Here is a 72,089-nt window from a genome sequence, read left to right on the forward strand (position 1 = left end):
TGTGGTGACAGAATAGCTATTATGAAACAAAGTCAAAGAATGGGATATTTGTATAATAGATGAATTGTGACTATTGTTCCTACTTGATCGAGGTTGTGTGTGAAATAATTTGTGAATATGGCATATAGTCAAATGGTTATTAAAAGTGAAACCAGGATAATGAAAAGATTATGTGTTCCTTGTGTATGATTATTGAACCGGTTAAAAGGTAGGTGTACATTTTGTGCTTATATTCAATGAAGCAATTAAATTGTTAATGTGAAATATTATGTGAAATGCGTTAACATGTGAATAAATATGCAAGACATCGAAATGTATCCGCTAAAGTCCCGCAGCTTCAGGCCGGAAATGTATCCGGCTAAAGTCCCGCAGCTTCGCGGTTGAAATGTATCCGGCCAAAGTCCCGCAGCTTCGTGGCTGGAAATATATCCGCCAAAGTCTCGCAGCTTCGTGGTTGAAATATATTCGCCAAAGTCCCGCAGCTTCGTCCGGAAATGTATCCGCTAAAGTCCCGCAGCTTCGTCTTTGAAATGTATCCGCCAAAGTCCCGCAGCTTCGTCTTTGAAATGTATCCGGTTAAAGTCTCGCAGCTTTGTGCTGATAATATAATTTCGGTTTTATACCTAGTAGGCCCAAAGGTCGATGAATTTGATAAAAGTATACAATTACAAGATCCTACACTAAGTTGACAAATTGAAAGTGCATTACATATTAAGTTGGCGGTATGTATCATGTACTGTATGCGATTTTGATTTGAATTAAATTATAAATATATATAAAGTGATGCATCCGTGAATAAGTGTTATGACTATAAATGTTATTGTGATATATTCGGTAAATATGTGAAGTTATGTGAAGTGATTCTATGTTTATATTCAAATATAAACACTTGGTCCTTGTGGAAAGGTTTGTGGAAGTATATGATTTTATTTTTAGGTGATTACGATCTTGGAAAATTAAATGTGAATATGATATTGTATTTCATTCGTTTCAATTGAACTAAAGCTGATAGTGAAGCATTTTAATGCCTATGTTATATGAGTTCGATCTTGAATGACATGATATACATGTTTAGATAATTTGAATGCAAGGAATGTGTGAAAGAGCAAATTTGTAATAAATCTGCTTGGGACAAGAATCGTAGCGTGATTTTGGAAAATCACCATAAATTGTAGAAATTGAATTAGAAGCTGAATAAATTATGAAATTAAAGATTAATAAGTATAGTTTCTTATAAAAGAAACCGTGTAAGCAAAAGAATTTTAGATAATGAGATATTTGAAGTGGAGTGAGACAGAGTCAAAATGACTTTGAAATCCCCTATTCTGTCTTTAGAAAATCATTATAAATTTTACAATGATGATTATAAGATAAAATTTATATTCTTAGACTCCTTAATGAGTCTAGTTTCAAATGAAGTAAACGATAACATATTTTGAATTCTGTGTAATGAGAAAATTGATTTGTAGTGAAGAGTGGTCAGAATAGTCAAACAGTGAAACAGGGGAAACTTCAATAAAATATGGTATTGATTGGTCAAACCAAAAATTCTGAAAATTTTATGGATGGAAGACATATAAGTCTATTTTCAGGAAAAATTAACGGCACTTTATTTGGAGTTTCTTATCTGTAGTTATAAATAATTTAGTGACTGTTGCTCAGGAAAATAGCTTGTAGTGAATTTGTGATTTTGTTGCAAACATGGTTAAAACTGGTTAATGAGATACTTTTCGAGTTCTTATGATCTTATTTGTGATTTCAATATTTGGTTTTAATTGAGTTCAGATTCAAGTGAGGTGAATTTGCTAAATATGCATTATGTTCATGGATACTTGGCCGAAATGGCAATTACCTAGGAATGATTTCTTGAAAATTTGAAATAATCGATCTATAAGTAAATTAATTGTTTGCATTGCTTAAAACTTACTAAGCATTGAAGCTTACTCCGTGTTCTCTTTTCCATTCCTTATAGGTTTATCCTTTAGTTCGAGTTGGAAGAGCGGAGATATCATCACACTACCGAGTCATTATGTGAGTTGAGAAGATGGTATATCATCATGATTTAAGGCATGTATAGGATAGACTATAGGTAGAATGATATTTTGACTTTGTATACATTATAGCCATGCGAAGATGGCTCGCTTATTTTGTTTAGAGAAGCCTTATAATTTAACTAATGTGTTGAAATGTTTTAGTTATAACTTGATAGTAGTTAATTTGTTATTAGATATTCGGTTATGTTTTGATAGTTAGTCATTTTGGAAATTTATAAGAGCTCTTATGAAAAAATCAATGAGACAGGTTGCATTGTTGATAATTTATGTCTGGTAAATATCGTTGACCTTATAGAAGTTTTGTTCAGTCAAGTAATACCTCATAACCTTATTCCGGCAACGGATACGGGTTAGGAGTGTTACAATTTATATTAGAAAATAAATTACTAAATTAGTTTCCTTAACAAAATTGTAAAATAACATTATTGTTATAATTGATACTAATGTATGTTATCGTAACTAAGACTTATCCAAAAATAGATTTGTTTTACCTTTATAAAACGTAGTGAAAGAAATAAAAAAATCATAAGATCAAAATTTGTAATAAAAAATATCTCCTCGAAATCAATTATGCTTAGTTTTAGTTATTTCCTTTTTAGTCTTTTCACTTTCTTCTTTGTCAACAAGTGCAATTATTCCAAAGGCTAATGTTTCCCTTTCGATACCTTCATTGCAACTAGTAGAAAATTTATGCAACGGCAAGGCAATTCAAAATCGAAGGTTTTGCCTGAAAGCACTTTCCACTCCCGAAATTATTGCGGCAATGGATACAACCCAATTAGGAACCCTCACTATGAAATTAGGAGCAGCAAATGCCAAAGCAACGTTGAATGTATATAATGAATTAATTAAGAAACTAGGTTTTCCCCAGGCTTTGAAAGCCCTTAATTGTTGCGTTGAGGCATACAAATACGCAATCTTATCATTTGAAATGGTATCTTCAGAATTGGTTGAAGATCCCCAAACCACAAACTATGATGTAGCTGTTATAGGTTCCGAAATTGCTAATTGTGAAAAGGAGCTGATTAATGCAAAGGTTCAAGCAACCCGGCTCCTTGCTGGGAATCGATTTATGAAATATTATGTCTCAATGGGATATGAGATAACATCAACTCTGGAGCTTGAAAATCCAAATGAGTATTAGGCAAAAAATTAAGGGAATATGTATAGATAATAATGTGTGAATTTGTTATCTTGATTGATACTATATAATATTGAGAGCATAAGCGTGTTGCCATTGTTGCTGCTGTTGAACCTGTGAATTAATTTAAATAATCACTGTAAAATTATATATTTTTTTCATATTCCATTAAGTTAATTAATCCTTAATATTCCAATTATTAGCTATTCAAAGTAGACTCATAATCTAACCAAACCGAAATAATATCAACCTTTTTACCTCTTCCATTTATGACACTTTTCCAAAAATATGTATTAATTACACCTATTGTTCCAAGATGAGATTTTTGTAAGAAAGAGCTGGTAGTCTTTACCGTCTCCCACCTTGCTTGTGCTGTACTGTATTTCAGTTTATTTCTTTCCTTAATTGCCTTCTCCTTAATGCTTTCTTTTAATTCCTTGCATCTAGAAGTACTAGTGAACTTTCCCTTATTATTAAAAGACCAAATCATGGAATCATTACCTCTTAATTGACAAAGCATTATCCTTTGAAAACTACTTTCTTCAACTTCAAGAAAGAATAATGAGTCATTTGTAAAGAAAATATGGGAACAAAAAGATAATTTAAATAGATATTACTAAGATATTTTACACTATCTGTCGAAAAAAATGATGCCACTTTGCAGCATTTTGTTGTTCTTAGTAAATTGAAATCAAACCACGCCACCAGATCAATTTTGTTCTTTAGTTCTTTTTAACAAATTGTAATCAAGCTTTCTAGATGGGGCCAGTTCTTTCTCATTTGTTCTTTGCATATGATTTTGTAATCTATTAGAAATTGAACTTAAAGAATGTTTAGAACCTTAAAGAAATTCTTCACCGCCTTCTTTAGTTTCGCAAGCCATCGAGCCAATGCCCAGAAAACCAGCATTTTCTTTTCTGAATGAGTGGGTGATGATCTTAGTAACATGCTAAGTAGTTTACTTGGCTTAAAAAGGCCCTAAGATATTGAAATGTATTTGGGTGTGTCGTTATTCCATAACAGAGTTTCTAACTCTACATTGCGGTTTGTGGTAGAATAGGTGCCTAGAAAATTGAGTAATTGGGATGCTAAGCAGCTCTCTATGGCAGGTAGTGTTACTCTAGTTTTGTCTGTTCTTATTTCTTTACCAAATTATTGCATGCAACCAATGTGAATTTCGAAATGTGTTTGCGTGTAGATTGAACGATCGGTAAGACAATCCATATAGGTGTCGGCTAATGGTGGAAAGAGAGTGTCTCTAGTTGGTTGAGACGCTAATTGTCAACCTCGTGCTTGTGGATGATGAGGTCTAAGGCATTTAGAGGATCTAAATGCTTCTTTTTTTACTAAAATTGGGGTTTAATCAAGTCTCTAAGCATATCTGTCTTTTGGGATCGAGTTCTTCGATCGAAGTAAGGAATGAAAGTGAGGGCGCCCGAAAGTGTTGCACGAGAAAGGTGTTCAGCAGTATGGAGAGGACTTGGTAAGGTACGGCTTGTATTGAGAGAGAATTTATATTGGTCTGTTTGGACCGAGAATTTTGTCTACCATTGGTAATCATCCACTCATGTGCCTTCTCAAATCAATCTTGGAATTCGTTATACCTTTGCAGGTTCTTACTTGGCCAGCTCATCCTCAGACTTGATAAAAAGGATTCATTTGTTTTTAGAAACAATAGTCCAATTGCAAACCAAGTGTATTTCGAGAGAGAGGAAAAAAGCTGCTGACTAGCTTAATAAGGTGCCTTTAAATAGGAATATAGAGGTCCAGGTGTTTGTTATTTTCCCTGAGGAGAGATGTTAGATGAATTTGGGTTTGATAAAGTAGTTGAGTTTCCCTTTGTAATTATTTAGTGGAGTTGGTTAGTTTTATTTACACACCAAAAGAAAAGTTTATTGCAACCAAAATTTTCAATAAAAAGAGAAATCAATATAATTGTACAGTCAAACATTTATATTAGAAAATAAATTACTAAATTAGTCTCGTTAACAAAATTGTAAAATAACTTTATTGTTATAATTGATTCTAATGTATGTTATCGTAATTAAGACTTATCCAAAAATAGATTTGTTTTACCTTTATAAAACGTAGTAAAAGGAATTAAAAAATCACAAGATCAAAATTTGTAAGAAAAAATTATCTTCGTATAGTAGTCAACAACGCAATGGCTCCTCCAAATCAATTATGCTTAATTTTAGTTATTTCTTATCAGTCTTTTCGCTTTTTCTTTGTCAACGAGTGCAATTATTCCAAAGGCTAATGTTTCCCTTTCGATACCTTCATCGCAACTAGTAGAAAATTTATGTAATGGCAAGGCAATTCAAGATCGCAGGTTTTGCTTGAAAGCACTTTCCACCCCCGAAGTTATTGCGGCAATGGATAAAACCCGATTAGGAACCCTCATTATGAAATTAGGAGCAACAAATGCCAAAGCAACGTTGAATGTATATAATGAAATAATTAAGAAACCAGGTTCTCCCCAGGCTTTGGAAGCGCTTAATTGTTGCGTTGAGGCATACAAATACGCAATCTTATCATTTGAAATGGTATCTTCAAAATTGGTTGAAGATCCCCAAACCGCAAACTATGATGTAGCTGTTATAGGTCCCGAAATTGCTAATTGTGAAAAGGAACTGATTAACGCAAAGGTTCAAGCACCTCAACTCCTTGCTGGGAATCGATTTATGAAATATTATGTCTCAATGGGATATGAGATAACATCATCTCTGGAGCTTGAAAATCCAAATGAGTATTAGGCACAAAATTAAGGGAATATGTATAGATAATAATGTGTGAACTTGTCATCTTGATTGATACAATATAATATTGATGACATAGGCGTGTTGCCATTGTTGCTGCTGTTGAAACTGTGAATTAATTTAAATAATCACTGTAAAATTATATATTTTTTTCATATTCCATTAAGTTAATTAATCCTTAATATTCCAATTATTAGCTATTCAAAGTAGACTCAGAATCTAACCAAACCGAAATTATATCAACCTTCTTACCACTTCCATTTATGACACTTTTCCAAAAATATGTAGTAATTACACCTATTGTTCCAAGATGAGAATTTTGTTTGAAAGACTGGTAGTATTTACTGTCTTCCACCCTACTTGTGCTGTACTCCATTTCATTTTATTTCTTTCCTTAATTCCCTTCTCCTTAATGCTTTCTTTTAATTCCTTGCATCCAAAAGTACTAGTGAACTTTCCCATATTATCAAAAGACTAAATCATGAAATCATTACCTCTTAATTGACAAAGCATTATCCTTTGAAAATTACTTTCTTCAACTTCACGAAAGAATAATGAGTCATTTGTAAAGAAAATATGGGTACACAAAGATCATTTAAATTGATATTACTAAGATATTTTACTCTATTCGTAAAAAAAAAATGATGCTACTTTGCAGCATTTTGTTGTTCTTAGTAAATTGAAATCAAACCACGCCACCGGATCCATTTTGTTCTTTAGTTCTTTTTAACAAATTGTAATCAAACTATCTAGATGGGGCCAGTTCTTTCTCATTTGTTCTTTGCATATGATTTTGTAATCTATTCGAAATTGAACTTAAAAAATGTTCGGATCCTTAAAGGAATTCTTCATTGCTTTCTTTAGTTTCTCAAGCCATGGAGCCAATGCCTAGAAAACCAGCATTTTCTTTTCTGAATGAGTGGGTGATGATCTTAGTAACATGCTAAGTAGTTTAGTTGGCTTAAAAAGGGCGTAAGATATTGAAATTTATTTGGGTGTGTCGTTATTCAATAACAGAGTTTCTAACTCTACATTGCGGTTTGTGGTAGAATAGGTGCCTAGAGAATTGAGTAATTGGGATGCTAAGCAGCCCTCTATGGCAGGTAGTGCTACTCTAGTTTTGTCTGTTCTTATTTCTTTACCAAATTATTGCATACAACCAATGTGAATTTCGAAATGTGTTTGCGTGTAGATTGAACGATCGGTAAGACAATCCATATAGGTGTCGGCTAATGGTGGAAAGAGAGTGTCTCTAGTTGGTTGAGACGCTAATTGTCAACCTCGTGCTTTGGATGATGAGGTCGAAGGCATTTAGAGGATCTGTGTTAGAATTAAGTGACCCAAATTCTTATTTAAATAAAATACGATGGAAAATAAAATAAAAGTAAAATCCATATAGAACTAGACTTCTTTTATTTTATTTTAGAATAAGGTTTTTAAACCTTATTAAACTCCATCTATTTTATATTGATTAGGATAAGGTGTTTCAATCCTACTAGAATATGGCTTTGCAAGCCTATAAATAGACATAGTCTATTCCTCTTGTATTTGAGTAAAAATTTTTCGACATAGTGAATTTTCTTCTCCTCCGCCGTGGTTTTTTTCCGAAAGGGTTTCCACGTAAAATTTATGTGTTCTTTATTTTATTTATTTTATTCTATTTTATTTTTCACAAATTGGTATCGAGCTTAGGGTTATTCATCTCGATCACGGTAATGGCGTCTTTGAAGTATGAAATTCATTGTTGGATCGCAACACCAGATTTGCGTTGTGGCAAATTAAGATGCAAGCGCTTCTTGCACAGATGGATCTAGAGGATGCCCGCTAGGATAGATAAGATGCCTTGACATTAACAGATGAAGAGAAGAAGCGTAAGGATCGAAAGGCATTAACACAATTACATCTGCATTTGTCCAACGAAATTTTGCAGGATGTGATGAAAGAGAAAAGCTACATTGCATTATGGAAGAGGCTAGAACAAATATGTATGTCGAAAACTCTAACAAGCAAGTTGCATATGAAGCGGCGTCTTTATGCTCATCGTTTGGAGGAAGGTGCGTCAGACACTAACACTTAAAGTTGTTTAAAGAAATTCTCTCAAACTTGGAGGCCATGGAGGTTCAGTATGATAAGGAAGATCTAGGGTTGATTCTACTTTGTTCATTGCCCTCGTCTTATTCAACCTTTAGAGACACGATTTTATATAGCCGCGAGTCTCTCACAGTTGATGAGGTTTATGATTCTTTAACCTCGTATGATAAGATGAAGCATCTTGTGGTTAAACCCAACTCTCGTGGAGAGGGTCTCATTGTTCGTGGGAGACAAGACCGAATGTTGATGATGATCGTGGTAGAACACAGAACGGAATCCTCGTGGTAAATCTAAGGGTAGATCGAAATCTTCAAACAGAGGTAAAACTTGCAACTTCGCAAGAAGAAAGGGCACATTAAATCTGAGTGCTATAAGCTACAAAATAAGATTAAAAGGAGGCTACGAATCAAAGGGAAAACAAAATGTAAAATTCGGTGAAGGCGATGTTGTAGAAGACTACAATGATGGTGAACTTCTAGTTGCTTCGCCAATGATTCTAAAGTAAGCGAGAGTGGATACTTGATTCAGTTGCACCTTCCACATGAGTCCCAATCGGGATTGGTTTACAACTTATGAAACAAGATCTGAAGGTGTTATTTTGATGGGAAATAATGCTTCATGTAAAATCGCAGTGTTGGAACAATTAAAGTTAAGATGTTTGATGGAGTTGTCGAACACTTAGTGACGTGCGGCATGTTCCGAATTGAAAAGAAATTTAATTTCGTTGAGTACTCTTGATTCAAAAGATGCATGATACACAAATGAAAGTGGGGTTTTAAAGATTTCAAAGGGTCCTTGTTGTGATGAAAGGGCAAAGAAAGATTGCCAAGTTATATGTTTCTGTGGTTCTATTTATCGTGGTGATCATTGTCGCTTCCTCTTCCTTGTCGATGATGATATTACTAAACTTTGGCATATGCGCCTAGGGCATATGAGTGAGAATGGCATGGCGAATTAAGCAAAGAGGACTTCTTAATGGGCAAGGAATTTGCAAACTGAATTTCTGTGAGCACTGTGTTTTGGGAAGCAAAGAGAGTTCGATTCACTAGAGGAATCCATAACACGAAGGAAACGTTGGAGTATATCCATTCGATCTGTGGGGGCCGCCCGAGTGCCTTCGAGAGGTGGAGCTAATTATATGCTAACCTTTATTGATGATTTTTCCGAGAAAAGTTTGGGCGTTCTTCCGAAGGTAAAAGCGATGTGTTTTCCACATTTAAGTCTTGGAAAATTATGATTGAAAAACAGACGGAAAACAGATAAAATACCTCCGCATGCACAATGGCTTAGAGTTCGCTCGATGAGTTTAATAGATTGTGCAAGTCGGAAGGATCATGAGACACTTGACGATTCGTCATACTCCACAAACAAAAGCGGCGTTGCGAGCTAATGAACGAACGATCATGGAGAAGGTTCGATGTATGTTGTCAAATGCCAACTTACCAAGTCATTTTGGGCGTAAGCGACCTCTCTGCATGTTTTTGATCAACCGATCTCCATCCGCTGCGATTGAGAAAAGACTCCACAAGAGGTATGGTCCGTAATCCCGCTAATTATTCGATTTAAAGATTTTTGGGTGTTCTGCGTATGCTCATGTTGATAATGGAAAATTGGAACCGAGATCCATTAAATGCGTTTTCTTGGTTATAAAGTGGTGTAAAAGGCTATAAGTTATGGTGTCTGAAAATAGAAAAGTTGTGATTAGCAGAGATGTTGTTTTGATGAAACCGCTATGCTACCTAACTTATCTCTTAAAGACTCTTCCAATAAAGAAAACCAAAAGCGGTGGAGCATCGATTAATCAGAATCAACTCCTCAAGCCGTACAAAATTGAGAATAGAGTTGCTTCTTCACCGCAATACTCTATCGCCAAAAACAGGACAAGAAGAGAAATTAAACCTCCAAAGAAGTATGCCGAGGTTGATCTAGTTGCTTATGCTTTAAATGTGGTGAAGATATAGATGCGAATCAAGAGCCATTTAATTATTCGAGGCGATTAGTGTGAAGACTCGAGAAAAGTGGATGTTTGCTATGCAAGAGGAGATGGAATCACTCCACAAAAACAGAACATGGGATCTTGTAAAACTTCCTAAAGGTAAAAAGGTTGTTCGTTGTAAATGGGTGTTTAAAAGAAAGAAGGGACTCAGGAGTTGAAGAACCCGGATATAAAGCAAGGCTTGTTGCAAAGGGTTACTGATCAAATTCGTGAGTGGACTTCACAGATGTGTTCTCTCCGGTTGTTAAGCATAGTTCGATTCGAGCTTTGCTTGGTATTTTGCCATGCATGATTTGGAGCTTGAGCGTTAGATGTAAAAGCGCATTTTGCATGGAGAACTTGAAGAAGATATTTACATGCAACAACCAGAGAGTTTTATAGTCTCGAAAAAGAGGACTATGTTTGCTTTGTGAAAAAGTCCCTTTACGGTTTGAAACGATCACCAAGACAAGTGGTACAAGAGGTTTGATTCCTTTATGACTTCTCATGATTTCAAAAGAAGTAGTTTTGACAGTTGTGTCTACTTTAAGAAAAAAAGTGATGGTTCTTTTGTGTATCTACTTCTTTATGTTGATGACATGTTGATAGCGACAAAAGATAAAGAGAGATAAGAAAGGTTAAAGCCCAACTAAGTGAAGAATTTGAGATGAAAGATTTAGGACCAGCAAAGAAGATACTTGGTATGGAGATTCTCGAGATAGAAAAGCAAGTAAATTGTACCTAAGTCGGAAGGGGTACATTGAGAAAGTTCTTTGGTGTTCAATATGCAGAGTGCTAAGCACATTAGTACTCCTTTAGCACCCATTTTAGACTTTCATCGGCCTTATCTCCTCAATCGATAATGAGATTGAGTACATGTCACATGTTCCATACTCTAGTGCAAGAGGATCTCTCATGTATGCTATGGTTTGTTCACGTCCGATTTATCATATGCGATCAATGCAGTTAGCGAGATACATGGCGAATCACGGTAAAGAACACTGGAAAGCGATTCAATGGATTTTAAGATACTTACGAGGCACTACTAATGTTTGCTTACGTTTGGAAGAACTAAAGATGGAGTTATAGGGTATGTTGATGCTGATTTTCTGGAGACCTTGATAGAAGAAGATCTCTCACAGTGTTACTTCTTTACAATCGGAGGTTGTGCAATTAGTTGGAAAGCCACTTTGCAAACTACAATCGCTTTGTCTACCAATCGAAGTTGAGTACATGGCGATTATCGAGGCTTGTAAAGAAGCTATTTGGTTGAAGGACTATTTAGTAAACTCAATGAAGACCTTCAAATCAAACATGATTTTGTGACGATCAGAGTGCCATCTTTCTTACAAAAGATCAAATGTTTCATGAGAGAACAAAACACATTGATATTCGGTATCATTTTGTTCGTGATATTATTGCTCGTGGTGATATTGTTGTGAGCAAAATTAGCACTCATGAAAATCCTGCAGATATGATGACTAAGTCACTTCCTATAACCAAGTTTGAGCATTGCTTAGACTTGGTTGGTGTTCATTGTTGAAGTTAAACCCTTAAGGGTTTTTTGGAAGAGGTGAAGAACTTGTTTATTGAAAGTTCGCAATGAAGAACTTGTTCATTGAGAATTTGTGTCAAGGTGGAGATTGCTAGAATTAAGTGACCCAAATTCTTATTTAAATAAAATACGATGGAAAATAAAATAAAAGTAAAATCCATATAGAACTAGACTTCTTTTATTTTATTTTAGAATAAGGTTTTAAACCTTATTAAACTCCATCTATTTTATATTGATTAGATAAGGTGTTTCAATCCTACTAGAATATGGCTTTGCAAGCCTATAAATAGACATAGTCTATTCCTCTTGTATTTGAGTAAAAATTTTTCGACATAGTGAATTTTCTTCTCCTCTGCCCGTGGTTTTTTTCCCGAAAGGGTTTCCACGTAAAATTTATGTGTTCTTTATTTTTATTTATTTTATTCTATTTTATTTTTCACAATCTGAATACTTCTTCTTCTTTTTTTTTTTTTGCTAAAATTGGGGTTTAATCAAGCCTCTAAGCATACTGTCTTTTGAGATTGAGTTCTTCAATCGAAGTAAGGAATGAAAGTGAGGGTGCCTGAAAGTGTTGCACGAGGAAGGTGTTCAGCAGTATGGAGAGGACTTGCTAATGTATGACCCGTATTGAGAGAGAATTTATATTGGTCTGTTTGGACCGAAAATTCTGTCTACCGCTGGGGATCATCCACTCATGTACCTTCTCAAATCAATCTTGGAATTCGTTAAACCTTTGCAGGTTGCTACTTGGCCAGCTCGTCCTTAGCCCTGAGAAGAAGGATTCATTTGTTTTTAGAATCTATAGTCCAATTGCAAACCAAGTGTATTTCGAGAGAGAGGAAAAAAGCTGCTGACTAGCTTAATAAGGTGCCTTTAAATAGGAATACAGAGGTCCAGGTGTTTGTTATTTTCCCTGAGGAGAGATGTTAGATAAATTTGGGTTTGATAAAGTAGTTGATTTTCCGTTTGTAATTATATAGTGGAGTTGGTTAGTTTTATTTACACACCAAAAGAAAAGTTTATTGCAACCAAAATTTTCAATAAAAAGAGAAATCAATATAATTGTACAGTTAAACATTTATATTAGAAAATAAACTACTAAATTAGTTTCGTTAACAAAATTGTAAAATAACTTTATTGTTATAATTGATTCTAATGTATGTTATCGTAATTAAGACTCATCCAAAAATAGATTTGTTTTACCTTTATAAAACGTAGTAAAAGGAATTAAAAAATCACAAGATCAAAATTTGTAATAAAAAATTATCTTCGTATAGTAGTCAACAACGCAATGGCTTCTACAAATCAATTATGCTTAGTTTTAGTTATTTTCTTTTTAGTCTTTTCACTTTCTTCTTTGTCAACAAGTGCAATTATTCCAAAGGCTAATGTTTCCCTTTCGATACCTTCATCGCAACTAGTAGAAAATTTATGCAATGGCAAGGAAATTCAAGATCGCGGGTTTTGTTTGAAAGCACTTTCCACCCCCGAAGTTATTGCGGCAATGGATACAACCCAATTAGGAACCCTCATTATGAAATTAGGAGCAGCAAATGCCAAAGCAAGGTTAAATGTATATAATGAATTAATTAAGAAACCAGGTTCTCCCCAGGCTTTGAAAGCCCTTAATTGTTGCGTTGAGGCATACAAATAGGCAATCTTATCATTTGAAATGGTATCTTCAGAATTGGTTGAAGATCCCGAAAGCGCAAACTATGATGTAGCTGTTATAGGTCCCGAAATTGCTAATTGTGAAAAGGAACTGATTAACGCAAAGGTTCAAGCACATCAACTCCTTGCTGGGAATCGATTTATGAAATATTATGTCTCAATGGGATATGAGATAACATCAACTCTGGAGCTTGAAAATCCAAATGAGTATTAGGCAAAAAATTGAGGGAATATGTATAGATAATAATGTGTGAATTTGTTATCTTGATTGATACTATATAATATTGATGACATAGGCGTGTTGCCATTGTTGCTGCTGTTGAAACTGTGAATTAATTTAAATAATCACTGTAAAATTATATAATTTTTTCATATTCCATTAATTTAATTAATCCTTAATATTCCAATTATTAGCTATTCAAGGTGGACTCAGAATCTAACCAAACCGAAATAATATCAACCTACTTACCTCTTCCATTTATGGCCCTTTTGCAAAAATATGTAGTAATTACACCTATTGTTCCAAGATGAGATTTTTGTAAGAAGGAGCTGGTAGTATTTACCGTCTCCAACCCTACTTGTGCCGTACTCCATTTCATTTTATTTCTTTCCTTAATTGCCTTCTCCTTAATGCCTTATTTTAATTCCTTGCATCCAGAAATACTTGTGAACTTTCCCTTATTATCAAAAGACCAAATCATGGAATCATTACCTCTTAATTGACAAAGCCATATCATTTGAAAATTACTTTATTCAACTTCAAGAAAGAATAATGAGTCATTTGTAATGAAAAGATGGGTACACAAAGATCATTGAAATTGATATTACTAAGATATTTTACTCTATCCGGCGCAAAAAAATGATGCTACTTTGCAGCATTTTGTTGTTCTTAGTAAATAGAAAACAAACCACGCCACGGGGTCCATCTTGTTCTTTAGTTCTTTTTAACAAATTGTAATCAAACTATCTAGATGGGGCCAGTTCTTTCTCATTTGTTCTTTTCATATGATTTTGTAATCTATTCGAAATTGAACTTAAAGAATGTTCAGATCCTTAAAATAATTCTTCACCGCTTTCTTTTGTTTCTCAAGCGATCGAGTCAATGCCCAGAAAACTAGCATTTTCTTTTTTGAAGGAGTGGATGAAGATATTAGTAACATGCTAAGTAGTTTACTTGGCTTAAAAAGGGCCGAAGATATTGAAATGTCCTTGGGTGTGTTGTTATTCCATAACAGAGTTTCTAACTCTACATTGCGGTTTGTGGTAGAATAGGTGCCTAGAAAATTGAGTAATTAGGACGCTAAGCAGCTCTCTATGGTAGGTAGTGTTACTTTAGTTTTGTCTGTTCTTATTTTTTTACCAAATTATTACATGCAACCATTGTGAATTTCAAAATGTGTTTGCATGTAGATTGAACAATCGGTGAGACAATCCATATAGGTGTCGGCTAATGGTGGAAAGAGAGTGTCTCTAGTTGGTTGAGACGCTAATTGTCAACCTCGTGCTTGTGGATGATGAGGTGTAACACCTTTAGAGGATCTGAATGCTTCATTTTTTTTTTGCTAAAATTGGGGTTTAATCAATTCCCTAAGCATACTGTCTTTTAGGATCGAGTTCTTCGACCGAAGTAAGGAATGAAAGCGAGGGCGCCCGAAAGTGTTGCACGAGGAAGGTGTTCAGCAGTATGGAGAGGACTTGGTAAGGTACGACTCGTATTGAGAGAGATTTTATATTGGTCTGTTTGGACCAGGAATTCTGTCTACCGTTGGTCATCATCCACTCATGTACATTCTCAAATCAATATTGTAATTTGTTAAACCTTTGCAGGTTGCTACTTGGCCAGCTCATCCTTAGCCTTGATAAGAAGGATTCATCTGTTTTTAGAAACAATAGTCCAATTGCAAACCAAGTGTATTTTGAGAGAGAGGAAAAAAGCTGCTGACTAGCTTAATAAGGTGCCTTTAAATAGGAATACAATGGTCCAGGTGTTTGTTATTTTCCCTGAGGAGAGATGTTAGATAAATTTGGGTTTGATAAAGTAGTTGTTTTTTCCGTTTGTAATTATTTAGTGGAGTTGGCTAGTTTTATTTACACACCAAAAGAAAAGTTTATTGCAACCAAAATTTTTAATAAAAGAGAAATCAATATAATTGTACAGTCAAACATTTATATTAGAAAATAAATTACTAAATTACTTTCGTTAACAAAATTGTAAAATAACTTTATTGTTATAATTGATTCTAATGTATGTTATAGTAATTAAGACTTATCCAAAAATAGATTTGTTTTAACTTTATAAAACGTAGTAAAAGGAATTAAAAATTACAAGATCAAAATTTGTAATAAAAATTATCTTCAGATAGTAGTCAACAACGCAATGGCTTCTACAAATCAATTATGCTTAGTTTTAGTTATTTTCTTTTTAGTCTTTTCACTTCCTTCTTTGTCAACAAGTGCAATTATTCTAAAGGCTAATGTTTCCCTTTCGATACCTTCATCGCAACTAGTAGAAAATTTATGCAATGGCAAGGCAATTCAAGATCGCGGGTTTTGTTTGAAAGCACTTTCCACCCCCGATGTGACAGCCCAAAATTGACCCTAGTCGGGATGTGGTTTCGGGACCACAAAACCGAGGCATAAAAATAATTTAAAAATTTATTTTGATGCCTATGATATGTGTTAATTTGTGTATGACATTTTGATGTTTCAATTTAGAATTATAAATGTGAATTTCACTAGAAAGGACCTAGTAGTAAACTTTGAAAGTATGATGGGGAAATGTGTGATGACTAGTTGATCATGCATGCAAAAATAAAGGATTTGCATGTCAAATTTCCCCAAAGATGGTATAGTGGCCGGCCATGACAAGGAATATGGGCAAGGAAAACATGTTATGACATGTTTTGTTAATGCATGATGTGATAAATGATAAAAAATTAAGCATGTAGGAAGAGAAACAAAAAATCAAAATTTGCTCATCCTTTCCCCCTTTTGCCGTGAGTGAAAGAGAAGCAAAGAAAAAATTTTGTTCATCCATTTTTCTTCTTTGGCCGAAAATACTAAGGAAAAAGGAAGGATTTTTCTTCATGCTTGGTTTAGAAGAGAACTAGAAGGAGATTCGGCTATAATTGCATCAAGATTAAGGTATGTTTGAGGTTGTGTAACACCCCAAACCCGACACAGATGTTATGACCGGATCTGATGCGCCATATTGGTGCGTTCAAAACACTTAGTTTGGAAAAGCTGAGTTGGTGTTGTAAAAGATACTTTTAAAAGAAGGTTAAAGTGAATGGAAGTCATGCACCGGTAGGAAACCGGGAAAAGAGGAGGTGAGTCCGCTTGACCGCTTAAGTACCAAGCTCTCTTGGATCCAATCCTAGACATGCACACCGCCATTGCCACACTCTAACATCTTGTATAATTTTGAGAAAACCGTTTGATTATGACCATCTTAAGAAAATGATTAAGGTTGCAAAACGTTTGCTTAAATTATTTATTTTTCTTGGGAAAACATTTACTTTATGAAACTTTATGCGTCATCGTGATCTTTTTAAAACAAGTAGATTTTATAAAGCGAACCCTAGTGCTAGCCGTTTAATAATCCCCAAAATAAAATTAATTAAAAATAGCGGCCTTATTACAACTTTAAGCATAATAAAATAAAATAATCCAAATTAAAGGCTAAACTTATTTAAAATCGTCAATCAATCTTCATGGCCACTCAATCCCTTGACTCCAAGTCCACCAATTCTAGGGCTCACCGCAAGGATGGAAGAGGAAGGGGGTGAGTTTGGGAAAACTCGGTGTACTGAAACCCATCCAAAGCCCAAATCAGCTCGAGCCTATTGGGCCTAAGCCCTATTCAGATAACGAAGACACAAGAGGTCAAGCCCTTTTCGAATCTGAGAGCAAGGCCTTAGCCCTTTTAAAATAACAGTGTGGCCCATAGGCCCGATTCAAGAACATGAGTAACATCGGTAATAATGAATGCAAGCCCATCCGAGGAGACTACTCAACCCACCAACCGCTACACCGCCTGCACCAACCCTACACACCATGTGGGAATATCTCAACCCACCCAAATTTCTACACACCACAGTTAAAAAGAACGCGCTCAAATTTCATCGATTGAGGCAAAGCCTCCAAGACGTGGATGAACCACTTTCAAGACTTCCTCCATTAATACCCCAATCCCATGCAGCAGATATTAATAAATGCATATCATGCAAAATACGTGAGTAATCAATCATGCGATTCAGCCAATTTAAACCCTAGGGTATATTGGTAATTTTGCTATTTAGGGTAATTTGGTAATTTTGCTCTTTAGGGGTGATTTGATAATTTTGCTCTTTAGGGTAATTTCGTGATCTACGCTACTACACAAGCTAATTCAGTAATTTTTATCGGTTTATGCAATTTGATTCTCCCATCTAACCGACGGCTACTTTGCCCACCTCTTGCCCATATTGGTCAGAAGCCCATTGGGCCCGATTTTGGCCCATCGAGCCCTTTTTTCAAAAATACGCTAAAACGTCACGCGAACATGCTTACCACCTTGCGGTGCCAAATCTAACAATTATTCTATGACTTGAGAGCATTCGCATACCCACATGACCATGAAATGCCGAAATTTGACATTTCACTTTTTAATTGAACTAAGAAAGGGTGTTCTAGTACACACCGATTCATGACGATCGCTCTGAGATCACTTCCGATGTCCTACAATTGATTAGCATAGTTCTTATTTACAAACCATAATCACTAAACCCCCAAAACTTACTTATCTATGATCGAACCATATCCCTAAAAAGCCTTCGAAACCTTACCTTTTTGCCAAAATCGATAGTAAGCTCCGAATCTGATTGCTCCAATGAACCACGCCTTTAATTCAACGCTTAGGAAGACTCTAATCACCGAAAGAAAACATCGCCATAATCCCTTAAAGCCATATGCCCAAATCGACGACCTCCCAGATTTTAGGGATTTGGCTTTTTCAAGTTGTAAAATAAGACTAGATCTGAAGTGATGAGCACTTACCACTTGTTCCTCTTTGATTTCTACATAGATCTGATGCATATTTATCCTCTAAACGATGGTAGAACTCGAATCTAGAAGATCTGAAGTTTCGCTATAAGTCCCTAAATCTATGGTATTTCGGCTTTTAGGTGATGAAGAAGATGATGGTTTGAGGCTATAACCTTGGAGTAACGTTGAAGCGAGATATTAAGGGTTTAGAGAAGATGAATGTCGATCACAAGGAACAAAAATCTTGAAGGATTTGGCTTTGGAGAAATCGGCACAAGTAGTGAGTTTTCAGATTTGACCTTTTAATGGCGATTGGTGATGAAGGTTTAATGGAAGATGGGATCGACAAAGAAGGTGAATAAGATGGTCAGAAGGTTTCGGCTAGAAGGAGAAGCATAAAGGAAGAGAAAACATGGAGGAAAAGAGAAGAAGAAAATTGGCACAATGAGAAATAGACTTGTGTTTTCGGCTTTTGTGAGAATTCAGAAAAGATGAAAGAAAGCTTTCAGGTGGCTAACCCTAATTCTCCAAGATAGAAAAGAAAAGAACCTAACCCTAATATTAAATTAGAGCAATTGGCCCATCTCTCTAAGGCCCTTGTCGAAATTTACTTGTGTGATCACATGCCTAGTACATGCCTAAAAATTAAAAGAAAAACAATATGCCTACCTTACAACTTGAACCTGGACCTCCAATTCCTTCCCAGCGCCACTTTTTTAGGAACTTAGTGGCGTCACCTTGCCACTTCAGCAAGGCCTTATTTGTGTCATAACTTACGCAGTTCTTCTTAAAAGCCCACTTAACCAAATCTCCTATTCACTTAAAAATCCCACCTTGATATTTTACCGTGTTTAGCTTAGTCTTGGGCCTTCTAAAGGTCTACTAACACATTTAAACATAATTCCAATATTTAGAACATGAAAATTTCAAGATTTACTAAAATCACAAAAACCCAAAAAATCCCAAAATCGTATGCTACAACTAATATTTTTTTTCCTTTCCGATAATAATAATAATTTTATAAATATATCTAATAATAAAATTTCAAATATCAATAATACAGTAAATAATAATAATTTTCATAAAATTTTCAAACATACATACAAGAATATTTTTCTAATAATAATAATTTTATCTCATAATACTAATTAAAATTTTATAAAAATTTAAAATATCCGTAATAATAAATACATAAAAATTTTCTAGTGGTAATTTAATAAAATAAATATTTTTCCTGAAACGATAATATTTAAAACTTCCTAAATATTCAGTGTTTTCTTCTATTCGAATCCTGCACTCAAACCCAACTCTTCTAGGCCCCAAATTTAGGATGTTACTGTGTTGTGTCATGAGGTTCATGCTTGTTTTGGTTGCTAACTTGATGTGCATGTTAGCCATGGTTCAAATCCTTGTTATGCCATGAAAATGGTATTTGGCCAAGGTTGATATTGTGTTAAAGCCATTGCATGCTAAATGTGAAGCTTGTTGATGATGCATGTAATGATGGATTGACTACTCTTGAAATTTCTTTTTAGTATTCTTGAGTAGGACATTGAATTCTTTGTTTAACCATGACCAAAGTTAAAAGGGTATGGTTGTGATGTATTCGGCCATGGTGCATTCATGAGCATGATTTATGCTTGTTACTTGATTGGTAAAAATTTGTGTTTGGATGGGTATGAACCCCTTGAGATTCGGCCATGCACCTATATATATATATATATGTTTGCACATGATGTGTTGGAATGACATATATACTACCTCAAAGTATGTATTTTCATGTGATTGTGTTTTGATTATGAAGCAAATGATAGATGTGTATTGAGCTACAATATGTAAAGCATTAGCTAGTAAAATGTGTGCCATGCATGTGTGGTATTAAACATGTAATTGGCCTCAACATCAACATGCATAATCGGCCCATGAATGAGTACCTAAGAGGTTGTGTTGTTCGGCCATGAGTAAGCATGTTGAAGGCTTTGTGTGTTGAGTCGATTCATGAATTCCGTACTTATGTGACTTTAATGTCTTGTGAATATATGTGGGCTAAGTGCCTTGAGTTCCTCTTTTTGATACTCAAATGATTGAATCAATTTATTTGCTAAATTAAGCTCAAGAGCAAAGAGGGACCAAATCCGATAAAGGGAAGGAAAAAGTAGTCGAATAGCCATCGGAATCATTCGACAACATCCGAGGTAAGTTTTCGAGTATCGAACTTAGATTTTGATTCGATTGAATGAAGTAATAAGCAATCAATTTGTGCCTTTGTATGTGGCCATTGAGCCGAAATGATATTTTTGCTAAGTGAATTGTGCATAAAAGTTGTGTTATGAAATTGAAACAAAGATGTGTATGAATGTTCGAGTGATATCCGGCTAAGCCCAAGGCAATTGTGCAATTGTGATATCGGGCTAAGCCTCAAGGCAATTGTGCGAAGTTATGATATCGGGCTAAGCCCAAGGCAATTGTGCAAATTGTGATATCCGGGTTAAGTCCGAAGGCCTTTTGCGGGTTACCATAACCGGGCTATGTCCCGAAGGCGTTTGAACAGTAGCTATATCCGGATAAACTCCAAGGTATGTGATTCGAGAACTTTGAACTTGCTGGAAAATTTTCAGTTAATGCACTTGTGAAATTCCCAACAACAAGGTATGTTTTGTGTGTGCTTTGCACACTATGAGTAAGTGCGTATGAATATTCGCTCTAATGATAAATGAGCTATCGGCATTAACTAGGCCGTTATTTGTGTATGAATATAAGAGTTGGGATTGTGAAGTAAGCATGTCTTTGAGAAATTGTGCATATGAATTATTGTTTAGCTACTTGAATGCTATGCTTTGGTTGTGTGTATATTATGGCTCAAACTTACTAAGCATAAATTGCTTACTCCGTTTCTTTGTTTCTCTGTTTATAGATTTTGCTCGTTAGCGATCGGATTCGGGATCATAGAAGTTGAAGTCAACCACACTATCAAAGCCCTTTTGGTACTCCTTTAGTTGAGTTTTGGATATGGCATGTATAGGACTACCTCGGTTGTTTTAAGTACTTTGTGATGTATATGTAATATGCCATGCGAAAATGGTTCGTAAAAGTGAGTACTGAATTTGACCATATGTGGTTTGTAATTATATTTGGTTTCATGATGTGATTATGGTTTGGAATGAGAGAGTTGGTCACATGATCAGCCATTGAATGGCTAAATATGATCATATGTTGGACCTAGGTATGACTAGACTATAGTTGGTCCATGGGAACTACAATATAGGTAAAGCCTACCTTAAAAGCAGATCTTGCCAATTGCAGTGACGTGGATGTGGAAAATCACCAAAATTTTTAGGAATAGTGTTAAAAGTGAATAAATTATGTGATCGAACCTTGACGAGTCTATTTTCATATGAAAGTAACAAAACGATCATATGAACAAGATAACGAGAGATATTAAAGTTCTCGTGAGACAGGGCGTAACGGTTTCGGGTCTCCTGTCATGAATTTGAAAATTTACCATAAATTATCCGTAATGAATTAGAAGTCATGCATTATATGTGAAGATTCCTTTTGAGTCATTAGAAACAAACGGCATCAAGATTGAAACCTGTGTGAGAGAGATATTCAAGTTGTAACGTAGAAGGTCGGTGTAGTCGACCCTCGTAACATGGGTGACTTTAACTAATAAACTGTACCAATTGGCCTGACCAAAATTCTAAAAATAAATCCATGCATGGATATATGAGTTTAAATTCAGGAAAATTTACGGAATCGGTTTCGAGTTGTGAAACTCGAGATATACTTTTTAAAGCTTACATGATGCGGTTTTCCAGCTTGCTCGGAATGTCAAATTGGTTTGCCATAAGTGGTTTTGGCTTGTTAACCCCTCGTGTCCGACAACGGCAACGGTCTCGGGTTCGGGGTGTTACACCCGAAGTTATTGCGGCAATGGATACAACCCAATTAGGAACCCTCATTATGAAATTAGGAGCAGCAAATGCCAAAGCAAGGTTGAATGTATATAATGGATTAATTAAGAAACCAGGTTCTCCCCAGGCTTTGAAAGCCCTTAATTGTTGCGTTGAGGCATACAAATACGCAATCTTATCATTTGAAATGGTATCTTCAGAATTGGTTGAAGATCCCGAAAGCGCAAACTATGATGTAGCTGTTATAGGTCCCGAAATTGCTAATTGTGAAAAGGAACTGATTAACGCAAAGGTTCAAGCACATCAACTCCTTGCTGGGAATCGATTTATGAAATATTATGTCTCAATGGGATATGAGATAACATCAACTCTGGAGCTTGAAAATCCAAATGAGTATTAGGCAAAAAATTGAGGGAATATGTATAGATAATAATGTGTGAATTTGTTATCTTGATTGATACTATATAATATTGATGACATAGGCGTGTTGCCATTGTTCTTCTTGTTGAAACTGTGAATTAATTTAAATAATCACCGTAAAATTATATAATTTTTCATATTCCATTAATTTAATTAATCCTTAATATTCCAATTATTAGCTATTCAAGGTGGACTCAGAATCTAACCAAACCGAAATAATATCAACCTACTTACCTCTTCCATTTATGGCCCTTTTGCAAAAATATGTAGTAATTACACCTATTGTTCCAAGATGAGATTTTTGTAAGAAGGAGTGGTAGTATTTACCGTCTCCAACCCTACTTGTGCCGTACTCCATTTCATTTTATTTCTTTCCTTAATTGCCTTCTCCTTAATGCCTTATTTTAATTCCTTGCATCCAGAAATACTTGTGAACTTTCCCTTATTATCAAAAGACCAAATCATGGAATCATTACCTCTTAATTGACAAAGCCATATCATTTGAAAATTACTTTATTCAACTTCAAGAAAGAATAATGAGTCATTTGTAATGAAAAGATGGGTACACAAAGATCATTTAAATTGTTATTACTAAGATATTTTACTCTATCCGGCGCAAAAAAAATGATGCTACTTTAAAGATTTTGTTGTTCTTAGTAAATAGAAAACAAACCACATACACGGGTCTATCTTGTTCTTTAGTTCTTTTTAAAAATTGTAATCAAACTATCTAGATGGGGCCAGTTCTTTCTCATTTGTTCTTTTCATATGATTTTGTAATCTATTCGAAATTGAACTTAAAGAATGTTCGGATCCTTAAAGGAATTCTTCACCGCTTTCTTTAGTTTCTCAAGCCATCGAGTCAATGCCCAGAAAACTAGCATTTTCTTTTTTGAAGGAGTGGATGAAGATATTAGTAACATGCTAAGTAGTTTACTTGGATTAAAAAGGGCCCAAGATATTGAAATGTCCTTGGGTGTGTCGTTATTCCATAACTGAGTTTCTAACTCTACATTGCGGTTTGTGGTAGAATAGGTGCCTAGAAAATTGAGTAATTAGGACGCTAAGCAGCCTCTCTATGGTAGGTAGTGTTTTTTAGTTTTGTCTGTTTCTTATTTTTTACCAAATTATTACATGCAACCATTGTTCATTTGAAATGTGTTTGCATATAGATTGAACAATCGGTGAGACAATCCATATAGGTGTCGGCTAATGGTGGAAAGAGAGTGTCTCTAGTTGGTTGAGACGCTAATTGTCAACCTCGTGCTTGTGGATGATGAGGTGTAACACCTTTAAGGGATTTGAATGCTTCATTTTTTTGCTAAAATTGGGGTTTAATCAATTCCCTAAGCATACTGTCTTTTAGGATCGAGTTCTTCAATCAAGTAAGGAATGAAAGCGAGGGCCGAAAGTGTTGCACGAGGAAGGTGTTCAAAGAAGATGGAGAGGACTTGGTAAGGTACGACTCGTATTGAGAGAGATTTTATATTGGTCTGCATTTGGACCGGGAATTTCGCTCACCGTTGGTCATCATCCACTCATGTACATTCTCAAATCAATATTGGAATTTGTTAAACCTTTGCAGGTTGCTACTTGGCCAGCTCATCCTCAGCCTTGATAAGAAGGATTCATTTGTTTTTAGAAACAATAGTCCAATTGCAAACCAAGTGTATTTCGAGAGAGAGGAAAAAAGCTGCTGACTAGCTTAATAAGGTGCCTTTAAATAGGAATACAATGGTCCAGGTGTTTGTTATTTTCCCTGAGGAGAGATGTTAGATAAATTTGGGTTTGATAAAGTAGTTGTTTTTTCGTTTGTAATTATTTAGTGGAGTTGGTTAGTTTTATTTACACACCAAAAGAAAAGTTTATTGCAACCAAAATTTTCAATAAAAAGAGAAATCAATATAATTGTACAGTCAAACATTTATATTAGAAAATAAATTACTAAATTAGTTTCGTTAACAAAATTGTAAAATAACTTTATTGTTATAATTGATTCTAATGTATGTTATCGTAATTAAGACTTACCCAAAAATAGATTTGTTTTACCTTTATAAAACGTAGTAAAAGAATTAAAAATTACAAGATCAAAATTTGTAATAAAAATTATCTTCAGATAGTAGTCAACAACGCAATGGCTTCTACAAATCAATTATGCTTAGTTTTAGTTATTTTCTTTTAGTCTTTTCACTTTCTTCTTTGTCAACAAGTGTAATTATTCCAAAGGTTAATGTTTCCCTTTTGATACCTTCATCGCAACTAGTAGAAAATTTATGCAATGGTAAGGCAATTCAAGATCGCGGGTTTTGTTTGAAAGCACTTTCCACCCCCGAAGTTATTGCGGCAATGGATACAACCCAATTAGGAACCCTCATTATGAAATTAGGAGCAGCAAATGCCAAAGCAAGGTTGAATGTATATAATGAATTAATTAAGAAACCAGGTTCTCCCCAGGCTTTGAAAGCCCTTAATTGTTGCGTTGAGGCATATAAATACGCAATCTTATCATTTGAAATGGTATCTTCAGAATTGGTTGAAGATCCCGAAAGCTCAAACTATGATGTAGCGGTTATAGGTCCCAAAATTGCTAATTGTGAAAAGGAACCGATTAACATAAAGGTTCAAGCACATCAACTCCTTGCTGGGAATCGATTTATGAAATATTATGTCTCAATGGGATATGAGATAACATCAACTCGGAGCTTGAAAATCCAAATGAGTATTAGGCAAAAATTGAGGAATATGTATAGATAATAATGTGTGAATTTGTTATCTTGATTGATACTATATAATATTGATGACATAGGCGTGTTGCCATTGTTGTCTTTGTTGAAAGCGTGAATTAATTTAAATAATCAACGTAAAATTATATAATTTTTCATATTCCATTAATTTAATTAAGCCTTAATATTCCAATTATTAGCTATTCAAGGTGGACTCGAATCTAACCAAACCGAAATAATATCAACCTACTTACCTCTTCCATTTATGGCCCTTTTGCAAAAATATGTAGTAATTACACCTATTGTTCCAAGATGAGATTTTTTTAAGAAGGAGTGGTAGTATTTATGATACACAAAGAAAGTGGGTTTAAAGATTTCAAAGGGTCCTTGTTGTGATGAAAGGGCAAAGAAAGATTGCCAAGTTATATGTTTCTGTGGTTCTATCATATCGTGATGCAAATTGCCGCTTCCTCTTCCTTGTGATGATGATATTATTAAACTTTGGCATATGCGCCTAGGGCATATGAGTGAGAATGGCATGGCATTAAGCAAAAGAGGACTTCTTAATGGGCAAGGAATTTGCAAACTAATTTCAGGAGCACCGTGTTTTGGGAAGCAAAAGAGAGTTCGATTCACTAGAGGAATCATAACACGAAGAAACGTTGAGTATATCCATTCGATCTGTGGGGGCCGTCAGAGTGCCTTCGAGAGGTGGAGCTAATTATATGCTAACCTTTATTGATGATTTTTCCGAAAAGTTTGGGCGTTCTTCCGGTAGAAGCGATGTGTTTTCCACATTTAAGTCTTGGAAAATTATGATTGAAAACACGGAAAACAGATAAAATACCTCCGATGCATAATGGCTTAGAGTTCGCTCGATGAGTTTAATAGATTGCAAGTCGAAGGATCATGACACTTGATGTCACATATACCCACGTTAAAACGGCGCTGCGTAACTAATGAATGTAATATCATGGAGAAGGTTCGATGTATGTTGTCAAATGCCAACTTCACCAAGTCATTTTGGGCGTAGCGCCTCTATCGCATGTTTTTGATCAACCGATCTCCATCCGCTGCGATTGAGAAAAGACTCACAAGAGGTATGGTCCGTAACCGCTAATTATTCGATTTAAAGATTTTTGGGTGTTCCATGATGCTCATGTTGATAATGGAAAATTGGAACCAGATCCATTAAATGCGCTTTTCTTGGTTATAAAGTGGTGTAAAAGGCTATAAGTTATGGTGTCTCGAAAATAGAAAAGTTGTGATTAGCAAGATGTTGTTTTTGATGAAACCGCTATGCTACCTAACTTATCTCTTAAAGACTCTTCCAATAAAGAAAACCAAAAGGTGGAGCATCGATTAATACAGAATCAACTCCTCAAGCCAAGACAAAATTGAGAATAGAGTTGCTTCTTCACCGCAATACTCTACCAAAAACAGACAAGAAGAGAAATTAAACTCCAAAGAAGTATGCCGAGGTTGATCTAGTTGCTTATGCTTTAAATGTGGTGAAGATATAGATGCTAATCAAGAGCCATTTAATTATTCTCGAGGCGATTAGTGTGAAGACTGTAAAAGTGGATGTTTGCTATAAGAGGAGATGGAATCACCCCACAAAAAACAGTAACATGGGATCTTGTAAAACTTCCTAAAGGTAAAAAGGTTGTTCGTTGTAAATGGGTGTTTAAAAAGAAAGAAGGGACTCTGGAGTTGAAGAACCCGGATATAAAGCAAGGCTTGTTGCAAAGGGTTATGCCAAATTCCGTGAGTGGACTTCATGTATGTGTTCTCCCATTGTTAAGCATAGTTGATTGAGCTTTGCTTGGTATTTTGCCATGCATGATTTGGAGCTTGAGGTTAGATGTAAAACCGCATTTTGCATGGAGAACTTGAAGAAGATATTTACATGCAACAACCAGAGAGTTTTATAGTCTCGTAAAAAGAGGACTATGTTTGCTTGTCAAAAGTCCCTTTACGGTTTGAAACAAATACCAAGACAAGGGTACAAGAGGTTTGATTCCTTTATGACTTCTCATGATTTCAAAAGAAGTAGTTTTGATAATTGTGTCTACTTTAAGAAAAAAGGATGGTTCTTTTGTGTATCTACTTTATGTTGATGACATGTTGATAAAGAAAAGATAAAAAGAGAGAAGAAGGTTAAAGCCCAACTAAGTGAAGAATTTGAGATGAAAGATTTAGGACCAGCAAAGAAGATACTTGGTATGGAGATTCTGAGATAGAAAAGCAAGTAAATTGTACCTAAGTCGGAGGGTACATTGAGAAAGTTCTTGTGTTCAATATAGAAAGTGCTAAGCCTCGTTAGTACTCCTTTAGCAGTGTTTTGCACGAAAGCACTTTCCACTCCCGAAGTTTTTGCGGCAATGGATACAACCGAATTAGGAACCCTCATTATGAAATTAGGAGCAGCAAATGCCAAAGAAACATTGAATGCATATAATGAAATAATTAAGAAACCAGGTTCTCCCCAGGATTTGAAAGCCCTTAATTGTTGCGTTGAAGCATACAAATATGCAATCTTATCATTTGAAATGGTATCTTCCGAATTGGTTGAAGATCCCCAAACCGAAAACTATGATGTAGCTGTTATGTAACACCCCAAACCCGACCCAGACGTTATGACCGGATCCGACATGCCACATCGAAGCGTTCAAAATATTTTATATTGTTGATCCAGAAAAACTTACTTAGTGTTTTAAAAGATAATTTCATTATAGGTTAATGTAACACCCCAAACCCGGCCTGGACGTTATGACCGGATCTGATGCGCCACATTGATGCGTTCAAAACATTCCGTATTACTTAGTTTGGAAAAGCTGAGTTGGTGTTGTAAAGACACTTTTAAAGGTAGGTTAAAGTGAATAGAAGGCATGCACCGGTAGGAAACCGAGAAAAAAGAGGAGGTGAGTCCGTTGATTGCTTAAGTACCAAGCTCTTCCGGATCCAATCCTAGACATGCACACCACCATTGCCACACTCTAACATCTCGTATAATTTTGAGAAAATCGTTTGATTATGTCCGTCTTAAGAAAATGTTTAAGTTGAAAACGTTTGTTTAAAATATTTATTTCCTTGGAAAAACATTTACTTTATGAAACTTTGCGGCGTCATCGTGATCTTTTAAAAATCAAGTAGTTTTTATAAAACGAACCCTAGTGCTAACAGTTTAATAATCCCCAAAATAAAAATAATTAAAAAGAGCGGCCTTATTACAACTTTAAACATAATAAAAATAAAATAATCCAAATTAAATGCTAAACTTATTTAAAATTGGCAATCCATCTTCATGGCCACTCTGAATCCCTTGACCCAAGTCCACCAACTAGGGCTCACTGCAAGGAGGGAGGAGGAAGGGGTGAGTTTGGAAAACTCGGTGTATACAGAAACCCATCAAAGCCCAATTCAGCTCGAGCCCATTGGGCCTAAGCCCTATTCAGGATAAAGATTACGAGAGGTCAAGCCCTTTTCGAATCTGAAGAGCAAGGCCTTAGCCCTTTTACATAACAATTGTGGCCTATAGGCCCGGTTCGATAACATGAGTATCAACAGAAATAATGAATGCAAGCCCATGCTGGGAGACTACTCAACCCACCAACCGCTACACCGCCCCATACCACCCTACACACCATGTGGGGAATATCTCAACCCACCCACCCACACACCACAGTTGCGACAGCAGCACTCAAATTCAGTCATTGAGGCAAAGCCTCCGAGACGTGGATGAACCACTTTCGATTACTTCCTCGTTAATACCCCAATCCCATGCAACAGATATTAATAAAAGCATATCATGTAAAATACAACATTGATTATTCATGCGATTCACCAATTTAAACCCTAGGGGTATATTGGTAATTTTGCTCTTTAGGGTAATTTTAATTTTGCTCTTTAGGGGTAATTTCGTGATCTACGCTACTACACAAGCTAATTCATAATTTTTATCAGTTTTATGCAATTTGATTCCACCATCTACCTAATGAGGCTAATTTGCCCATCTCTTACCCATATTGGTCCGTAAGCCCATTGGGCCCAGCTTTTGGCCCATCGAGCCCCTTTTACGAAATACGTTAAAGCGTCACACGAACTTGCTTACCACCTTGCGGTGCGGATCTAACAATTACTCTATGCCTTGAGAGCATTTGCATACTCACATGATCATGAAATCTGGAATTTGGCATTTTCGCTTTTAAATTGAACTAAGAAAGGGTGTTAATTACACACCGATTCATGACGGCTTACGAGATCCCTTCGATGTCCTACAATTTATTATACAGTTCTTATTTACAAACCATAATCACTAAACCCCAAAACTTACTTATCCATGATCGAACCATATCCCTAAAACCTTTGAAACCTTACCTTTTGCCAAAATCGATAGTAGCTCGAATCCGATTGCTCCAATGAACCACGCCTTAGATTCAACGCTTAAGAAGACTCTAGTCGAAAGAAAACATCGATTAAAGACTCTTAGAGCCATATGCCCAAATCGTGACCTCCCTAATTTTAGGGACTTGACTTTTCTTAACTTTGCAAAATAAAACAGATCCGAGATGATACGTACTTACCCCTTACTCCCACTTGATTTCCACGCAATCTAGTGTAGATTTATCTATCAAGCAGACGGTGAAACTTCGATTCCCCAAAGTCTTGAAGTTTCGGCTATAAGCCCCCAAATCTATGGTTTTTCGCTTTTGTGTGATGAAGAAGATGATAATGTGGGGCTACAACCTTGAAGTAGAATTGCGGTGGAGATCTAGGATTAAGAAAAGATAATTGCAAATTAATAAAACAAAAGAACATAGGAGAACACGGCTTTGAAGAAATCAACACAAGCAATGATCACGAGTTTGACTTTTATGGATTGACAAAAGTATTGATGAATAGCGGTATGATGAATAGTTTTGAAGAAGAAGAAAGAAAAAATAGAAGAAGAGGAATAGTAGAGGTGGTAGTTTCAGCTAGAGAGGAAAAAGAGGAAAAACAACCCTAAGGTGTTAAAGCGGAAGAAAAAGCGGCACCACTCAATACCCTAAGTGCCGAAATACTAACAACATAGCCCCGCCGATTTTCCTCTTCAATTCCCATAATTGGCCAACTCTAGCCTCATCCAAATCCCTTAAATCTCTCCCTTATCCCTCCTTAATCCAAGCATTTAAAGCGATCCAACTCTCCTTTAGCGAATCCACGAACTCCAACACTTACCTCCTCGCACTAAAAAAATAAATGCATCTATTTGCCAACACAGGAATCGATCCCTTGCCTTCTCAAAGCTCCACACGCCACTTTTCTAGGAGCCTAGTGGCGTCACCCTTGCCACTTAACCAAGGCTCTTTTGTGATGCAATTTACCCATCACTCCACTTAAGGCCACTTAGCCGAACCCCTAACTCCTAAGTCTAAAATTCCAAAAATTCAAGCTGGTTTTGGCCAACTCATGGGCCTTCTATAAGCCCATTTACCTACTCAAAATACTAATTCCACATCCAAATACAAAATTTTAAAATCTTTACAAAATATTGAAAATCGTGAATAAACCCGAAAATCGGGATGTTACAACTCTACCTCCTTAAAGAAATTTCGACCTCGAAATTTTACCTTATCGAAACAGTTGAGGGTATTGTTGCTACATAGCCTCCTCGATCTCGGTAGCTTCCTCCTTGCCATGGTTTCTCCAAAGTACTTTCACTAGTGGAATTGATTTCCTTCTCAACATCTTGACGTCACGATCAAGTATTTGCATGAGTTCCTCTTGAAGGTTAAATCTGGTCACGTACTTCAATTTTAGCAAGCGGTATGATATGAGTTGGGTCCGATCGATCGCCTCAACATGGATACATGAAAATGTCGTGGATACGATGCGATTCGGTGGCAACTCTAGGCGATAAGCCTTTGGTCCAACCCGCTTAACAACTCGGTAAGGCCCAATAAACCGTGGGCTCGACTTACCCTTCTTACCAAATCTCAAAATTTTCTTCCAAGGGATACCTTCAAGAAAACCATATCCCCACAATGAACTCAATCTCTTTGCTTCAAATCCACATCGACTTACGTCTATCGGACGCCTCCTTTAACCGAGCCCTTATCGACTTAACCTTGCTTTCGATTATGCGCCACCAATTCCGGTCCAAGCACTCGTCGTTCACCCATTTCTCATCCAACACGTCGCGTCGACATCTTCACCCATAAAGCGCTTCATATGGTGCCATCTGAATACTTGCTTGATAGTTGTTATTATACGCAAACTACGCCAATGGTAAGTAGTCCTCCCAACTTCCACAAAAATCGATGATACAACCTCTCAACATATCTTCCGAACACGAATAACCCTTTCATTGTCCATACATGCGTGGGTGAAAAGTGCTAAAATCCAATCGTGTTCCCAACGCTTCTTGCAACTTCCGCCAAAACCGAGGCGTAAACCTAGGGTCTCGATCGAGATTATTGACACGGCACCCCATGCGGTCGCACTACCTCCGCCACATATAGCTTAGCCAACTTTTGTAGTGAGTAGTCAGTGCGAGCAGGTATGAAATGAGCGATTTTGTTAACCTATCCACAACTACCCACAGAATCTTTCTTGGTGGGTGTCAAAGGTAACCCACTCACAAAGTCCATTGTTACTCTTTCCCACTTCCATAGTGGAATTTTCCTTTGGTTGTAGTAATCCAAGCGGTAGTTGGTGCTCGACCTTAACTTTCTGGCGCACGTCGGACATTTCCCAACAAATTCAGTCACCTCTCGTTTTAATCCGGGCCACTAGTACACCTCTCGCAAGTCTCGGTATAACTTATTCCCTCCAGGATGCATGGCACAGAGTCCACCATGAGCCTCTTTTAGAATTAACTGCCTCAATTCAGGATCCTTTGGAATACAAACCCTTCCACGAAAACACAGAACTCCTTCACTTGTTCAACCCAAAATCCTCGTTCTCACCACTCTTAACTTGCTTTGGAACCAAGAGCTAATGAATCGTCCTTCAAGCTGTTTTCCTTAATCATTCGGTCCAAGTAGGCCTTACTTGCGATTCGCCAACAAGCTTCCATCATCGAATAGACTTAATCGTGCGAACAAGGCTCTCAAATCCGTAACAACCCTTCGACTCAATGCATCCGCCAACACATTAGCCTTTCTGGGTGGTTCTCTATCGAGCGATCGTAGTCTTTAAGCAACTCCACCCACCTTCGTTGCCTAAGGTTCAACTCCTTACGAGTCAACAAATACTTTAAGCTCTTATGATCTATGTATATGATGCACTTCTCCCCATATAAGTAATGTCTCCAAATTTTTAACGCAAAAATCACATTGCTAGCTCCAAATCATCGTAGGGTAATTCACCTCATGAGCCTTAAGGCGTCGTGATGCATAGCGACCACCTTGCCCTCTTGCATCAAGTATGCAACCTAACCCCACATGCGACGATCGCTATATCTGGTGAAGTCCTTCCCGGACAGGTTGAATCAACACTGGCGCTTGGTCAATACCTTTTCAAGCGATCAAAAGCTTTTCTTTGTTTCTCGGTCGGCACAAATGGTACTCCTTTCCTTATGAGTTTTGTCAAGGGCGCCGCCATTCGAGAAACCCTCCACAAACCTTCAGAGTAACCTTGCCAACCCTAGGAAACTCCGAATTTACGATCTTGACCTAGGTGGCTTCCATTCGAAATAGCTTCAATTTTACGAGGATCCACCTTAATCCCTCGGCGAGAACCACATGTCCTAGGAAGGTTACCTCTTTCAACGAATTCACACTTGCTAAATTTCGCATAGAGCTCCTTCTCCTTAACACTTGCGGACTGTACGGAGATGCTCATCATGCTTCGCCTCTGTTTGAGTATACCAAGATATCGTCGATAAAGACGACTACAAACCGATCCAAGTAAGGTTGGAATACTCGATTCATCGATCCATAAAAGCTGCAGTGCGTTCGTTAGCCCAAACAGCATGACCACAAACTCATAATGTCCATATCGAGTTAAATCTTTGTCTTATGAATATCCTTCTTTTACCCTTAGGCGATGGTATCGAGCGAAGATCGATTTTGGAGAATACCAAAGCTCCCTAAATTGATCGAGCAGGTCATCAATCCTTGGTAGTGGATACTTATTCTTAATCGTCGGTTTGTTCAATGGCGATAATCGATCACATGCGCATCGTTCGTCCTTCTTCTTTACAAAGCGGACCGGTGCTCCCCAAGGAGACACACTAGGCCTAATGAAGCCTCTATCTAATAGCTCTTGAATTTGAGCCTTGGTTCCACCAACTCCTTGGTTGCCATCCTATAGGGTGCAATAGAGGCTGAGGCGTCCACAGTAACAAATCGATTCCAAACTCAACTTCCGATTGGGAGGTAATCCGAGAAGCTCTTGGGAAAACATCGAGAATTCCCTAACAATTCGATGGTCTCCACAATCGGATCCTCGGTTTCACTTGACTTACCAAAGCGGATATGCCTCGCATCCCTTGCGCATCGGTTTCTCGACCCTCAACGCCGATACTACATTGGATAAGTAATCCTTCGTTCTCCAATGATCATAACCTCTTCATCATTGATAGTTCTTAACACCATCCTCTTAGTTGCACAATCCAAAGTTGCCTTATGCTTGGTCAACCAATCCATCCCTAGGATCGGATCGAATTCTTCAAGCGGTAACTCCATCAAATCCCCACGAAAACCTTGCCTTGAATCTCCAGAGGCACCTCCTTGAAGAGTTTCTCTACCTTAACCGAATGACTTAAAGGACTTATCACGGACACCCCACATACGGTCTCCTCGAAGTACGCCCGATGCCAGAAATGTTATATGCCACATACGAATGGGTTGATCCCACATCAATCGAGCGTTATAAGGTACACCATAGATAAAAACGTGCAGTTATGACATCGGTCGTCACCCTCCTCATGGCTGACGAGCGGCATACACCAAAGTGGTAGCGAGCATCCGCGTTACCAATACCTCGCCGGGTGCCCACGTCCCACGGCCATTACCTCGCGACCTTGTCCACGACCTCTTGGCGGTGGTCCATCCTCCTGAGTTGAGCCGGTCGCTCGGCCCCTTGTTCGACCACTTGGTGGAGTGGCCCTCCTAGACAATCCTTAATCCTATGCTCCTTAGACCCTAGCGAAAACAAGCCCAGAGCGCTTCCGGCACTCTCCTTGATGCATTACGCAATCTCCACAAGCTTGCGGTCTACTGTGTTCACCGGGCTGCTTTCGAACAGGTTCCCCATCCTAGCTCTTTTAACATTTCGATTCTGACACATTGGTCCAGCATCCCTCTGAACCGATTAGGTCCTTATCACGATTCCTCCGTTCGGTTTGCTTCACTTTCTCGGCTATCTTAGCCTTCTCTACCGGTCGTGAAATCTCGCTCCCTCTGGAGCTATGAGCACCCTTAACTCATCTCTAAGGCCATCCTCAAAGCGTCGCTGCGCTCATATTGAGTGGAAGCGATGCCATTAGCATACCGACTCAATCGTAGAAACTCCGCCTCATATTCACAATGGTCTTATTTCCACGAGTCGATTCAGAACTCCTTTCTGCGTGCATCTACATAGCTAGCTCCAACATATTTCGCCTTAAAGGTCTATTTGAGCAGCTCCCATGTTACCCTCCGGTGGGGTACCTTCTCTCTGATAATCCACCAGCGTCGCTTCATCCCGGCAACAACAACGCCCTTTCAATTTACGCTCTCTGAAGCGGTCCAGTCGTCCATGATCCGCTCTGTGGCTTCCAACCAAGTATTCGGCCACATTTGGGGCCCTCAGATCGCCCTAAAATCTCAGCTCTGTTGGCGAAGTCGTTCGAAATGGACCCCTATTCATGGGCTCGGCGTTAGCTCCGCCACCCTTTCCAAAACCCTCAACATGGCACGAGACAAAGCGTCATCCCTGCGGCCGGTCATCGGCCCATTTTCATTAATCGGCGGTGGGCGTACCCGCCACCGGCGCGTGTTCGGATGGCGCCGATCCGGCTTGAGTGCTACCTCGGCCTCGACCACGGCCTCTTCCTCGAGTAGCCCTTGTACTCATAACGATTTATCGATTCACGAATTTTATGACATTAGTTTCTTTGGTTTCCTTTGTTTATACCGAATGTCTTATGAACAAATAAAGTTTTAAAGTTATTTGGCGCAATCATAATTTAGCTATGGTTCCGATCTTGTAGTCCTAATACTACATCATCAATAGCTCTATCTCTAAGGCTCGAGACTATCTACGATATTATTTACGATGCGATGCGATATATATATAAGAGAAAGATACTTACAGACTTGGTGCCGGGGATTCAGTGTGCCACTCATTTATCAATCTATTTAAAATTTCAAATACCATGTTTTTATTTACCGAAAATAAAAAGATTTTATTTGAAAACACTTTTATTTTAAAACTATTGATTTAACCCCGTTTAACAAATAGAAAAAAAACTTGAACATCTTCGAAAAACTTACCATTTCTAAAAAATACCCTTCTTAGGCCTAAGTTTTTGAAAAGATTTTCGGACCGATCCACGTACCGAGTTGTTGCAACCGAGCTCGATACCACTAAATGTAACACCCCAAACCCGGCACGGGCGTTATGGCCGGATCGATCGCCACATTGATGCGTTCAAAACATTCAGTATTACTTAGTTTGGAACAATTTGAGTTGGTGTTGTAAAAGACACTTTTAAAGGTAGGTTAAAGTGAATAGAAGTCATGCACCGGTAGGAAACCGAAAAAGAGGAGGTGAGTCCGTCAGATTTGCTTAAGTACCAAGCTCTTCCGGATCCAATCCTAGACATGCACACCACCATTGCCACACTCTAACATCTCGTATAATTTTGAGAAAATCGTTTGATTATGTCCGTCTTAAGAAAATGTTTAAGTTGAAAACGTTTGTTTAAAATATTTATTTCCTTGGAAAAACATTTACTTTTGGAAACTTTGCGGCGTCATCGTGATCTTTTAAAAATCAAGTAGTTTTTATAAAATGAACCTAGTGCTAACAGGTTTAATAATCCCCAAAATAAAAATAATTAAAAAGAGCGGCCTTATTACAACTTTAAACATAATAAAATAAAATAATCCAAATTAAATGCTAAACTTGTTTAAAATTGGCAATCCATCTTCATGGCCACTCTGAATCCCTTGACTCAAGTCCACCAACTAGGGCTCACACGCAGGAGGGAGGAGGAAGGGGTGAGTTTGGAAAACTTCGTGTATCTGAAACCCATCCAAAGCCCAATTCAGCTCGAGCCCATTGGGCCTAAGCCCTATTCAGATAACGATTACTGATGGTAGAAGCCCTTTTCGAATCTGATAGCAAGGCCTTAGCCCTTTTTACATAACATGTGGCCCATAGGCCGATTCGATAACATGAGTATCAACGAAATAATGAATGCAAGCCCATCCGAGGAGACTACTCAACCCACCAACGCGCTACTTGCCCGTACCAGCCCTACACACCATGTGGGAATATCTCAACCCACCCAAACCACACACCACGGTTGCGAAGCAGCACTCAAATTCAGTCGATTGAGGCAAAGCCTCCGATCGTGGATGAACCACTTTGATACTTCCTCCATTAATACCCCAACCCCATGCAGCAGATATTAATAAAAGCATATCATGTAAAATACAACATTGATTATTCATGCGATTCACCAATTTAAACCCTAGGGTATATTGGTAATTTTGCTCTTTAGGGTAATTTGATAATTTTGCTCTTTAGGGGTAATTTCGTGATCTACGCTACTACACAAGCTAATTGATAATTTTTATCGGTTTATGCAATTTGATTCCACCATCTACCTAACGAGCTAATTTGCCCATCTCTTACCCATATTGGTCCGTAAGCCCATTGGGCCCGATTTTGGCCCATCGAGCCCTTTTTCGAAATACGTTAAAGCGTCACACGAACTTGCTTACCACCTTGCGGTGCAGATCTAACAATTACTCTATGCCTTGAGAGCATTCGCATACTCACATGATCATGAAATCAAGAATTTGGCATTTGACTTTTCTTAATTGAACTAAGAAAGGGTGTTGGTACACACTTGATTCATGACGACGCGCTCGAGATCCCTTTCGATGTCCTACAATTTATTAGCACAGTTCTTATTTACAAACCATAATCACTAAACCCCGAAACTTACTTATCCATGATCGAACCATATCCCTAAAACCTTTGAAACCTTACCTTTTGCCAAAATCGATAGTAGCTCGAATCCGATTGCTCCAATGAACCACGCCTTAGATTCAATCTTTGAAGAAGACTCTAGTCACCAAAAGAAAACATCGATTAAAGACTCTTAGAGCCATATGCCCAAATCGATGACCTCCCTAATTTTAGGGACTTGACTTTTCTTAACTTTGCAAAATAAAACAGATCCGAGATGATACGTACTTACCCTTACTCCCACTTGATTTCCACGCAATCTAGTGTAGATTTATCTATCAAACGACGGTAGAACTTCGATTCCCCAAAGTCTTGAAGTTTCGACTATAAGCCCCCAAATCTATGGTTTTTCGGCTTTGTGTGATGAAGAAGATGATAATGTGGGGCTACAACCTTGAAGTAGAATTGCGGTCGAGATCTAGGATTAAGAAAAGATAATTGCAAATTAATAAAAACAAAAGAACATAGGAGAACGACTTTGAAGAAATCAAGACAAGCAATGATCACGAGTTTGACTTTTATGGATTCGACAAAAGTATTGATGAATAGCGGTATGATGAATAGTTTTGAAGAAGAAGAAAGAAAAAATAGAAGAAGAGGAATAGTGGAGGTGGTAGTTTGGCTAGAGAGGAAAAAGAGAGGAAAAACAACCCTAAGGTGTTAAAGGAAGAAAAGCGGCACCACTCAATACCCTAAGTGCGAAATACTAACAACATAGCCCCCACGATTTTTCCCTCTTCAATTCCCATAATTGACCAACTCTAGCCTCATCCAAATCCTTAAATCTCTCCCTTATCCCTCCTTAATCCAAGCATTTAAAGCGATCCAACTCTCCTTTAGCGAGAATCCACGAACTCCAACACTTACCCCTCCCCGCACTAAAAAATAAATGCATCTATTTGCCAACACAGGAATCGATCCCTTGCCTTCCCAAAGCTCCACACGCCACTTTTCTAGGAGCCTAGTGGCGTCACCCTTGCCACTTAACCAAGGCTCTTTTGTGATGCAATTTACCCATCACTCCACTTAAGGCCACTTAGCAGAACCCCTAACTCCTAAGTCTAAAATTCCAAAAATTCAAGCTGGTTTTGGCCAACTCATGGGCCTTCTATAAGCCCATTTACCTACTCAAAATACTAATTCCACATCCAAATACAAAATTTTAAAAATCTTTACAAAATATTGAAAATCTGAATAAACCCAAAAATCGGGATATTCTGATTAAAGTGAATGGAAGTCATGCACCGGTAGGAAACCGGAAAGAGGTGTTGAGTCCATCGGACTTCTTAAGTACCAAGCTCCCGGATCGAATCCTAGACATGCATACCGCCATTGCCGCACCTTAACGTCATGGATATTTCTAGGAAACCGATTTGATTAAGTCATTTTAGGAAAAGTGATTAATTTTGGAAAATACTTTCATTCGGAAGCTTTGCTTGTTGTCGTGTTATTTTGAAATCAATTGTTGTTTTTGAAAACACGCCTAAAGCTATCCAATTTCAACAGTTAAAATAAGTAATACCTATCTTAGTAATACATATTAAAACCATCAAAAATAATTAAGCGGCCTTATTACATTTAAAACCCAAAACTTCAAGCGTAAATAAAAGGATGTCCAGTTCACGAGAAGAAAATCAAACTTTGAGCAATGTGTGGCCACTCCAATTCCCTCACGACTCTAAGCCCACTATGGTTGGGGATTACTGCGTGGATGAAAATAAAAGGGGTGAGTTTGAGAAAACTTCGGTGTGTAAATTAACCCAACCATAGCCTATATCGGCTCAAACCACGAAATAGAATAAGTTGGCCTTAGCCCAGAACTGAATTCAGAATAAAGCCCATAGGCCCATAACTGAACAGAACAAATATTATATGTTTATGCAGAAACCTAACCCAGATTCATCCATAACACCCCTGTACCAGCCTTACACCATGTGGGGAGACTACTCGACCCACCCAACCACTACACACCACGAAATCATGGCGAGGCTGCGGATATTTAATGAAGTCACCGGATATAGATATTGTGGCGAGCCACGAACAAATATATGTGGCGGTGCCACCGGATCGAGATAATTGTGGCATAGCCACGGGGCGATATATGTGGCAGAGCCACCAGATCAGATAATTGTGGCATAGCCACCAGGACGCTTCCTCCATAGTATAACCCAAGTCCCCATGCCACAGATATATAATCATGGCATACATCGTGTAATCGGATCGTCATGCTTTTGGTCAAAAGTAACCCTAGGGGTATAATGGTAATTTTGCATACATAGGGGTATTCAAGTAATTTAACTATTCTTAAGGTTTTCATACATAACATAGCCATTTACGTACTATCAAAAACACTTATCGCTTTTTCTTACCAATTTGGGGCCGTTGGCCCATTATCCCGTTTTTGGCCCATTAAGCCCAAAAATATCGAAATGCACAGAATCGCGCACTCTGCAGTCTTATCACTTTAATTTACCATATATATCAAACTATTAATCTCATGAGCATTCACACACTCGCAAGATCTCAAAATATCGACTTTTCGGCATTTCGGCATTTCGACATGCCGATCTAGTCTATAAGAGGGTGTTAGTTACACACACATTTGCGACGATATCTTGTGAGATCCACACACGAACCGCCTACAACTGGATTACTAACACGTTAATCTAACTATTCAAATACGAACTACGTATTAACCCCTTACAATATTCAGCCAATCACACCTACAGATCAGAGTAAGCTTATAAGAAATCAATAAGCAACTCATTAACAAATTTTTGTCAGTGTTTACCACATAATCATAATTTCACTGCAAGCTGTCTTCCTGAGCAACAGTCACTAAATCATTTATAACTGGAGCCACGAAACTCTAAATCAAGTGCCGTTAATTTTCCTGAAAATAGACTCATATATCTTTTATCCGTAAAATTTTCAGAATTTTTGGTTTAGCCAATCAATACCAGATTTTTCTCAAAGTTTCCCATGTTTCTTTGTTTAACTAATCTGACGACTCTTCATTACGAATCAAATTTCTCATTATACAGAATTCAAAATATGTTCTTGTTTATTTCATTTGAAACTAGACTCAATAAGCTTTAATTACATAATTTATTCAGCTTCTAATTCATCTCCCACAATTTATGGTGATTTTCCAAAGTCACGTTACTGCTGCTGTCCCAAGCAGATTTATTACCAAATCACTCTTTCACACCTAACTTGCATGCTTGTTATTTAAACATGTATATCACCAATCAATCATCACATATCTATGATTTTACTTAAGTATAATCTCCATTTCATCATTTTAAAGCACAACATGTTAGCCGATTTTTCCCTTAGCATCTAAGGCACATGCATGCTCATTTGTTTGGCTCAACTTCACCTATCTTCCATTTTTCATCAAAGAGCATGAAACAACAAGCATTTCCTTCATTTTAATTCATGACTAAATGCTCACAACACAACTAAAAACCAAAATATGCTTCAAGAGTTAAGGTAGAATCAAGAAGAACTCATGAACCTCAAAATAGAAGCAAGGTGCCAAGAACTTACCTTCAATTTTCCTCCTCCTAGTGACGAATACTCAAGAGCTTTCTCCTCTCCTTTCTCTTCTCTAACTTTCGGCTATGATGAACAAAGATGGACAAAACTTTGTTCTTTTCACCCCTTTTTCTTTTAATAAAATTTCATATTTCATCCATTTAATTCTTTAATACAAAAGACATGAAATGCCCATCATGGAACATTTACCTAAACCATTATCATGGAACATTTACCTAACCCATTATCATGGAATATTTACCTAATCCATTATCATGAAACATTTACCTAACCGATTATCAATTTGTACCATGAATTATGGATATCAAGTGCTCATATTGTCTACAACAACATGATGGCTGGCCACTTCATGTAAAATGGGAGGTTTGTCATGCAAATCCTCCTATTTTGCACTCCTATTTATTTGGCCACTTCAATTTAGCCTATAGCATTTTCAAACACTTTCACATAGGTTCTATTTCATAATTTCACCCCTTTCTCTTATGGAACAAAAATTAACTAAAATTACGGATTCTATCTTAAGCTTGGGCCTTCTAGAGGCCCACTAACATAATTAAACCTATGCCAACATTCACGAATTCCGAAAATTGGGCGTTACATGTTATAGGTCCTGAAATTGCTAATTGTGAAAAGGCTGATTAACATAAAGGTTCAAGCACCTCGACTCCTTCTTTGGGAATCGATTTATGAAATATTATGTCTCAATGGGATATGAGATAACATCAACTCGGAGCTTGAAAATCCAAATGAGTATTAGGCAAAATTTAAGGGAATATGTATAGATAATAATGTGTGAATTTGTTATCTTGATTGATACTATATAATATTGAGAGCATAGGCGTGTTGCCATTGTTCTTTCTTTGTTGAACACGTGAATTAATTTAAATAATCTTTGTAAAATTATATATTTTTCATATTCCATTAAGTTAATTAATCCTTAATATTCCAATTATTAGCTATTCAAAGTAGACTCATAATCTAACCAAACCAAAATAATATCAACATTCTTACCTCTTCCATTTATGACACTTTTGCAAAAATATGCGATAATTACACCTATTATTCCAAGATGAGATTTTTGTAAGAAAGAGTGGTAGTATTTACTGACTCCCACCCTACTTGTCTTTATCTTGCATTTCATTTTATTTCTTTCCTTAATTGCCTTCTCCTTAATGCTTTCTTTTAATTCCTTGCATCCAGAAGTACTAGTGAACTTTCCCTTATTATCAAAAGACCAAATCATGGAATCATTACCTCTTAATTGACAAAGCATTATCCTTTTAAACTTACTTTCTTCAACTTCAAGAAAGAATAATGAGTCATTTGTAAAGAAAATATGGGTACAAAAAGATCATTTAAATTGATATTACTAAGATCTTTTTCTCTATCAGTCGAAAAAAAATGATGCTACTTTGCATCATTTTGTTATTCTTAGTAAATTAAAATCAAACCACGCCACCGGATCCATTTTGTTCTTTAGTTCTTTTTAACAAATTGTAATCAAGCTATCTAGATGGGGCCAGTTCTTTCTCATTTGTCCTTTGCATATGATTTTGTAATCTATTCGAAAATGAACTTAAAGAATGTTCAGAACCTTAAAGGAATTCCTCACCGCTTTCTTTAGTTTCTCAAGCCATCGAGCCAATGCCTAGAAAACCAGCATTTTCTTTTCTGAAGGAGTGGGTGATGATCTTAGTAACATGCTAAGTAGTTTACTTGGCTTAAAAAGGGCCCAAGATATTGAAATGTATTTGGGTGTGTCGTTATTCCATAACAGAGTTTCTAACTCTACATTGCGGTTTGTGGTAGAATAGGTGCTAGAAAATTGAGTAATTGGGACGCTAAGCAGCTCTCTATGGCAAGTAGTGTTACTCTAGTGTTGTCCGTTCTTATTTCTTTACCAAATTATTGCATGCAACCAATGTGAATTTCGAAATGTGTTTGCGTGTAGATTGAACAATCGGTAAGACAATCCATATAGGTGTCGGCTAATGGTGGAAGAGAGTGTCTCGAGTTGGTTAAAACTCTAATTGTCAACCTTGTGCTTGCAGATGATAAGGTCTAAGGCATTTAGAGGATCTGAATGCTTCTCTTTTTTTTTGCTAAAATTGGGGTTTAATCAAGTCTCTAAGCATACTGTCTTTTGAGATCGAGTTCTTCGATAGAAGTAAAGAATGAATGTGAGGGCCCGAAAGTCTTGAGCGAGGAAGGTGTTCAAGAAGTATGGAGAGGACTTGCTAAAAGTGCGGCCCGTATTGAGAGAGAATTTATATTGGTCTGTTTGACCGAGAATTACGTCTACCATTGGTGATCATCCACTCATGTACCTTCTCAAATCAATCTTGGAATTCGTTAAACCTTTGACGGTTGCTACTTGGCCAGCTCGTCCTCAGCCTTGATATGAAGGATTCATTTGATTTTAGAAACTATAGTCCAATGGCAAACCAAGTGTATTTCGAGAGAGAGGAAAAAAGCTGTTGACTAGATTAAGAAGGTGCCTTTAAATAGGAATCTGAGAGGTTCGGTGTTTGTTAATTTCCACGAGGAGAGATGTTAGATGAATTTGGGTTTGATAAAGTAGTTGAGTTTCCGTTTTAAATATTTAGTGGAGTTGGTTAGTTTTATTTACACACCAAAAGAAAAGTTTATTGCAACCAAAATTTTCAATAAAAGAGAAATCAATATAATTGCAGTCAAACATTTATATTAGAAAATAAATTACTAAATTTGTTTCGTTAACAAAATTGTAAAATAACTTTATTGTTATAATTGATACTAATGTATGTTATCGTAACTAAGACTTATCCAAAAATAGATTTGTTTTACCTTTATAAAACGTAGTAAAAGAAATTAAAAAATCACAAGATCAAAATTTGTAATAAAAAATATCTTCGTATAGTAGTCAACAAGGCAATGGCTCCTCCAAATCAATTATGCTTAGTTTTAGTTATTTCCTTATCAGTTTTTTCGCTTTCTTCTTTGTCAACAAGTGCAATTATTCCAAAGGCTAATGTTTCCCTTTCGATACCTTCATCGCAACTAGTAGAAAATTTATGCAACAGCAAGGCAATTCAAAATCGCAGGTTTTGCTTGAAAGCACTTTCCACTCCCGAAGTTATTGCTGCAATGGATACAACCCAATTAGGAACCTTCATTATGAAATTAACAGCAGCAAATGCCAAAGAAACATTGAATGTATATAATGAAATAATTAAGAAACCAGGTTCTCCCTAGGATTTGAAAGCCCTTAATTGTTTCGTTGAGGCATACAAATACACAATCTTATCATTTGAAATGGTATCTTCAGAATTGGTTGAAGATCCCCAAGCCGCAAACTATGATGTAGCTGTTATAGGTCCCGAAATTGCTAATTGTGAAAAGGCTGATTAACATAAAGTTTCAAGCACCTCGACTCCTTCTTTGGGAATCGATTTATGAAATATTATGTCTCAATGGGATATGAGATAACATCAACTCTGGAGCTTGAAAATCCAAATGAGTATTAGGCAAAAAATTAAGGGAATATGTATAGATAATAATGTGTGAATTTGTTATCTTGATTGATACTATATAATATTGATGACATAGGCGTGTTGCCATTGTTCTTCTTTGTTGAAGCGTGAATTAATTTAAATAATCCTTTGTAAAATTATATTTTTTTCATATTTATTATGTTAATTAATCCTTAATATTCCAATTATTAGCTATTCACATATTGTTCCATTTATGACACTTTTGCAAAAATATGTAGTAATTACACATATTGTTCCAAGATGAGATTTTTGTAAGAAAGAGTTGGTAGTATTTCCGTCTCGACCTACTTGTCTTTATCTTGCATTTTAGTTTATTTCTTTCCTTAATTGCCTTCTCCTTAATGCTTTCTTTTAATTTCTTGCATCTAGAAGTACTAGTGAACTTTCCCTTATTATCAAAAGACCAAATCATGGAATCATTACCTCTTAATTGACAAAGCATTATCCTTTGAAAATTACTTTCTTCAACTTTAAGAAAGAATAATAAGTCATTTGTAAAGAAAATATGGGTACAAAAAGGTCATTTAAATTGATATTACTTTGATATTTTACTCTATCTGTCGAAAAAAAATGATGCTACTTTGCAGCATTTTGTTGTTCTTAGTAAATTGAAATCAAACCACGCCACAGAATCCATTTTGTTCTTTAGTTCTTTTTAACAAATTGAATCAAACTATCTAGATGGGGCAGTTCTTTCTCATTTGTTCTTTGCATATGATTTTGTAATCTATTTGAAATTGAACTTAAAGAATGTTCGGATCCTTAAAGGAATTCTTCACCGCTTTCTTTAGCTTCTCAAGCGATCGAGCCAATGCCCAGAAAACCAGCATTTTCTTTTCTGAAGGAGTGGTTGATGATCTTAGTAACATACTAAGTAGTTTACTTGGCTTAAAAAGGGCTTAAAAAGGGCCTAAGATATTGAAATGTATTTGGGTGTGTCGTTATTCCATATGAGTTTCTAACTCTACATTGCGGTTTGTGGTAGAATAGGTGCCTAGAAAATTGAGTAATTGGGACGCTAAGCAGCTCTCTCTAGCAGTAGTGTTACTCTAGTTTTGTCATTCTTATTTCTTTACCAAATTATTGCATGCAACCAATGTGAATTTTGAAATGTGTTTGCGTATAGATTGAGCGATCGGTAAGACAATCCATATAGGTGTCGGCTAATGGTGGAAAAAGAGTGTCTCTAGTTGGTTGAGGCGCTAATTGTCAACCTCGTACTTGTAGATGATGAGGTCTAAGGCATTTAGTGGATCTGAATGCTTTTTCTTTTTCTTTTTGCTAAAATTGGGGTTTAATCAAGTCTCTAAGCATCTTGTCTTTTGGGATCGAGTTCTTGATCAAGTAAGGAATGAAAGTGAGGCGCTGAAAGTGTTGCACGAGGAAGGTGTTTAGCATATAGAGAGGACTTGCTAAAGTACGGCCCGTATTGAGAGAGAATTTATATTAGTGCATTTGGAATGAGAATTGTGTCTACCATTGGTAATCATCCACTCATGAGCGTTCTCAAATAAATCTTGGAATTCGTTAAACCTTTGCGAGGTTACTACTTGGCCAGCTCGTCCTCGGCCTTGATAAGAAGGATTCATTTGTTTTAGAAACAATAGTCCAATTGCAAACCAAGTGTATTTCGAGAGAGAGTAAAAAACCTCACTGACTAGCTTAAGAAGGTGCCTTAAAATAGGAATCTGAGAGGTTTAGGTGTTTGTTATTTTCCTTGAGGATAGATGTTAGATGAATTTGGGTTTGATAAAGTAGTTGAGTTTACATTTGTAATTATTTAGTGGAGTTGGTTAGTTTTATTTACACACCAAAAGAAAAGTTTATTGCAACCAAAATTTTCAATAAAAGAGAAATCAATATAATTATGCAGTCAAACATTTATATTAGAAAATAAATTACTAAATTAGTTTAGTTAACAAAATTGTAAAATAACTTTATTGTTATAATTGATTCTAATGTATGTTATCGTAACTAAGACTTATCCAAAAATAGATTTGTTTTACCTTTATAAAACATAGTAAAAGAAGTTAAAAAATCACAAGATCAAAATTTGTAATAAAAAATATCTTCGTATAGTAGTCAAGATGGCAATGGCTCCTCCAAATCAATTATGCTTAGTTTTAGTTATTTTCTTATCAGTTTTTTTGCCTTCTTCTTTGTCAACGAGTGCAATTATTCCAAAGGCTAATGTTTACGTAACACACCGCTTTTGAGACCGTTCTAGGAGTCGAACACGAGGTGCTAATGAGACATAATTCATTTATTTTCACAGTCCATTTTAAAAATTTCCAGACAAGCTGGCTAACTGCATCACTGTCACGTTAAAAATCATATCTTGAGTTCCAAAGATCGAAAACTAATTCCGTAAATTTTCCCTAAAACTAGACTCATATATCCATCTACTAATTTTTTTTCTATAATTTTTGATCAGGACAATTAGTACATTTTATTAGTTAAAATCTCCCCTGTTTCAGGGTTCGACTGCTCTCACCTTTATGAATTACGACTTATATATCTTCCTGTACAGGGCTTCATTACTTATGCCGTTTGTTTCTAAAGAAACTATATTTGAAAAGGAATCCGTACATATAGGGCATGACTTCTAATTATCTCTGGTTAATTTATAGTGAATTTCCAAAGTCAAAACAGGGGATCCAGAAATCGCTCTAGCCCAGTTCACGAAAACTTAAATATCTCTTAAAATACGACTTATATGATCATTTCGTTTCTTTCATATGAAAGTAGATTCATCAAGGTTCGATTAAATAATTTATTCACTATTTAATTCCATTCCTACTATTTTTAGTGATTTTCAAATCCACACCACTGCTGCTGTCAACATCTGTTTTTAAGGTAAACTTTACCTATTTCATGGTTTTCCATGAATCAACTAAATTTGTCATACAAAGCACCAAAATGATCATGATTAACCATTCCAATGGCTAATCGTTACCAAACATTCCATACCTCTCAATGAACAACATACAAAAGCGATTATAACGCTATGCTCAAAGTGTATATAAGCCATTTTCGCATGGCTATCCAAATTTATACAAAACCAAAGGGTACATGACCAACAACAAAAGGGTAGTCCTATACATGCCATTTTGAGTTCAACCAAAAGTGTACCAAAAGGGCTTTGATAGTGTAGACGACTTTGACTTCAACAATCCGAGTCGATGGTGACGAACCAAAATCTATAAAGCAGAGAATCAAAAAGCGGAGTAAGCATTTAATGCTTAGTAAGTTTTGTGCAATGAAATTAGGCACAATTGAAGTATAGCATTCATATGACTAAGCGGATGATTTCATATACACACATTCTCAAAATCATACCTACTTCACATTACCAACCCTTATACTCATACATAGGAAATCAACTTAACCAAAAGCGGAAGCTCATTAATCGTTGAGCGAATACTATTTAAAAGGAATCAATTAATCCAATGCATATCTGAAACATACCTCATCGTTGGGATTTTACGAGCATATTAATTGGAATTATTACAGCAAAATTGCTCGTTCCCAAACCAAGTACCTTCGGGATTTAACCGGATATAGCTACTCGCTCAAATGCCTTCGGGACTTAGCCTGGATATAGTAGCTCGCACCAATGCCTTCCGGACTTAGCCCATATATAGTAACTCGCACAAATGCCTTCGGGACTTAGCCCGGAATTAGTCACTAGCACAAATGCCTTCGTTATCATCCGAATATTCATGCACATATCAGTAAATCATGACGCATCTTTATTTCATTTTCATAACTAGAATTCAAACACAAATCAATTATTAAGCATTCCTATTTTCGGCTCAATAGCCACATACGAACAGCATGATTTGGCTTGCTTCATGACATGATTTCTATGCACATACGGCTACCCATCATACGTACAGACCAATTAACTCAACACATAATTCAAGTAGAATCATTATATCACCGTATATTTGTTATGATTATCGTCATGACTTAATCAAATCGTAAACTAAGTTTCATTACTCGAAAACTTACCTCGGATGTTGTCGAGCGATTTAAATGACTATTCGATCATTTTTCCTTCCTTTATCGGATTTAGTTCCCTTTGCTCTTGAGCTTAATTTAACAAATAAATTGATTTAATCATTTGAACATCAAAAGAAACTCAAGGTACTTAACCCATATATACATTAGACATTAGAGTCACATATATATGAAATCATGATTCAACTCAACATATTAGCCCACACTCTCTTTTAGCCGATTATCTAAGCCAAGATAAAAGCATCAATATGCTTGCCTCTAACCGAATACATGAAACATCAATCTACCTCATGTGGCGAATATGCATGTCTATGTTGAGGCCGATTCTATACTTAATACATTCTACAAATATGGTTACTTGTATTGACTACATACCATTTCGTTTCAAGTTCAAAACTGGCTAATACACATATATACACTAATAATCAAATACTAATATTTGCACTTCACCTTACTATCAATTCTCATCTACTTCCTACCATGGCCGAATGCATCAAGACACCATACCATTTCAATTTTGGTCATGGGTTAAACAAAGAACTTAATGTCTAACTCAAAAATGCTAAAAAGAAAATCCAAGAGTCATCAATCACCATAACATGTATCATTACAAAGCTTCACACTTAGCATGCAAATGACATCAACACAAGTCCACCTTAGCTGAAACTTAGCTCATCTTCATGTCTCATCACCACAACATCAACCACCAACCAAGAAGGCAACACCCATGGCCGAATATCATCTCCATCTCATAGCAAAGATTTAGACCATGGGGTAGGTAGAACTCAAGCTAACAACTAAAAATATGCATGAATCTCATGGGACAACATCAACATACCTTAGCCTAGTGAACCACCATAGTCGATTTTCTCCAAGCTCTTTTCCCTCTCTTTCTTTCTTCTATTCGGCCAAGTTCACAACATGAGAACTTTTTTTTTTTCTTTTCTTTTTCCTTCATCATTTTCCTTTTCATTATTTTATTACCATGCTCCTTATTTTATCATTTCTAACATAAACCATTAACACAACATGTTTATGACATGTTTTACTGTCCACCCTTATTGTCATGGCCGGCCACTACTAATTAAATGGGGAAATTGACATGCAAGTCCACCCTTTGATTACATGCACTAATAGATCCTTGTAGATTAACCTATCACATTTCAAAAGTCTCACACATAAGTCACATTGACTAAATTCACATGCAATTAGCTAAATCGAAGCTTAAAACTTTCACACATTCATATTCACATATTTTAGACAATAATTATCATATTCAAATAATTTGGTGACTCGGTTTAGCGGTCCGAAACCGCTTTCCGACTAGGGTCACTTTAGAACATCACAGTTTCCTTTCAATACCTTCATCGCAACTAGTAGAAAATTTATGCAGCGGCAAGGCAATTCAAAATCGAAGGTTTTACCTAAAATTCTTTCCACTCCCGAAGTTATTGCGGCAATGGATACAACCCAATTAGGAGCCCTCATTATGAAATTAGGAGCAGCAAATACCAAAGCAAGGTTGAATGTATATAATGAAATAATTAAGAAACCGAGTTCTCCCGGGCTTTGAAAGCCCTTAATTGTTGCGTTGAGGCATACAAATCATAATCTTATCATTTGAAATGGTATCTTGAATTGGTTGAAGATCCCAAAACCGCAAACTATGATGTAGGTATTATAGGTCCGAAATTGCTAATTGTGAAAAGGCGATCAGCGCAAAGGTTCAAGCACATCGACTCCTTCTTTGGGAATCGATTTATGAAATATTATGTCTCATTGGGATATAAGATAACATCAACTCGGAGCTTGAAAATCCAAATGAGTATTAGGCAAAAAATAAGGGAATATGTATAGATAATAATGTGTGAATTTGTTATCTTGATTGATACTATATAATGTTGATGACATAGGCGTGTTGCCATTATTCTTTCTTTGTTGAAGCTGTGAATTAATTTAAATAATCCTTTGTAAAATTATATATATTTTCATATTCAATTAAGTTAATTAATCCTTAATATTCCAATTATTAGCTATTCAAAGTAGACTTAGAATCTAACCAAACCGAAAAAATATCAACCTTCTTACCTCTTCCATTTATGACACCTTTGCAAAAATATGTAGTAATTACACCTATTATTCCAAGATGAGATTTTTGTAAGAAAGAGCTAGTAGTATTTACCGTCTCCCACCCTACTTGTGCTGTACTGCATTTCAGTTTATTTCTTTCCTTAATTGCCTTCTCCTTAATGCTTTTTTTTAATTCTTTGCATCCAGAAGTACTAGTGAACTTTCCCTTATTATCAAAAGACCAAATCATGGAATCATTACCTCTTAATTGACAAAGCATTATCCTTTGAAAATTACTTTCTTCAACTTTAAGAAAGAATAATGAGTCATTTGTAAAGAAAATATGGGCACAAAAAGATCATTTAAATTGATATTACTAAGATATTTTACTCTATCTGTCGAAAAAAAATGGTGCTATTTTGCAGCATTTTGTTGTTCTTAGTAAATTGAAATCAAACCACGCCACGAATCCATTTTTGTAACATCCTGATTTTTCGGATTTATTCGCGGTTTTCAATATTTTGTAAAGATTTTAAAATTTTGTATTTGGATGTGGAATTAATATTTTGAGTAAGTAAATGGGCTTATGGAAGGCCCATGAGTTGGCCAAAACCCAGTTGAATTTTTGGAATTTTAGAGTTAGGAGTTAGGGGTTCTGGCTAAGTGGCCCTTAAATAGAGTTGTGGGTAAATTGCATCACAAAAAGTGCCTTGGTAAAGTGGCAAGGGTGGCGCCACTAGGCTCCTAGAAAAGTGGCGTGTGGAGCGGTGGGGAAGGCATGGGATCGATTCCTGTGTTGACAAATAGATGCATTTATTTTTAAGTGCGGGAGGGGTAAGTGTTGGAGTTCGGTGGATTACGCTAGAAGAGAGTTGGATCGGTTTAAATGCTTGGATTAAGGAGGGATAAGGGAGAGATTTAAGGGATTTGGATGAGGCTAGGAGTTGGTAGTATTATGGGAATTGAAGAGGAAAAATCAGCGGGGGATTATGAGGTTAGTATTTGGCACTTAGGGTATTGATGGTGCCGTTTTCTTACCTTTTACACCTTAGGATTGTTCTTTTCTCTCTTCTTCCTCTCTAGCGAAACTAGCACCTCCCTATTCTTCTTCTTCTATTTTTCTACTTCAAAACTATTCATCATACCGCTATTCATCAATCATGCTGCGAATCCATAAAAGCCGAAAACCTGTGATCATTGCTTGTGCCGAATTCTTCAAAGCCAGGTTTTTCTATGTTATTTGTTTTTATTAATCTACAATTATCTTTTCTTAATCCTAGATACCTGACAGCAGTTCTACTTCAAGGTTATAGTTCCACATTATCATCTTCTTCACCACCCAAAAGCCGAAAATACCCTTTGGTTTAGGGGCTTATATTTGAAACTTCTTCAAACTCACGGATTCGGGTTTTACCATTGTTCTAAGGTTAAATCTGCCGGATTGCGAGGAAATCAAGTAGGAGTAAGGGTAAGTACTTATCATCTCAGATCTGTTCTTATTTTGCAAAGTTAAGAAAAGCCGAAGTCCCTAAAATTAGGGAGGCTGTCGATTTGGGCATGTGGCTCTAAGGGTTTTTAACTGATGTTTTCTGTCAATGATTAGTGCCTTCTTAAGTGTTGGATTGAAAGCGTGAATCATTGGAACAATCGGATTCGGGGCTAGCTATCGATTTTGGCAAAAGGTAAGGGTTCAAAGGCTTTTTAGGGATATGGTTCGATCATAGATAAGTAAGTTTTGAGGGTTTAGTGATTATGGTTTGTAATTAAGAACTGTGCTAATCAATTGTAGGACATCGAAAGTGATCTCGTGACGATCGTCATGAATCGGTGTGTCTGAACCCCCTTCCTTAGTTCAATTTAAAAGCCGAAATCTTTGAAATTCGGCATTTCATAGGCTTGTGAGTATCTGAATGCTCTTAAGACATAGAGTAATTGTTAGATCTAGCACATAAGCGGTAGGTAAGTTCGTGTGACATTTTAGCGTACTTCGGAAAAAGAGGCCTCGATGGGCCAAAATTGGGCCCAATGGGCTTACGGACCAATATGGGTAAGAGATGGGCAAAGTAGCCTGTCAGTTAGATGGTAGAAACAAACCGCATAAAATTGTTAAGAATTCTGGAATAGCTTATATAGTTACGTAAGTTCTGAAATTACCCGAAGAGCATAATTAAGAAATACCCTTAGGGTTTAAAATGACTAAAATGCATGAATAATTGATACTATATTTTGCATATTATGCTTTTATTGATATCTGTTGCATGGGATTGGGGTATTGATGGAGGAAATCTTGAAAGTGGTTCATCCACGTCTTCAAACTTTGCCTCAACTTATCGATATTTGAGCGGCGTTCTTTCGCCTTTGTGGAGTGTAAATTTGGGTGGGTTGAGATATTCCCCACAAGGAGTGTAGAAGGCTGTGCGGGGGTGTGTAGCGGTTGGTGGGTTGAGTAGTCTCCCAGGATGGGTTTGCATGCATTATTACTACTATTACTTATGTTCTTGAATGGGCCTATGGGCTACTTTGTTATGTAAAAAGGGCTAAGGCCTTACTACATGTCTGAAAGGGCTTACATCCCTTGTGTCTTGTTATCAGTATAGGGCTTAGGCCCAATGGGCTCGAGTGATTTGGGCTTTGGATGGGCTTCAGATATACTGAGTTTTCCCAAACTCACCCCTTCGTCTTCCATCCTTGCGGGTGAGCCCTAGTTGGTGGACTTGGAGTGGCGGGATTGAGTGGCCACGAAGATTGATTGCCGATTTTAAATAAGTTTAGCATTTAATTTGGATTATTTTATTGTGCTCAAAGTTGTAATAAGGCCGCTCTTTTTAATTAATTTTATTTTGGGAATTATTAATTTGGTTAGCACTAGGGTTAGTTTATAAAAACTACTTGTTTTAAAAGATCACGATGACGCATAAAGTTTCCATAAAGTAAATGTTTTTCCAAGAAAATAAATGTTTTCAAAAGCGTTTTCAACCTTAATCATTTTCTTAAAATGAGACATAACCAAAAGGTTTTCTCCAAATCATACTAGATGTTAGAGTGTGGCAATGGCGGCGTGCATGTCTAGGATTGGATCCGAAGGAGCTTGGTACTTAGCGGTCAAGCGGACTCACCTCCTCTTCTTCACGGTTTCCTACGGTGCACGGCTTCGTTCACTTTAACCTACTTTTAAAAGTGTCTTTTACAATCACCAACTAAGATTTTCCAACTAAATGTCTGGAATGTTTTGAACGCTTCGATGTGGCGCATCAGATCTGGTCATAGCGTCTAGGCCGGGTTTGGGGTGTTACAATTTTGTTCTTTAGTTCTTTTTAACAAATTGAATCAAACTATCTAGATGGGGCCAGTTCTTTCTCATTTTTTCTTTGCATATGATTTTGTAATCTATTTGAAATTGAACTTAAAGAATGTTAGGATCCTTAAAGGAATTCTTCACCGCTTTCTTTAGCTTCTCAAGCCATCGAGCCAATGCCCAGAAAACCTGTATTTTCTTTCTGAAGGAGTGGGTGATGATCTTAATAACATGCTAAATAGTTTACTTGGCTTAAAAAGGGCCAAAGATATTGAAATGTATTTGGGTGCGTCGTTATTCCATAACAGAGTTTCTAACTCTACATTGCGGTTTGTGGTAGAATAGGTGCCTAGAAAATTGAGTAATTGGGACGCTAAGCGACTACTGTGGCGAGTAGTGTTACTCTAGTTTTGTCATTCTTATTTATTTACCAAATTATTGCATGCAACCAATGTGCATTTGAAATGTGTTTACGTGTAGATTTAATGATCGGTAAGACAATCCTTATAGGTGTCGGCTAATGGTGGAAAGAGAGTGTCTCTAGTTGGTTGAGACGCTAATTGTCAACCTCGTGCTTGTGGATGATGAGGTCTAAGGCATTTAGAGGATCTGAATACTTCTTCTTCTTTTTTTTGCTAAAATTGGGGTTTAATCAAGTCTCGAAGCATACTGTCTTTTGAGATCGAATTCTTCGATCAAAGTAAGGAATGAAAGTGAGTGCACGAGGAAGGTGTTCAGTAGTATGGAGAGGACTTGCTAAGGTACGACCTGTATTGAGAGAGAATTTATATTGGTCTGTTTGGAACGAGAATTCTGTCTACCGTTGGTAATCATCCACTCATGTACCTTCTCAAATCAATCTTGGAATTCATTAAACCTTTGCAGGTTGCTACTTGGCCAGCTCATCCTCAGCCTTGATAAGAAGGATTCATTTGTTTTTAGAAACTATAGTCCAATTGCAAACCAAGTGTATTTCGAGAGAGAGGAAAAAAGCTGCTGACTAGCTTAATAAGGTGCCTTTAAATAGGAATACAGAGGTTCGGTGTTTGTTATTTTCCCTGAGGAGAGATGTTAGATGAATTTGGGTTTGATAAAGTAGTTGATTTTCCGTTTGTAATTATTTAGTGGAGTTGGTTAGTTTTATTTACACACCAAAAGAAAAGTTTATTGCAACCAAAATTTTCAATAAAAAGAGAAATCAATATAATTATGCAGATCAAACATTTATATTAGAAAATAAATTACTAAATTAGTTTAGTTAACAAAATTGTAAGATAACTTTATTGCTATAATTGATACTAATGTATGTTATCGTAACTAAGGCTTATCCAAAAATAGATATCTTTTACCTTTATAAAACGTAGTAAAAGAAATTAAAAAATCACTAGATCAAAATTTGTAATAAAAAATATCTTCGTATAGTAGCCAACAAGGCAATGGCTCCTCCAAATCAATTATGCTTAGTTTTAGTTATTTTCTTATCAGTTTTTTCCCTTTCTTCTTTGTCAACAAGTGCAATTATTCCAAAGGCTAATGTTTCCCTTTCGATACCTTCATCGCAACTAGTAGAAAATTTATGCAACGGCAAGGCAATTCCAAATCGCAGGTTTTGCCTGAAAGCACTTTCCACTCCCGAAGTCATTGCGGCAATGGATACAACCCAATTAGGAACCCTCATTATGAAATTAGGAGCAGCAAATGCCAAAGCATCGTTGAATGTATATAATGAAATAATTAAGAAACCGAGTTCTCCCGGGCTTTGAAAGCCCTTAATTGTTGCGTTGAGGCATACAAATCATAATCTTATCATTTGAAATGGTATCTTGAGAATTGGTTGAAGATCCCCAAACCGCAAACTATGATGTAGCGATTATAGGTCCCGAAATTGCTAATTGTGAAAAGGAACCGATTAACATAAAGGTTCAAGCACATCGACTCCTTCTTTGGGAATCGATTTATGAAATATTATGTCTCAATGGGATATGAGATAACATCAACTCTGGAGCTTGAAAATCCAAATGAGTATTAGGCAAAAAATTAAGGGAATATGTATAGATAATAATGTGTGAATTTGTCATCTTGATTGATACAATATAATATTGATGACATAGGCGTGTTGCCATTGTTCTTCTTTGTTGAAGCTGTGAATTAATTTAAATAATCAACGTAAAATTATATATTTTTTCATATTCCATTAAGTTAATTAATCCTTAATATTCCAATTATTAGCTAGTCAAAGTAGACTCAGAATCTAACCAAACCGAAATTATATCAACCTTCTTACCACTTCCATTTATGACACTTTTGCAAAAATATGTAGTAATTACACCTATTGTTCCAAGATGAGATTTTTGTAAGAAAGAGTGGTAGTATTCTTGTCTCCCACCCTACTTGTCTTTGTCTTGCATTTCAATTTATTTCTTTCCTTAATTGCCTTCTCCTTAATGCTTTCTTTTAATTCCTTGTATCCAGAAGTACTAGTGAAATTTCCCTTATTATCAAAAGACCAAATCATGGAATCATTACCTCTTAATTGACAAAGCATTATCCTTTGAAAATTACTTTCTTCAACTTCAAGAAAGAATAATGAGTCATTTGTAAAGAAAATATGGGCACAAAAAGATCATTTAAAATGATATTACTAAGATATATTACTCTATCTGTCAAAAAAATGATGCTACTTTGCAGCATTTTGTTGTTCTTAGTAAATTGAAATCAAACCACGCCACCGGATCCATTTTGTTCTTTAGGTTTTTTCAACAAATTCTAATCAAGCTATCTAGATGGGGCCAGTTCTTTCTCATTTGTTCTTTGCATATGATTTCTTAATCTATTCAAAATTGAATTTAAAGAATGTTCAGAACCTTAAAGGAATTCTTCACCGCTTTCTTTAGTTTCTCAAGCGATCGAGCCAATGCCCAGAAAACCAGCATTTTCTTTTCTGAATGAGTGGGTGATGATCTTAGTAACATGCTAAGTAGTTTACTTGGCTTAAAAAGGGCCTAAGATATTGAAATGTATTTGGGTGTATCGTTAATCCATAACAAAGTTTCTAACTCTACATTGCGGTTTGTGGTAGAATAGGTGCCTAGAGAATTGAGTAATTGGGACGCTAAGCAGCCCTCTATGGCAGGTAGTGCTGCTCTAGTTTTGTCTGTTCTTATTTCTTTACCAAATTATTGCATGCAACCAATGTGAATTTCGAAATGTGTTTGCGTGTAGATTGAATAATCGGTAAGACAATCCTTATAGGTGTCGGCTAATGGTGGAAAGAGAGTGTCTCTAGTTGGTTGAGACGCTAATTCTCAACCTCGTGCTTGTGGATGATGAGGTCTAAGGCATTTAGAGGATCTGAATGCTTCTTCTTCTTTTTTTTTGCTAAAATTGGGGTTTAATTAAGTCTCTAAGCATACTGTCTTTTGAGATTGAGTTCTTCGATCGAAGTAAGGAATGAATGTGAGGGCGCCCAAAAGTGTTGCACGAGGAAGGTGTTCAACAGTATGGAGAGCACTTCTAAGGTACGACTCGTATTGAGAGAGAATTTATATTGGTCTATTTGGACCGAAAATTCTATCTACCATTGGTGATCATCCACTCATGTACCCTCTAAAATCAATAATGGAAATCGTTAAACCTTAGCAGGTTGCTACGTGGCCTGCTCATCCTTAGCCCTGAGAAGAAGGATTCATTTGTTTTTAGAAACTATAGTCCAATTGCAAACCAAGTGTATTTCGAGAGAGAGGAAAAAAGCTACTGACTAGCTTAATAAGGTGCCTTTAAATAGGAATCTAGAGGTTCGGTGTTTGTTATTTTCCACGAGGAGAGATGTTAGATGAATTTGGGTTTGATAAAGTAGTTTGTAACATCCGATTTTTGAATTTATTAAGTGGTTTGCAATATTTTATAAAGACTTTAAAATTTTGTATTTGGATGTGAAATTAATATTTTGAGTAAGTAAATGGGTTTGTGGAAGGCCCATGAGTTGGCCAAAACCCTGTTGAATTTTTGAAATTTTGGACTTTAGAGTTAGGGGTTCTGGCTAGGAGGCCTTAAGTAGAGTTGTGGGTAAATTGCATCACAAAAAGAGCCTTGGTTAAGTGGCAAGGGTGACGCCACTAGGCTCCTAGAAAAGTGGCGTGTGGAGCTTTGGGGAAGGCAAGGGATCGATTCCCTATGTTGACAAATAGATGCATTTATTTTTTTTAAGTGCGGGAGGGTAAGTGTTGGAGTTGGTGGATTACGCTAGAGGAGAGTTGGATCGGTTTAAATGCTTGGATTAAGGAGGGATAAGGGAGAGATTTAAGGGATTTGGATGAGGCTAGGAGTTGGCGAATTATGGGAATTGAAGAGGAAAATCGGCGGGGGTATTAGGTTAGTATTTGGCACTTAGGGTGTTGAGTGGTGCCCTTTCTTTACCTTTTGCACCTTAGGATTGTTCTTTTCTCTCTTTTCCTCTCTAGTCGAAACTACCACCTCCCTATTCTTCTTCTTCTATTTTTCTACTTCAAAACTATTCATCAAACACCTTATCATCAAGCACCTTTTCGAAATCACAAAAGCGAAAACACTGTGATCCTTTGCTTGTGCCGATTTCTTCAAAGCCGTGTTCTTCTATGTTCTTTTCTTTTATTAATCTATGATTATCTTTTCTTAATCCTAGATACCGATGACAATTCTACTTCAAGGTTATAGTTCCACATTATCATCTTCTTCACCACCCAAAAGCCAAAAGTACCACTGGTTTAGGGGCTTATAGCCGAAACTTCTTCAAACTCCTAGATTTGGGTTTTACCATTGTTCTAAGGATAAATCTGCACTGGATTGCGTGGAAATCAAGTAGGAGTAAGGGGTAAGTACTTATCATCTCAGATCTGTTCTTATTTTACAAAGTTAAGAAAAGCCGAAATCCCTAAAATATAGAGAGGCTGTCGAATTGGGCATGTGGCTCTAAAGGTTTTTAACTGACGTTTTCTATCAATGATTAGTGTCTTCTTAAGTGTTGGATTAAAGGCGTGGGTTGTTGGAGCAATCGGATTCAGAGCTAGCTACCGTTTTTGGCAAAGAAGGTAAGGTTTCAAAGGCTTTTAGGGATATGGTTCGATCATGGGTGAGTAAGTTTTGGAATTTAGTGATTATAGTTTGTAAATAAGCATTGTGCTAATCAATTGTAGGATATCGAAAGAGATCTCGATAGCGATCGTCATGAATCGGTGTGTCTAGAACACCTTTTCTTAGTTCAATTGGCAAAAAGCGAAATGTCGAAATTCGGCATTTCATAGGCTTGTGAGTATCTGAATGCTCTCAAGACATAGAGTAATTGTTAGATCTAGCACCGCAAAGTGGTAAGTAAGTTTGTGTGACGTTTCAACGTGCTTGAAATAGGGCCTCGATGGGCCAAAAGCGGGCCCAATGGGCTTACTACCAATATGGGCAAGAGGTGGGCAAAGTAACTGTCGGTTAGATGGGAGAATCAAATTGCATATGATTGTTAAGAATTACTAGAATAACATGTGTAGTTGCGTAAGTACGAAATTACCCTAAAGAGCATAATTAAAAAATACCCCTAGGGTTTAAATTGGTTAAAGCGCATGATTGATTAATCTTGTATTTTACATGATATGCATTTATTAATATCTATTGCATGGGATTGGGGTATTGAGGAGGAAGTCTTGAATGTGGTTCATCCACGTCTTGGAGGCTTTGCCTCAATCGATCGATAATTGAGCGGCGTTCTTTGCAAGCTGTGGAGTGTGTAAATTTGGGTGGGTTGAGATATTCCCCACATGGAGTGTAGGGCTAGTACGGGCGATGTAGCGGTTGGTGGGTTGAGTAGTCTCCCAGTTGGGCTTGCATTCATTCTTGATATTGTTACATATGTTCTTGAAGCGGGCTTATGGGCCATCTTGTTATGTTAAAAAGGGCTAAGGCCTTGCTACTATATTCGAAGGGATTTGTTCTCTTGTGTTCGTTATCGAATAGGGCTTAGGCCCAATGGGCTCGGTGATTTGGGCTTTGGATGGGTTTTTCAGATATACTGAGTTTTCCCAAACTCACCCCTTCCTCTTCCATCCTTGCAGGTGAGCCCTAGATAGTGGACTTGGAGCTGGGCGGGATTCAGAGTGGCCATGAAGCTTGATTGCCGATTTTAAATAAGTTTAGCATTTACTTTGGATTATTTTTATTATGCTCAAGGTTGTAATAAGGCCGCTCTTTTTAATTAATTTTATTTTGGGAATTATTAAACTGGTTAGCACTAGGGTTCGTTTTATAAAACTACTTGTTTTAAAAGATCACGATGACGCCTTGAGTAAATGTTTTTTCAAGAAAATAAATATTTTCAGCAAACGTTTACAACCTTAATCAGTTTCTTAAAATGAGACATAACCAAGCGGTTTTTTCCAAAACATACGAGATGTTAGAGTGTGGCAATGGCGGTGTGCATGTCTAGGATTGGATCCGAAGGGAGCTTGGTACTTAGCGGTCAACGGACTCACCTCCTCTCCTTCTGGTTTCCTACCCGGTGCCTGACTTCGTTCACTTTAACCTACTTTTAAAAGTGTCTTTACAACACTAACTAAGTTTTCCAACTAAGTAATCTGGAATGTTTTGAACGCTTCGATGTGGCGATCGATCCGGTCATAACGTCTAGGCCGGGTTTGGGGTGTTACATTTAGTGGTATCGAGCACTGGTTGCAACAACTCTACTGTGGATCGGTCCGAAAATCTTTTAAAAAAATTTTAAGTTTTTCAAATATGTTCAAAATTTTTCTATTGAGCGAGGTTAAATCAATAGTTTTAAAATGAAAGTGTTTTCAAATGAAATCTTTTACTTTGGTAAACAAAACATGGGTTTTATGAATCGATAAGGAAGTGGCACACTGAATCCCGACACCAAGTCTATAAGTGTTCTTTTTCATTTTAAATATTTATATGGAACCGGATGGAAATAATCTTCGTAGATAATCTTGAGCCTTAGAGATAGTGCTATTGATAATGTAGTATTAAGGCTACAAAACTGGGACCGTAGCTAAACTATGATTGCGCAAAAATAACTCTGAAACTCTATCTGTTCATAAGACATTCTGTAATAAACAGTGAAATCAGTACACTAATGTTATGAAATTCGTAATCAGATAAATCATTATGAGTACAAGGGCTACTCGAGGAAGAGGCCGTGGTCGAGGCCGAGGTAGCACTCAAGCTGGATCTGCGTCATCTAAACACATGCCAGCTGGCGAGGTACGTCCACCACCGGTTGATGAAAATGGGCCGTATGATCGGGCCGCAGGGGATGACGCTTTGTCTCGTGCCATGTTGAGGGTTTTGGAAAGGGTGGTAGGAGCTAACGTCGGGCCCATGAATAGGGGTCTATTTCGAACGACTTGAACCAATGAATGAGATTTTAGGGCGATCTGGAGTGGCCCCAAATGTGGCCGAATCTTGGTTGGAAGACACAGAGCGGATCATGGGCGACTGGACCTTTCGATGAGAGCGAAGTTGAAAAGGCGGTGTCGTTCTTTGCGGGATGAAGCATATCGGTGGTGGATTCTTGTGAGAGAAGGTACCCCGGTGAGAGGGTAACATGGGAGCTGTTCAAGCAGACCTTTAAGGCAAAATATGTTGGAGCTAGCTATGTGGATGCACGCAGAAAGGAGTTCTGAATCGACTCGTGGAAATAAGACCATTCTTTGAATATGAGGCGGAGTTTCTACGATTGAGTCGGTATGCTAATGGCATCGTTTCCATTGAATCTGGCGCAGCGTTCGTTTTGAGGATGGTCTCGAGATGAGTTAAGGGTGCTCATAGCTCATGAGAGAGCGAGATTTATTTGTCTTGGTAGAGAAGGCTAAGATAGCGAAGAGGTGAAACAAACCGAACGGAAGAATCGTGATAAGGATCGAAATCGGTTCAAGAGGGATCTTTGGACCGATGGGTGCCGCAAATCGAAATGTTAAGAGAGCTAGGATGGAGGAACGGTTCGAGCGGCCCAGTGAACACGGTAGACCGCAAGCTTGTGGAGATTACGGCGAGAATGCATCAAGGAGAGTCTTTGGAAGCGTTAAGGGCTTGTCTTCGTTGTGGGTCTAAGGAGCATAGGATTAAGGATTGTCCTAGGAGGGCCACTCGGGCTCGGGGCCGAGGGGCTGTCTGACGACCGCTCAACTTGTGAGGATGGACCGCCGCCGCCAAGAGGTCGTGGACAAGGTCGCGGTGGTAATGGCCTTGGACGTGGGGCACCGGCGTAGGGTATTGGTAACGCGGATGCTCGTCGGCCACTTTCGTGTATCTTTGCTCGTCGCCCATGAGGAGGGTGCCTTTTGATGTCATAACTGCACGTTTTTATCTATGGTGTACCTTATCTTCGCTCGATTGATGTGGGATCAACCCATTCATATGTGGCATATAACATTTCGGGCATCGGGCGTGCATTCCGAGGAGACCGTATGTGGGGTGTCGTGATAAGTCCTTTGGGTCATTCGGTTAAGGTAGAGAAACTCTTCAAGGAGGTGCCTCGGAGATTCAAGCGGGTTTTTCGTGGGGATTTGATGGAGTTCTTGTTTGAAGAATTCGATTTGATACTAGAGATGGATTGGTTGACCAAGCATAAGGCAACTTTGGATTGTGCAGACTAAGAGGATGGTGTTAAGGATCACAATGATGAAGAGGCAATGATTATTGGAGAATGAAGGGATTACTTATCCAATGTAGTATCGACGTTGAGGGTTGAGAAACCGATGCTAAGGGATGCGAGGCATATCTCGCCTTTGGTAAGCCAAGTTGGCGAGGATTTGACTGTGGAAACCATCGAGGCAGTAGGGAATTCGGATGTTTTTCGGAAGAGCTTCGGATTATCTCCGAATCGGGAAGTTGAGTTTGGAATCGATTTGTTGCTCGGAACACTCGGTATCTATTGCACCCTATAGGATGGCAAGAAGGAGTTAGTGGAGTGAAGGCTCAAATTCAAGAGTTGTTAGATAGAGGCTTCATTAGGCCTAGTGTGTCTCCTTGGGGAGCACCGGTCTTGTTTGTGAAGAAAAGGGCGGAATGATGCGCATGTGCATCGATTATCGCCATTGAACAAGCGGCGATTAAGAATAAGTATCCACTACCAAGGATTGATGATCTGTTCGATCAACTGAGAGGAGCTTCGGTATTCTCCAAAATCGATCTTCGTTCTGAATACCATCAGCTAAGGGTAAAAGAAGGGGATATTCACAAAACAGCATTTCGAACTCGATATGGACATTATGAGTTTGTGGTCATGCCGTTTGGGCTGACGAACGCACCTGCAGCTTTTATAGATCTGATGAATCGAGTATTCCAACCTTACTTGGATCGGTTCGTAGTCGTCTTTATCGATGTTATCCTGGTATACTCTGAAACAGAGGCGAAGCATGATGAGCATCTCCGTATTATGCTGCAAGTGTTAAGGGAAAAGGAGCTCTATGCGAAATTCAGCAAGTGCGAAATTAAGGTAGATCCTCGTAAAATTGAAGCAATTCTGGAATGAAAGCCACCGAGGTCAGTATCGAAAATTCGGAGTTTCCTAGGGTTGGCAGGTTACTACAGAAGGTTTGTGGAGGGTTTCTCGGTGATGGCGGCACCTTGTCAAAACTCATAAGGAAAGGAGTACCATTTGTGCGGACCGAGAAAAAAGACAAAAAGCTTTTGATCGGTTGAAAAGGTATTGACCAAGCGCCGGTGTTGATTCAACCGGTGTATGGGAAGGACTTTCCTGTATATCGCGATGCGTCACATGTGGGGTTAGGTTGCGTACTGATGCAAGAGGGCAAGGTGGTCGCTTACGCATCGCGACAGCTTAAGGCTCATGAGGTGAATTACCCTACGCATGATTTGGAGCTAGCAGCAGTGATTTTTGCGTTAAAAATTTGGAAACACTACTTATATGGGGAGAAGTGCATCATATACACAGATCATAAGAGCCTAAAGTATTTGTTGACTCAGAAGAAGTTGAATCTTAGGCAACGAAGATGGGTGGAGTTGCTTAAAGACTACGACTGTTCGATAGAGTACCACCCAGGAAAGGCTAATGTGGTGGCGGATGCATTGAGTCGAAGGGTTGTTAATGATTTGAGAGCCTTGTTTGCACGATTAAGTCTATACGACGATGGAAGCTTGTTGGCAGAACTGCAAGTAAGGCCTACTTGGACTGAGCAGATTAAGGAAAAATAGTTGAAGGGCGATTCATTAGCTCTTGGTTCCAAAGAGGTTAAGAGTGGTGAGAACGAGGATTTTGGGTTGAACATGAAGGAGTTTCGTGCTTTGTGGAAGGGTTTGTATTCCAAAGGACCACGAATTGAGGCGATTAATTCTAAAAGAGGCTCATGGTGGACTCTGTGCCATGCATCTGGAGGGAATAAGTTATATCGAGACTTGCGAGAGATGTCTTGGTGGTGATTAAAACGAGAGGTGGTGAATTTGTTGGGAAATGTCGGCGTGCGGCGGAGTTAAGGTGAGCACCAATTGCCGTCGGGATTCTCGCAACTGTGAAAATTCCACTATGGAAGTGGGAGAGAGTAACAATGGACTTTGTGAGTGGGTTACCTTTGACACCCACCAAGAAAGATTCGGTGTGGGTAGTTGTGGATAGGTTAACAAAATCGCTCATTTCATACTGTTCGCACCGACTACTCACTTGCAAAAGTTGGCCAAGTTATATGTGGCGGAGGTAGTGCGATTGCATGGGGTGCCAGTGTCAATAATTTCGATCGAGACCCTAGGTTTACATCTCGGTTCGGAAGAAGGCGCAAGAAGCGTGGGGTACGATTGGATTTTAGCATTGCTTTTCACCCACGATGATGGACGATCTGAAAGGGTTATTCAGGTTCTGGAAGATATATTGAGAGGTTGTATCATTGATTTTCGTGGAAGTTGGGAGGACTACTTGCCATTAGCGGAGTTTGCTTATAATAACAGCTATCAAGCAAGTATTCAGATGGCTCCATATGAAGCGCTTTATGGGCGAAGATGTTGTACGCCGATTTGTTGTACAGACTTGGGTGAACGACGAGTGCTTGGACCGGAATTGGTGGCAGACACTGAAAGCAAGGTTAGGCTGATTAGGGAACGGTTAAAGGTGACATCGGATAGACAGAAGTCGTATACGGATCTGAAGCGTAAAGAGATTGAGTTCGCTGTTGGGGATATAGTTTTCTTGAAGGTTTCCTCTTGGAAGAAAATTTTGAGATTTGGTAAGAAGGGTAAGTTGAGCCCACGGTTTATTGGGCCTTACCGAATTGTTAGCGGGTTGGACCGGTGGCTTATCACTAGAGTTACCACGAAGCGCATCGTATCCACGACGTTTTTCATGTATCCATCTTTGGCGGTATCGATCGACCCAACTCATATCATACCGATTCGTAAATCGAGGTACGATCGATTTAACTTTCAAGAGAAACGTGCAAGTACTTGATCGTGACGTCAAGGTGTTGAGAAGGAAATCAGTTCCACTAGTGAAAGTACTTTGGAGGAACCATGGCAAGGAAGAAGCTACTTGGGAGGCCGAGGAGGCTATCGTCAACAAGTACCCTCAACTGTTCTAATAAGGTAAAATTTCGAGGATGAAATTTCTTTAAGGAGGGTAGAGTTGTAACATCCGATTTTCAGATTTATTAAGTGGTTTGCAATATTTTATAAATACTTTAAAATTTTGTATTTGGATGTGAAATTAATATTTTGAGTAAGTAAATGGGTTTGTGGAAGGCCCATGAGTTGGCCAAAACCCTGTTGAATTTTTGAAATTTTGGACTTTGGAGTTAGGGGTTCTGGCTAGGAGGCCTTAAGTAGAGTTGTGGCTAAATTGCATCACAAAAAGAGCCTTGGTTAAGTGGCAAGGGTGACGCCACTAGGCTCCTAGAAAAGTGGCATGTGGAGCTTTGGGGAAGGCAAGGGATCGATTCCCTATGTTGACAAATAGATGCATTTATTTTTTTTAAGTGCAGGAGGGGTAAGTGTTGGAGTTCGGTGGATTACGCTAGAGGAGAGTTGGATCGGTTTAAGCGCTTGGATTAAGGAGGGATAAGGGAGAGATTTAAGGGATTTGGATGAGGCTAGGAGTTGGCGAATTATGGGAATTGAAGAGGGAAAATCGGCAGGGGGTATTAGGTTAGTATTTCGGCACTTAGGGTGTTGAGTGGTGCCCTTTTCTTCTGCTTTTGCACCTTAGGATTGTTCTTTTCTCTCTTTTTCCTCTCTAGTCGAAACTACCACCTCCCCTATTCTTCTTCTTCTATTTTTTCTACTTCAAAACTATTCATCAAACACCTTATCATCAAGACCTTTGCCGAAATCACAAAAGCCGAAAACCTGTGATCACTGCTTGTGCTGATTTCTTCAAAGCCAGGTTCTTCTATGTTCTTTTGTTTTTATTAATCTACGATTATCTTTTATTAATCCTAGATACCTGACAGCAATTCTACTTCAAGGTTATAGTTCCACATTATCATCTTCTTCACCACCCAAAAGCCGAAAGTACCCTTTGGTTTAGGGGCTTTAGTGAAACTTCTTCAAACTCCTGGATTTGGGTTTTACCATTGTTCTAAGGATAAATCTGCACTGGATTGCGTGGATATCAAGTAGGAGTAAGGGGTAAGTACTTATCATCTCAGATCTGTTCTTATTTTGCAAAGTTAAGAAAAGCCGAAATCCCTAAAATATAGAGAGGCTGTCGAATTGGGCATGTGGCTCTAAAGGTTTTTAAGCGACGTTTTCATCAATGATTAGTGTCTTCTTAAGTGTTGGATTAAAGGCGTGGGTTGTTGGAGCAATCGATTGAGAGCTAGCTACCGCTTTTGGCAAAGAAGGTAAGGTTTCAAAGGCTTTTAGGGATATGGTTCGATCATGGGTGAGTAAGTTTTGGAATTTAGTGATTATAGTTTGTAAATAAGCACTTGTGCTAATCAATTGTAGGATATAGAAAGAGATCTCATTAGCGATTAAATGCATGAATCGGTGTGTCTAGAAACGACTTTTCTTAGTTCAATTCAAAAAAAGCGAAATGTCGAAATTAGGCATTTCATAGGCTTGTGAGTATGCGAATGCTCTCAAGACATAGAGTAATTGTTAGATCTAGCACCGCAAAGTGGTAAGTAAGTTTGTGTGACATTTCAAGCGTGCTTGAAAATAGGGCCTCGATGGGCCAAAAGCGGGCCCAATGGGCTTACTACCCAATGGGCTTACTACCAATATGGGCAAGAGGTGGGCAAAGTAGCTGTCGGTTAGATGGGAGAATCAAATTGCATATGATTGTTAAGAATTCTGGAATAATGTGTGTAGTTACGTAAGTACTGAAATTACCCCTAAAGAGCATAATTAAAATACCCCTAGGGTTTAAATTGTTTAAACCGCATGATTGATTAATATTGTATTTTACATGATATGCATTTATTAATATCATTGCATGGGATTGGGGTATTGAGGAGGAAATCTTGAATGTGGTTCATCCACATCTTGGAGGCTTTGCCTCAATCGATGATAATTGAGCGGCGTTCTTTGCAAGCTGTGGAGTGTAAATTTGGGTGGGTTGAGATATTCCCACATGGAGTGTAGGGTGGTGCGAGGCGGTGTAGCGGATGGTGGGTTGAGTAGTCTCCCAGTTGGGCTTGCATTCATTCTTGATATTGTTACATATGTTCTTGAAGCGGGCCTATGGGCCATCTTGTTATGTTAAAAGGGCTAAGGCCTTGCTCTTGTGATTACGAAAGGGCTTTGTTCTCTTGTGTCTTGTTATCTGAATAGGGCTTAGGCCCAATGGGCTCGAGCTGATTTGGGCTTTGGATGAGTTTTCTGTATACACTGAGTTTTCCCAAACCCACCCCTTCCTCTTCCATCCTTGCAGATGAGCCTAGATAGTGGACTTGAGTCAAGGGATTGAGTGGCTATGAAGCTTGATTGCCGATTTTAAATAAGTTTAGCATTTAATTTGGATTATTTTTATTATGCTCAAGGTTGTAATAAGGCCGCTCTTTTTAATTAATTTTATTTTGGGAATTATTAAACTGGTTAGCACTAGGGTTCGTTTTATAAAAACTACTTGTTTTAAAAGATCACGATGACGCGCAGAGTAAATGTTTTTTTCAAGAAAATAAATATTTTCAGCAAATGTTTTACAACCTTAATCAGTTTCTTAAAATGAGACATAACCAAACGGTTTTTTTTCCAAAACATACGAGATGTTAGAGTGTGGCAATGGCGGTGTGCATGTCTAGGATTGGATCCGAAGGGAGCTTGGTACTTAAGCAATCCGACGGACTCACCTCCTCTCCTTCTGGTTTCCTACGGTGTACGACTTCCGTTCACTTTAACCTACTTTTAAAAGTGTCTTTACAACACCAACTAAGTTTTCCAACTAAAATGTCTGGAATGTTTTGAACGCTTCGATGTGGCGCATCGATCCGGTCATAACGTCTAGGTAGGGTTTGGGGTGTTACATAGTTGATCTTCATTTGTAATTATTTAGTGGAGTTGGTTAGTTTTATTCACACACCAAAAGAAAAGTTTATTGCAACCAAAATTTTCAATAAAAGATAAATCAATATAATTATGCAGTCAAACATTTATATTAGAAAATAAAATACTAAATTTGTTTAGTTAACAAAATTGTAAAATAACTTTATTGTTATAATTGATACTAATGTATGTTATCGTAACTAAGACTTATCTAAAAATAGATTTGTTTTACCTTTATAAAAGCGTAGTAAAAGAAATTAAAAAATCACAAGATCAAAATTTGTAATAAAAAATATCTTCGTATAGCAGTCAACAAGGCAATGGCTCCTCCAAATCAATTATGCTTAGTTTTAGTTATTTTTTTATCAGTTTTTTCGCTTTCTTCTTTGTCAACAAGTGCAATTTTTCCAAAGGCTAATGTTTCCCTTTCGATACCTTCATCGCAACTAGTAGAAAATTTCTGCAACGGCAAGGCAATTCAAAACCGCAGGTTTTGCCTGAAAGCACTTTCCACTCCCGAAGTTATTGCGGCAATGGATACAACCCAATTAGGAACCCTCATTATGAAATTAGGAGCAGCAAATGCCAAAGCAACGTTGAATGTATATAATGAAATAATTAAGAAACCAGGTTCTCCCCAGTCTTTGAAAGCCCTTAATTGTTGCGTTGAGGCATACAAATACGCAATCTTATCATTTGAAATGGTATCTTCAGAATTGGTTGAAGATCCCCAAACCGCAAACTATGATGTAGCAGTTATAGGTCCCGAAATTGCTAATTGTGAAAAGGAACTGATTAACGCAAAGGTTCAATCACCTCGACTCCTTGCTGGGAATCGATTTATAAAATATTATGTCTCAATGGGATATGAGATAACATCAACTCTAGAGCTTGAAAATCCAAATGAGTATTAGGCAAAAAATTAAGGGAATATGTATAGATAATAATGTGTGAATTTGTTATCTTGATTGATACAATATAATATTGATGGCATAGGCGTGTTGCCATTGTTGCTGCTATTGAAACTGTGAATTAATTTAAATAATCACTGTAAAATTATATATTTTTTCATATTCCATTAAGTTAATTAATCCTTAATATTCCAATTATTAGCTATTCAAAGTGGACTCAGAATCTAACCAAACCGAAAATATCAACCTTCTTACCTCTTTCATTTATGACGCTTTTGCAAAAATATGTAGCAATTACACCTATTGTTCCAAGATGAGATTTTTGTAAGAAAGAGCTGGTAGAATTTACCGTCTCCCACCCTATTTGTGTTGTACTATATTTCAGTTTATTTCTTTCCTTAATTGCCTTCTCCTTAATGTTTTCTTTTAATTCCTTGCATCCAGAAGTACTAGTGAACTTTCCCTTATTATCAAAAGACCAAATCATGGAATCATTACCTCTTAATTGACAAAGCATTATCCCTTTAAAATTACTTTCTTCAACTTCAAGAAAGAATAATGAGTCATTTGTAAAGAAAATATGGGTACAAAAAGATTATTTAAATTGATATTACTAAGATATTTTACTCTATCTGTCGAAAAAAAATGATGCTACTTTGCAGCATTTTGTTGTTCTTAGTAAATTGAAATCAAACCACGCCACCGGATCCATTTTGTTCTTTAGGTTTTTTTAACAAATTGTAATCAAGCTATCTAGATAGGGCCAGTTCTTTCTCATTTGTTCTTTGCATATGATTTCTTAATCTATTCGAAATTGAATTTAAAGAATGTTCAGAACCTTACAGGAATTCTTCACCACTTTCTTTAGTTTCTCAAGCGATCGAGCCAATGCCCAGAAAACCAACATTTTCTTTTCTGAATGAGTGGGTGATGATCTTAGTAACATGCTAAGTAGTTTACTTGGCTCAAAAAGGGCCTAAGATATTGAAATGTATTTGGGTGTATCGTTAATCCATAACAGAGTTTCTAACTCTACATTGCGGTTTGTGGTAGAATAGGTGCCTAGAGAATTGAGTAATTGGGACGCTAAGCGACCTCTATGGCGTGTAGTCTTTGCTCTAGTTTTGTCTGTTCTTATTTCTTTACCAAATTATTGCATGCAACCAATGTGAATTTCGAAATGTGTTTGCGTGTAGATTGAATGATCGGTAAGACAATCCATATAGGTGTCGGCTAATGGTGGAAGAGAGTGTCTCTAGTTTGTTGAGACGCTAATTCTCAACCTCGTGCTTGTGGATGATGAGGTCTAAGGCATTTAGAGGATCTGAATACTTCTTCTTCTTCTTTTTGCTAAAATTGGGGTTTAATCAAGTCTCTAAGCATACTGTCTTTTGAGATTGAGTTCTTCGATCGAAGTAAGGAATGAAAGTGAGGCGCCAAAAGTGTTGCACGAGGAAGGTGTTCAACAAGATGGAGAGCACTTCTAAGGTACGACTTCGTATTGAGAGAGAATTTATATTGGTCTATTTGGACCGAAAATTCTATCTACCGTTGGTGATCATCCACTCATGTACCTTCTGAATTCAATAATGGAAATCGTTAAACCTTTGCAGGTTGCTAAGTAGCCTGCTCATCCTTAGCCCTGAGAAGAAGGATTCATTTGTTTTTAGAAACTATAGTCCAATTGCAAACCAAGTGTATTTCGAGAGAGAGGAAAAAAGCTGCTGACTAGCTTAATAAGGTGCCTTTAAATAGGAATACAGAGGTTCAGGTGTTTTTTATTTTCCCTGAGGAGAGATGTTAGATGAATTTGGGTTTGATAAAGTAGTTGATCTTCTGTTTGTAATTATTTAGTGGAGTTGGTTAGTTTTATTCATACACTAAAAGCAAAGTTTATTGCAACCAAAATTTTCAATAAAAAGAGAAATCAATATAATTGTACAGTCAAACATTTATATTAGAAAATAAATTACTAAATTTGTTTCGTTAACAAAATTGTAAAATAACTTTATTGTTATAATTGATACTAATGTAAGTTATCGTAACTAAGACTTATCCAAAAATAGATTTGTTTTACCTTTCTAAAACGTAGTAAAAGAAAAAAAATCATAAGATCAAAATTTGTAATAAAAAAATATCTTCTTATAGTAAGCAACAAGGCAATGCCTCCTCTAAATCAATTATGCTTAGTTTTAGTTATTTTCTTATTAGTCTTTTCACTTCCTTCTTTGTCAACAAGTGCAATTATTCCAAAGGCTAATGTTTCCCTTTCGATACCTTCATCGCAACTAGTAGAAAATTTATGCAACGACAAGGCAATTCAAAATCGCAGATTTTGCTTGAAAGCACTTTCCACTCCCGAAGTTATTGTGGCAATGGATACAACCCAATTAGGAACCCTCATTATGAAATTAGGAGCAGCAAATGCCAAAGCAACGTTGAATGTATATAATGAAATAATTAAGAAACTAGGTTTTCCCCAAGCTTTGAAAGCCCTTAATTGTTGCGTTAAGGCATACAAATACGCAATCTTATCATTTGAAATGGTATCTTCAGAATTGGTTGAAGATCCCCAAACCTCAAACTATGATGTAGCTGTTATAGGTCCCGAAATTGCTAATTGTGAAAAGGAACTGATTAATGCAAAGGTTCAAGCACCCCGGCTCCTTGCTGGGAATCGATTTATGAAATATTATGTCTCAATGGGATATGAGATAACATCAAC

General features: G+C 37.2%; 6 protein-coding genes across 6 annotated transcripts in view; all 6 read left to right on the top strand.

Moving 5' to 3' along the window:
- The first annotated feature begins 2,817 nt into the window (after positions 1–2,817).
- Positions 2,818–3,198, top strand: LOC108450923 (uncharacterized). The gene has a single exon (XM_017748686.1). It carries the CDS (start codon positions 2,818–2,820, stop codon positions 3,196–3,198), a length of 381 nt encoding a protein of 126 aa, XP_017604175.1.
- Positions 3,199–5,570: 2,372 nt separating this feature from the next.
- LOC108450922 (uncharacterized) lies at positions 5,571–5,951 on the top strand. Its single transcript, XM_017748685.1, has one exon. It carries the CDS (start codon positions 5,571–5,573, stop codon positions 5,949–5,951), a length of 381 nt encoding a protein of 126 aa, XP_017604174.1.
- Positions 5,952–12,866: 6,915 nt separating this feature from the next.
- On the top strand, positions 12,867–13,582 carry LOC108450921 (uncharacterized). The gene is made up of 3 exons (XM_017748684.1): positions 12,867–13,176; positions 13,261–13,453; positions 13,543–13,582. The coding sequence occupies exons 1-3, from the start codon at positions 12,867–12,869 to the stop codon at positions 13,580–13,582; spliced, it is 543 nt and encodes a 180-aa protein (XP_017604173.1).
- Positions 13,583–22,204: 8,622 nt separating this feature from the next.
- On the top strand, positions 22,205–22,585 carry LOC128288375 (uncharacterized). The gene has a single exon (XM_053024855.1). It carries the CDS (start codon positions 22,205–22,207, stop codon positions 22,583–22,585), a length of 381 nt encoding a protein of 126 aa, XP_052880815.1.
- A 46,188-nt stretch (positions 22,586–68,773) lies between these two features.
- LOC108450915 (uncharacterized) lies at positions 68,774–69,367 on the top strand. The gene has a single exon (XM_017748679.1). The coding sequence runs from the start codon at positions 68,774–68,776 to the stop codon at positions 69,365–69,367; it is 594 nt and encodes a 197-aa protein (XP_017604168.1).
- A 2,159-nt stretch (positions 69,368–71,526) lies between these two features.
- LOC108450914 (uncharacterized) overlaps positions 71,527–72,089 on the top strand; it is a 594-nt gene continuing 31 nt past the window's right edge. Inside the window, exon 1 of the mRNA XM_053024857.1 lies at positions 71,527–72,089. This exon is cut by the window's right edge and continues 31 nt beyond it. Coding sequence (XP_052880817.1) covers positions 71,527–72,089 — 563 coding nt within the window.

Source organism: Gossypium arboreum, unplaced genomic scaffold (assembly GCF_025698485.1).
Source record: "Gossypium arboreum isolate Shixiya-1 unplaced genomic scaffold, ASM2569848v2 Contig00209, whole genome shotgun sequence".
Taxonomy (NCBI): domain Eukaryota; kingdom Viridiplantae; phylum Streptophyta; class Magnoliopsida; order Malvales; family Malvaceae; genus Gossypium; species Gossypium arboreum.

Excerpts from the sequence above, each read along its gene's own strand:
- LOC108450923 (XM_017748686.1), top strand. The coding sequence starts at position 2,818 with ATGGATACAACCCAATTAGGAACCCTCACTATGAAATTAGGAGCAGCA.
- LOC108450922 (XM_017748685.1), top strand. The coding sequence starts at position 5,571 with ATGGATAAAACCCGATTAGGAACCCTCATTATGAAATTAGGAGCAACA.
- LOC108450921 (XM_017748684.1), top strand. The coding sequence starts at position 12,867 with ATGGCTTCTACAAATCAATTATGCTTAGTTTTAGTTATTTTCTTTTTA. Across the intron at positions 13,177-13,260 it reads TGAATTAATTAAGAAACCAG|AATTGGTTGAAGATCCCGAA; the intron begins GTTCTCCCCAGG and ends TGGTATCTTCAG. Across the intron at positions 13,454-13,542 it reads GAGCTTGAAAATCCAAATGA|GCGTGTTGCCATTGTTGCTG; the intron begins GTATTAGGCAAA and ends TTGATGACATAG.
- LOC128288375 (XM_053024855.1), top strand. The coding sequence starts at position 22,205 with ATGGATACAACCCAATTAGGAACCCTCATTATGAAATTAGGAGCAGCA.
- LOC108450915 (XM_017748679.1), top strand. The coding sequence starts at position 68,774 with ATGGCTCCTCCAAATCAATTATGCTTAGTTTTAGTTATTTTTTTATCA.